General features: G+C 37.5%; 3 protein-coding genes and 5 pseudogenes across 3 annotated transcripts in view; 3 read left to right on the forward strand and 5 right to left on the reverse strand.

Moving 5' to 3' along the window:
- Nucleotides 1–1,816: 1,816 nt before the first annotated feature.
- LOC148910506 (uncharacterized) lies at nt 1,817–7,842 on the reverse strand (annotated as a pseudogene).
- Nucleotides 7,843–7,882: 40 nt separating this feature from the next.
- LOC148910507 (uncharacterized) lies at nt 7,883–9,699 on the reverse strand (annotated as a pseudogene).
- A 2,870-nt stretch (nt 9,700–12,569) lies between these two features.
- Nucleotides 12,570–13,238, reverse strand: LOC148910508 (uncharacterized). Its single transcript, XM_089031403.1, has one exon. The coding sequence runs from the start codon at nt 13,236–13,238 to the stop codon at nt 12,570–12,572; it is 669 nt and encodes a 222-aa protein (XP_088887529.1).
- A 6,227-nt stretch (nt 13,239–19,465) lies between these two features.
- On the forward strand, nt 19,466–22,500 carry LOC148910509 (uncharacterized; annotated as a pseudogene).
- Nucleotides 22,501–33,276: 10,776 nt separating this feature from the next.
- Nucleotides 33,277–36,712, reverse strand: LOC148910510 (uncharacterized). The gene is made up of 3 exons (XM_089031499.1): nt 35,232–36,712; nt 34,486–34,606; nt 33,277–34,375 (listed from the first exon to the last, which is right to left on the reverse strand). Exons 1-3 carry the CDS (start codon nt 35,620–35,622, stop codon nt 33,589–33,591), a joined length of 1,299 nt encoding a protein of 432 aa, XP_088887625.1. The 5' UTR covers nt 35,623–36,712; the 3' UTR covers nt 33,277–33,588.
- Nucleotides 36,713–44,986: 8,274 nt separating this feature from the next.
- LOC116289718 (uncharacterized) lies at nt 44,987–46,326 on the reverse strand (annotated as a pseudogene).
- A 1,421-nt stretch (nt 46,327–47,747) lies between these two features.
- On the forward strand, nt 47,748–48,899 carry LOC116289717 (uncharacterized; annotated as a pseudogene).
- A 22,917-nt stretch (nt 48,900–71,816) lies between these two features.
- Nucleotides 71,817–72,089, forward strand: part of LOC148910511 (MAM domain-containing protein 2-like) — a 9,308-nt gene continuing 9,035 nt past the window's right edge. Inside the window, exon 1 of the mRNA XM_089031330.1 lies at nt 71,817–72,089. This exon is cut by the window's right edge and continues 109 nt beyond it. Coding sequence (XP_088887456.1) covers nt 71,848–72,089 — 242 coding nt within the window. The 5' untranslated portion in view covers nt 71,817–71,847.

A 72,089-nucleotide genomic window follows, 5' to 3' on the forward strand; every position in this document is an offset into this window, starting at 1 on the left:
CTTTTATTACATACGCTATTCTGCTTCTTATTTCTTCCAATGTATGCTTTCCCAAAATCTTTGATTTCTTGACGATTTTTTGGATTTCCTTGATTGTTGGGCATACACCAATTTAAAAAAAAAAAAAAAAAAAAAAATTGCACAAACAAGGTTTTGATTCCTTGGTCTGCATTCTCACCGAATTTGGTAGGCCGTCCTATGACTTGTTTTCGCATTGGCTCAAGTGAGTCTGGAACAAATGTTATTGGCATCTCTTCCACTTCTGAAACTAGTGACGTAGGCTGCTCCTTAGTTGTAACTTTGGTGGAAATTTCCTCGGTTTCATTTGTGTCCTTTTCATTTTCGTTTTGCATAGTTTATGGTTGTTCACGTGTCCAAGAGCAGAACTGATTCCTAACCTTTCTTGGTTCACTACACTAGCTGTACCTTGGATCTTTTCTTTATGGAGACGACGGTAAAATCGTATCGCTGTTGAGAGATTATGCTCCAAAAGCTGAGCATGAATTTCTTAAGTTTTGGGGTCTTCTTCTGCCACTACTGTTGATGATGTTTTTCGAATTACTGTGGGAATAAATCTTCTTTGAATTCCCAACTTCTTGGCACATTCTACAGCTCTTCGCCCTACTGAAGACGAGTCAAATGACTCTCCATTACTGCTAACAAACACTGGCCTGGCGTTGTTTGGCTTTTCGGTGTCTGTCACAAGTAGAGGTCGGCATTCTATGATGTAGTTGTTTAAGAGCTTGTACATTTCATTTCATAGGCTTGGATAAGATGATCCTTTATCGACAAGCGTCTTGTGAAATAGTATCGTTATGGAGTACTGCTTCTTCCCGTCTACGACGTGCTCCTTCGCCTTCTACACTTCTTCTATCATGAGATGAGCCAACACACCAGACCTACACATAGTTTCGATGAACATTTTCACAATAAGATAATCTCTTGCAAGCAATATTTCTGGTAATGTGCACTCGTGTTTCCTGTTGTATGACTTAAAAAATTCCTTTATCCGGATGGCAGTCTTCTTTCGAGGCCATTTTATCTACGTCTTTGTCAAAGTGTTGTTCTTCTTGTTTTCTTGTGTCTCTTCTCTCTCTTCTCAATGAATGTCTCCAGCTTGGGAATTTCTTTATAAGCTGCTCCACTTCGTACTTTTTCTTTGGTTTTATCATGCGTTGTTGAAGAGCATATTTAAGGAACTTTTAGGGTAAGGAGAAACTTTTAAAGACTTTGCTGATGGTCCAAACTTGCATTTGCCTCTTTTTTAAATTATTTTTCCACAAATGCATCCCAAATGATGTCGTGTTTGGGTACAATTACGTATGGGGATGACCATGGGCTATTTGACTCTTCTATTACATCTACGTCTAACATCGTCTGTACTTCCTCTTTCACCTTTTCAATCTTGGCTTGTGGTATAGGGTATGGTCTCTGACGAACAGGTGTCACATCTTCTTTCATTTCAATACCATGCTCTATCACTGTTGTTTTATCTGGTTTGTTGCTTGGGACTGTTTTGAAGTTGTTTAGTAGTGCAGTCAGCTCTCCTTTTTGTTCATCACTGAGGTCATCATTCATTTTGAGGTCGAGACCAGAGCCCTCGTTGGTCCAAGATACGTCAGTATCCTCTCCTTTGTCGCCAGTCACCTTGTTTATTCCAATAAAGCCATCCATGTTTCTTCTTTTAAACTGTTTCAATAGATTAACATGGTATACTTTCAGCTTGCGTCTTTTATGGTTTGTTTCAATCTCTTAGTCTACTGGACCCACTTTTCTCAACACCTTGAATGGGCCTTGCCACTTGGCTTCGAAAACATTAGAATTGCTCCAATACCACCCTTTGGCCGATGTGCTCGAACCCATATCTGTACTCCTGGGGCATGGTGTCTACCAATTGTTCCATGATCATTGTCTCTGTTATCTCTTCTACTGTCTTTCCTTCTGGTTTGGTCCATTTTTTGAACAAGTCCTTCAGTCTAACATACATTTCTTTGTAACTTTCTTCTCTCAGTTTCTTTGTTGACCCGAATCTTTGTCTGTATGTCTCTTCTGTAATATCGTATTGTTTCAGTATATCCTCTTTAACTTTCTCGTAATTACTTTCGGCAGTTGACATTGCAGCATATGCAGCTTGGGCTTTACCTGTCAAGTAGGGTACTAGCTTTACTACCCATTTCTCTTTAGGCCACTCAAAAGTCTTGCCTGTACGCTCAAATGTAGTGAGGTAGTTTTCGATATCGTCGGTTGGGTTCAACTTTGTCATGTTTACTTCTTTTAACTTCATTAGATTTTCAAGTCGTCGTAATTCCTCTCTTCTCTGTTGTTCCATTTCCTCCATCCTCGCTCTTGCTGTCCGGCGTTCTTCCAGTCTCCATTGCTCTTCTCGGCGCTTATCTTCTAGTCTCCGTTGCTTTTCTCGGCGTTCTTCTATTCTTTGTTGCTCTTCTCGGTGTTCTTCCAATCTTTCTCTTTCTTGTCTCTGCCTTTCTAGTTCTGTCTCTTAGATATCTTTCCCTTTATTCTCTTATGTCTCTTTCATATTGTTCTTTCTCTTCTTTTCTTTCTTGATAAATAAGCTGCATGAACTTCATAAAATCCATCATTTCATATGTACTGTATTCTTCTTCAGGTTTCGTTTTCTTTTCTTTAGAATCATTTTCGCTGTCTTTTTCCATTGCGTAAATTCCTAAATCTAAATCTTCCTAAATCTAAATCTTCCTTGCCATCTTCTCCCTTTAATTCTTTACCTGACCTGGTCTTCGATTTCTCCTCTGGCATAATCTCTGTGGGTCTTGTCTACTTGTGAATTCTTCTTTGGAATATATTGGACGAAATTGTCTCCTTGACTGCTGCCACCAAATATGTTACGAATTGACACTTAAATCGAATTAACCAGACAGTAAGCTTGACTAAAACTCCTTTAATCTTCTTTGTTCTTCAGTAATTCTTGCTCTTACAACTTCTGACCGATTCACTTTGAAACCATTGCCTTTATATATGCTCATTGTTCTAAATATAACGATTACTCGTGCCTAGTGATATTGTATGACATCATTCTAGAATTCTCTATAACTGAATGCAACTATTCCTGACTCAACACTTTTCTTAACTCTAGAAAGTTCTGGAAATATTCAGCTCAACCTCTTAATTACACACAAAATGTTCTAAAAATTTCTACCACTAAGCTGGTGAATTCTAGATTCATCACAAAGAAAATACAGTTACGGCTTTATTGACTTCACTTATCTTGAAAAGCGAAGTAAAGATTACCTCTTTAATAAGCATCTTTAATTGCCTTTATGCAACCATACGTTTAATCCCTATTAAAGCACATTTAAGTGTACTTCTCTTTACTCTGTAGGGCAAAGAAGCTCAAAGACACCTTTATTCCTTTACACTGTCTGATTAAAGGTGATTTATGCTGTTATTTCGCCCTGTGACTAGAACAATAACATAATCATTTTCCAATGCAGGGATTGCAATAAACCTAAAACTCTATGCCGAATGAGAATTAGCTAAAGAAAGAAAAATCATTTTAACTAAGTGATAAATATCTCATGTACTAAAATTAGCAAGTCTCCCTATTCTAAGCATGTTCGGATAAATAATTACTAAGTGATAGGCTTTTGACAGGTTCATTGCAATCACTTTACAGCAAGTCAATAAGGTGTCTTAATCCGACAAAACCTGTCATTCAAGAGTCCATTTTTAGTGCGACCGTAAATTAGACCGTCCATCAAAACTTTGCCAACTGACCAAAATATCAAAAGCGCTGTCGAACAGGGTAGAAACTGGACTTTTCGGTCAAAATTTCTCCAAACAAAAGAAATCACAGCGGGAACTATAGTCGCTTGTCATCTTGCAGAAAAACAGAACCCTGATATCTGATCAACTAGAGCGGAATTCAATAGAATGTAAAAAATGAATCTTTGTTAAGTCGTACTTTAGTCGTACGAAAATAATCTTTAGGGATATTTGCATCGTTAGAGTGCATTGCAAGCCATGAGAGGAGCTCTCCAGGCATATGGACTGCGGCGGTGTAATCTTCGACGAACCAGTCTTCTCCTTCACACATAATGAGACAAAACAAATTGCTTGTTGAAGTTGAAATTCAAAATAAAAAAGGTAGAAAAGGCTTATAGTTAACGCGAGCTCGTCGACTGGGCGCATTATTGGGAGTTTGTTTATGAAAAAATCGCCCGAAATAAAGAGTTAATTGCTTGGCATCTGGCTTTAATAATCTGTAACATTATTATTGCCAAGTTTGCAAACATCAGTGCGACCACAAACACGTAAAGAAAAAAAAATCAAAAAAATGTCATTTCCGGTGTAGAGACCAAATCTTCGGAGAAAATTTGCTGATCAAGTTTTTGTTTTGGCGACAAGTGCGACACGGGCCTAATACAATATTTTAAATACATTCGGAAAGACGATATTTTGGCTTGGAGCTAAGCAGTGGAGTGGCATTGGTATAGTTTGACTGGTCATCAGCAAGTCTACAAAATGCCCAGTTGATGACAATGTTCGGATAATCCCTATTAGAGAGTTCATTCTGATTTCTTCTTGGAAGAAAAGAACTTCTCGCACGAGGGTTTAAAGTGCATCTACACCCTATTTTTTTCTGATCTGGATTAAGACTTTAAGTCTCAAAAAGCAGCTCTTTGAAATAAAATTTTAGATCCATCAAAACGGGAGATTTTGGTGCTCTGTCAAAGATTGGAAAATAGACCATTTTTGCCGAAGTAAGTGGATCATGGCCGTAATTACAGAGGGGACTGGGTCGAGCAACGTGTGACCTCACCACAGGCTAACACAACTACGGATTATCACAGATTCTATATCAGAGTTCATCTTCACGAATTGGTCTTCAACAAGCTCTTCCCTATTTCAAAAGTACTCGATTTGTTTACTAACTTTAAGGCACCATGCATCAAGTCATGGCCTGCGGTGACGTCACACTCGGACCCAGACACCCGCTTTGATTCTGCGGTAATGGACCACACATTTCGTATTTTTAAAACAATTTTTCGCATTCAAATGTTTTTCTCAAATGTGACCAAAATACCACAAAACATTTTAAAATGTTCAGTACAAACAGTAAAGAATGTAACAAAATAGAGTGTAGGTGCACATTAAACCTCTTAAATGTAGGCTCTCTAGTTCCTGCTTTATTTTTCTCAAAGCAAATCTTTCCCAAGTTAATTTATTTACCAAGTAGCCTTTGAGCTTGAGGTCACCATTTTCATCTTCTGAAAGATCACTTTCATCAGAGCTTGGGTAACTTAAGATTAAAGAGCACTTTGTAGAACTAAGGGTTTCAATTCTTCTTTGGAGTTTCTAAAAAGCAAACAGACAGACAGATAGATAGATAGATACACCTTTACTTGAAAACGATAATTCCATAAGTATAAAACTTCTTTACATGGAAGTCGTTATGAATATGATCAGTAAAATATAAGAATATAGTCCTAAAAACTAAGTTGAAAAATTTTTAGAAACAGAAATGATTTAAATAACAAAGAGAAAAATTCTACTGAGCACTTGCAGCACACCATCTCAACAGACGTTTTTTAAATTCATTCTTTGTTGGAGCAGATTTAATTTAGCCTTCTGTAATAGGAGTTACTCCTGAAAAAGTATGTTTTTGGGATGTATCGTACTTCAATTTGATCGCTCCCTCTTAATTTAGATTAACAGGTGCTCGAATCCGAGGATCTCATATTAAATAATATGCTTAAATATGATGGGCAATTTTCATGGAGAACGTCAAACATGAATAACCACAGTCTTTCCTCTCGTCTTTCGTGCAATTTGTCCAAGTTTAACTGTTGCAAAATATCAGCAGACCTCACAACATAACTGTGGGCGCAACCATAAACTTATTACCTATTGGGTTGTAACCAGGAGTTTTAATACCTTAAGTACGGTTTCTAAAACAAATAAACATGTTAAATATAGAGAATAACTAAAGTAAATAAAGAACTCAAGAACCGGCGAAAAGAACGAGAAAAATACTTACAAAACAAACTGGTGCAAACTTGACTTGGACTGACTACAAAAACGTAGTTCTAGTGAATTTATACTGGAAATTTGAATAATCAATGAAATGGAAAAAACCTTATATAGTCAGGTGGCTAAGTGGTCAGATCTATACACAGCCGGACAAAAGCACCAAAATTTGCATGAATGTAGAATAGAGTATGGTAATCAATATTAGGACCGGTGCCCATTTCAATCTCTTCAGGATCCCATATTAATTTGGACTTTAATTTTATGAAAAATGTAAGTGATGGGCTCCCTGTGGTCAATATTTTATAATTTTGGTTTTTTTGGCCGATGTTCTTTTTAAAATTCACATTTGTGATTCAAAATAGCTAGAACTGTTTGCTTTTATCATTTCCGTTAATAAATATATTTCAAACATCGAAATAATAGCGAGTTTTTAAATAAATACTTGTCAAGCTCGTACCCAGTCCTCAACTCGGTCATCCAAGATAATAGACAAAAAATACCAATTTTCTTCTAAACGTATGGCGATTTTTACATATTTCTCCATTTTTGATACTTTTAAACTTTCATACCTATAGTTTATGCAATTAAATACTTCCTTGTATGACGTGTATCTTCGATTCAAGGGAATCGCAAATAGATACTCCTTATACAAACGCCAAAATTCTATTACTCACATTGCATTGACACTTGCAAAGAGGAGTGCAATCTAGGCCAGCCTTCACACATTTACATCTGGTACACGGCTGCTTGCATGCACACTTGAGTAATTCCTGGCAAGCCTTAGACACCTCTGGAATGGTCATCCAAACAGGCGTCCACACGTCGTCAATCTTGTGCCAGCCAAATTGATCAGGAGAAGGAATATCCTGGTTGCTTATGTAACTCGATGTCCAGATACCTGCCTGGAGGATAGCTCTCTTAAAATGCTGCAGTAGTGCATTCTAGAGACACAAAACTTGGCATTAAATCGGTTATATTTCTAAGTTATATTATTTTAAAACTAGTTTCTATTTCTTTGATTTTGCCTAAATTGTCTTACCTGAGTAGGAGGAATATTGCCAATTGCTCTGTTGTGTCCATTGTTGATCCATTCTCACATCGTTGATGGAGCTCAAGGGGCTTGACTTATCGTACATGATGATAGTCATTCTTTCAAGCTCCTGGAAGTGGGTTGAATCTGAGGTCAGCTGCTGAAATGGATGCGTAGCAAGGAAATCCAAAGTGGGTGTCACACTGTCGTTACAAAGTACCCAAGCCTGCCAGGCCGACCGTTTGCCTTTCCCACAGAATGCAGACGTAGTGTCGCAGCCGGTAATAGCGTGGAAAACAGGGAGGGAGCACGACTTATGTACACCAGGGGAATCACAAATCCTGTTAATGCTAAGGAACTTGAAGTTTCTTCCCATTCCAAAGGCTACCCAGATATCGACGTCTGAATTGACAGCTTTCATATCGTTGAACTTCCCAACAAGAATCACCACGACATCTGTATCCACAGTTCTGACAAGAGTTGTGACAGTATTTTCAGTGTCCAATGCATGACGCAGATGGACAACAATTCTGGTGTCTGCTTCCTCGTGATTGCAGTCTGGCATCGGGTTTGCAGATCCACTTGCAAATACTGTTTGCCCTGTGATTGCGCAAAAATAGACATTATGGAACATTATATCATTTACACACTTATCAATGAAATCAATACACCTAATGCACTCTGCAGTTACCTGACGTTATGTAGATACTCTTATTAACAGGGAAGTTGAATTGTGATACTTTTAGTGATAGAAACTGGAACAACTCTTTTTTATTCTGTGAATCTCGGAGGAATTGCATCCAGTTGGCTGGCAACTTTGCTTGACCTGAAACCTTCCTTCTAATGCCAGCTCCTCTTTTCTCCCTTGTCGACTCCTTTAGACTACCAGGAACATATGTGTCCCATATAACATCAACTCTACTTGACGATTGTAGCTGGTTCACTAAATATGGGATAAACACCTTGTCTGAGTAATCATCAAACGTCACAGCACCTGTCGTGGGAAGGCAGTGAACAATGACAGCACCATCGAGAACTCTGCAGTCAAAGTGAGTTGGTGGATTCGTTTGTTCAGTTGATCCAGGCAGACAAGCAAGCAAATCTGACTTAGCTGTCGGCAAACGTAGATTACCAAACTCAGAAAGGGATGGAGGAAAGGGCTGTACTTCATGGGAGAAGAAGTCTTTCAGGTCACTTTCTCTACTCTGCATTGCAACATATAGATGTGCAAAAAGGGCCACATTATTCTGAAGAGCTGAAATCTTCTTCCCTGTTTTAGAGATTGATTTTCGCTGGGGTTTCTTGAAAACTGGCAGGTTGTTTTTGTTGATGGGATCATGGATCGACTTTGCTCGATCTTCGATGACAGCCTTACGGTACTCCTTGTACTTTGCCCTTCCAGTGACTTCTAGTGATGCTAATGCTTCAGCAACAGCACTATCCATGCAATCTCGGTTGTCGAGAGTCACAAGTTCCGGAAAGTCATCAAGAAAAGGATTGCCAAGATTTCTGATAACATCGGCCAGACTGTTTACCTGACGTTGAAAGGTTCGCTGGGCTGCCTGTCCTGTTTCATGGTTCTGAAAGTTTCTTGGGTTTTCTGGATCATTATCTTCCAGATAATTGTCTTCAAACTGGACGATGAGTCTTGCTGTTTCCGGACCTGAAAGCATCCACCTTCTGGAATAAAAGAACAAACAAGACCTTGTTAACTAACACAACTGTTACGCGGCTGACGTCTATAAAGAGTTACCTGAATGCAACTGGATTTTCAGTGAGTCCAACGGCACCCCCTACTGACTTGACGTTCTTGTTCTCTTGCTCATGGGCTTGGTCGATAAGAATTGCAGAGAATTTGTTTTTTGTCTTCGATAGCACCCAATGCTGTTCCTGCTCAAACTCCTTCTTGATGGAAGCGGGAAGAGATCGCATATCTCTCAAGTGAATAGGAACCCACCTCGCATAGTTGACATGATCAAGTGCAAAGAAAAGATGGATCAGTTCTTCCAAGACTTCAACATACAGGGAGAAGCATTTGTCCCTATGAGCACGGATGAACATGAGAATGAGAGTTTCATATTCAAGAATCATGTCCCAAAACAGAAATGTTGGGCTCCTATTACGTAATTGTGACTCCCAATCACTAACTGAGGTCTCGCCATCCTCACCAAGGCCAAGAAAATAGGCTTCACGCTTCAACTTGCTCAACGCCAAAAGTGTTACTTGATGCGCATGTCTGGAAAGAGGTATACAGTTTATATTTTAGTCACAAAAATCTAGCTAAAAAAGAAGAAAAACATGCTCTATCGTATTGCAAATGGATTATGTGCCCGCTCAACAAAATTACCGTGTTCTTGTTAGGTGTGATGCCTTCAGAAATGAATCGGCAACACCAGATGGTGCAACCTCTGCTTCAACTAAGGCGGTTGTCCAGCCAGAGGATTCGAGAAATCACCAAGAGTGTTCCATAGTGCCATCTCCAAGTGTAATCCTCCAAACATTACCACGTACTTATCCTCCCCATAGGATTGCGGCCATTTCCACTGCACCATCTTTGTCAAAGCATACAACGGTTGATCAAGAGCTATAACTGGAAGCTGAGAGGGATTTAAAAATGCAATGGCTCGTTTCAGCACATCCATTCCATGCTTTATCATAGCAGGTGTTGCAGCTTTTTCGTAAAAGAGGGGAAGTAGAGCAGATATAGCTGGGGGGTCTTTTTCGAGAGATTGATTGGTTGAGTGATAGGCTGCCCATACTATGGAATCCTTTGAAGTTAAATTTTCTTTGTGCAGCAGTTCTAGCGCATGCTCGACCCAACGTTTCTCTCGTGATTTTTCATCTTCCAGATTGTCATTGATTGCACTCTGGTTACGTTCTGGAACTGAATTAGCTGTTTTATTTAGCTCTATTGGAGGAACAACAGCATAGCTGTCAGGGATGAAATGGTTAGTCATACCAGGAGGTGGGACAGTTATCAACGGTCGGCTCTGACCAGGGTTATTCTGGGTTTCAAACTGAAAGATGCTTATACCAGTTCCGTGGAAGGATGATGTTGCAGTCATCGAACTTGGGTTGTGGTCCAGATTATCAAGAGCGCCAACTGAGAATATCCCTTTTTTCAGGCAGGCAGGTGTCACACAACCATCCTCATTGTAACGCTGTGAAACTGCAGCTGCCAACCATTCCTCAATTTCCATGACTCTATCATATGAGATGCTCAAACCCAACTGATAGAGCTTGGCTATAACCGTTTTACATCTCGTCAAGGAATGGATGTTTAAACCGATGTAAATGGGAAGTGGTGGTTCACGCATCAAAGAATGTCGCATAGAAGTGGAAGGCGATCTTTTCTTGGCATTAAACAACACAGTTTGACACACTGTAAGGCATGACTGAGATTCCTTATGTTCTTGATCTTTGAGGTTCATACCGTTAATTAACATAGAAATGAGGGTCTTCAAACTTGCTGGTACAGAATTTTCTTGGCACCCAAGGGGAAAAGTGCCGGACAATTCAAATCCTTCATGGGAGAACATATCTCGTCGTACTATCTTTGCGGCTTGAGTCAAAGCTGCGATGTCATCCGAGAAGTCTCTTTCTTTTACAGCTTCTTTAACCAGGTTTTTTAATCCATCTTGGAAGATGATTACTGTCTGTCGTCCATCATTCTGTTCTTGAGCATCTCTGAAGTGTTCTAGTATTTTATTCTTAAGTCTGAAGCGATTCACTGTTTTTTCTATTCCAAAATCCTTAAGACGGTTTTCATACAACATGTGGAGTTCTGAAAGTACAAAAAACACGCTTCCATTTTCCACAGAATCTGTGATGTATTCAGCTAATTCAACAAACGCCCGTGACTCATTGATTTTTTCTTCCTCTTCAGCCTCTGTCGACATTGCACTTTTGCGTTCCAGAGACCGGTGCTTATTTCGCAATATTGTCACGCATTTCATATGGTATTTCGCTTTTATGGCAATTAGATCACCACCTGATATGTTCGCAAGTAGATGGAAGTCCTGCAGATCCGTGGCAATCCGACGCAAATTCCTGTCAGCTTCAAGTGTGGAGAAACAGTGAAGTATACCAGTATCAACCCCCTCATCGCAAATGATGCATTTCTGATCATTCTGATCAATACTGGTTCCCTTCCGAGGACGTTTAGCAGATCTTACATCTTTTCGGTTATTAAATTTACTCCTTCTTGCTTGAGCTTTTCTGAGCTTTGACAGGCTAAACTTTAAGATCATCTACAGTTGTTGTTGTGATGTCAAATTTTATCTCAACAGGAAGATAATCTCTATTCTTAAACCCTGTTGTCCAAAAAAGAGCTGTACACATCGCAGCTGAAGGTATGTGCATTTTTGGGACATCTTAAAGCTTCACGAGTTGATTCCTGGCAAATTATGCATAGGTTCCAATTGAGTACCATCTCACCTTAAAACTAAACCTGTAAAAAAGCACGTAAAATCATATCTTATAGTTTCTAAAACAAATGCCCCCAGATAGTCATCATATCTCGAATCAAAGTCTACAGACATTCAAAACAATGAAAAAATAGGAATATTGCTCAACTTTAAGAAGAAAATTACCATTTTTCTTGTCTACTTACATTTCGTGTAGTGACACTTGACAGCCGCCATCTTGGATGACCGAGTTGAGGACTGGGTACGAGCTTGACAAGTATTTATTTAAAAACTCGCTATTATTTCGATGTTTGAAATATATTTATTAACGGAAATGATAAAAGCAAACAGTTCTAGCTATTTTGAATCACAAATGTGAATTTTAAAAAGAACATCGGCCAAAAAACCAAAATTATAAAATATTGACCACAGGGAGCCCATCACTTACATTTTTCATAAAATTAAAGTCCAATTAATATGGGAAGAGATTGAAATGGGCACCGGTCCTAATATTGATTACCATACTCTATTCTACATTCATGCAAATTTTGGTGCTTTTGTCCGCTGTGTATAGATCTGACCAAAATTTTGCACTTAGCCACCTGACTAATAAGTACAGAAAACAATGAAATACAATGAAACAAAGAGACTTAAAAAACTGACTTAACGAAAGGTAATGAGGCGAAATGAAACATAATAACGTGCATAAATATAATAGATATACTTTGCGTCTTGCACCTACATACCGGCCCCTAAAATACTAAGTATTTTACTAAATTTACGACTGATATTAAATAAGCAATGTTCATTGTCTTTCCATGTTCAATGACTTTCAGTGTCTTTACTGCTGTATACGGATGTCTCTTATAGACACGTCTTTGTCGTCGGTCGTTCGATTGTTCCTGTCTTGGTCTTGATTTTCACTCTCCTTACCAAACCCTTGACATCAGTAAATACTTCAATGATGCGTCCAATGTTCCAGCAATTTCTTGGGGAAGACTCATCTATCACTAGCACAATATCATCCGTAGCAAGATTTCTCTTTGGAAAATACCATTTCTGTCGTTTCTGTAGAATGGGAAGATATCCCTCGTCCATCTCTTCCAGAATGTGTCGCTCATTTATTGTACTTGTCTCCATCTTTTTCTTGCGTAACTATCAGCGACTTCAAACAGATCAGGTGGGAGGGCAATATCCTGTTTTAGAAGAAGAAGTTGGTTAGGTGTAATAGGAGCATCAAGATCTTGAGGATCACCCGATACCTTGGTTAAGGGTCGTCCATTGATAATAGCTTCCACTTCTGACATTAGCATTAGTAGTCCTTCATCATCCAAGACTTGATCGTCCAGTAATGCCATTAGTATCATGCGCACAGTACGAATGCAACGTTCCCATGATCCACCAAAATGAGAGGCTGAAGGAGGGTTAAACTTCCACTTGATCTCCCTTTGCAACAAAGATTCATGGATCTGTGCTTGGTTCCATTCCGTTATTGCTTCTCTTAATTCGCATTCTCCTCCCACAAGATTCGTACCGTTGTCAGAATATACTTCCTTTACTTGCCCTCTTCGTGCTATAAATCTTCGTAACGCCAAGATGAAGGAATCTGTAGTTAGCGTGCTTAAGATTTCAAGATGTACCGCTCGTACAGTTAGGCAAGTAAAGATAACTCCATACCTTTTGACCATACTTCTCTTGAGACGAATGAGAAAGGGATCAAAATAGTCGATCCCATCATAGGTGAACGGTGGTACGCATAAAGCAATTCTCGCAGCTGGCAGGTCCGCCATCTTCTGTTTTCCACGTGCTGAGTGACGGCGCTTGCAGTTGTAAAAGTTGGAAATAACATTTCTCACTGCTGAGTTGGCTTGTACTACCCAGAATCTTTGGCGTAGCAAGGATAATACATACTCTCTTTCTGAGTGTCCAGACTTCTGATGAAGATCTTAGATGATCAACTTGGACACGTGGCTTCTCTTGGGGATGATAACTTGATGCTTCATATCGTATGGCAACGATGATCTAGTTAGGCGTCCTCCAACACGTATCAAGCCATCTACTAGTACTGGATCTAGTTTCAAGATGCTGCTTGATTTCTCGACATTCTTACCACTTGATAAGGCTAGAAATTCTTCACCATATGCTTGACTCTGGATATGTCTTAAAATCTCGTATTCTGCTTTTTGAATTTCTTCAACAGTTAAAGGCTCTATACCTGATGCTTGTTGTTCCTGTTAAAGTAAAGAAGTCTGATGACTGCCAGTATATAGAGACATATGCTTTATTAGACGCTGGTTCCAGTTCTACATTCTGTACAGATAACCTCGTAAGACATCTCTCTGCGATTGGCAAAAAGTCAAAGATTAAGCTGTCTACGATTGGTGGTACCAAGGAGTAGAGTAGAAACCTTTATTTAAACAAAAAAGTATACAAAAAACAGGGTAGTCCATTCAGTGGCAAAATGCCCCTGCTATCAAAAGGAGCCCTGTTAAATACACATACACAACTTACAATAAATAGAAACTAAAAAAAGCTAATATGATTAAAATGTAATACTAGTTACAATATAGTTTCAATACTAAATCTAATAATGTAAGTACCTAAAAGCTAATATATAAAGGGTTATTAGACCTTTCCCGAATTCGCCAGAACGCCCACGAAACAAAGGCCAAAAGCCGAGACCGAGACCAAATCAAAGCCGACCTCGACCCGTGGCCATCACTCCGCGAGCATCCAAGCGAATCCGGGAAAGGCCCAACAACCATCCATGATAGTAAAATGATTTCTTAGCCAACTCGGTTCTTACCCTTGGTAAATGTAACATATTGCTTTGTCTAGTGAACCTGTTGTGTATAGCATTATCAAAAGTAAAATAATTTCTGAAAAATTGCGGGCAACTCCCATTAATACATTTCTTAACAAGTTTGAACACGTGGTCGTCACGCCTACTTTGTAGGGTGGACCAATGAACTACATCTAAGGCCCTATCACTCTCGCCTATTCCAGTAACTATCCTTGCAGCACGCCGCTGAAGTCTTTCTAAAGATGTAGAATTTCCAATAGCACAACACCCCCAAACATTATCACAGTATTCAAGAACAGGGCGAATAAAAGACGTATACATGGTATTCGCACAGTGTAACGTTAGATTATTCCTTATGCGCCCTAGCATACCCAGCCTTTTACCAGCTCTAGATAATATATACTGGACATGGGAATTCCATGAAAGGCATTCATCAAAAATGATTCCCAGATATTTGAATTCAGATACACGTTTAATAGGGCGACCACTGAATAGTATATTAAAATCAGAAACCTGTGAAAGCTTAGCATGAGTTCCAAATAGCATGGACTCAGTTTTGGTGGCATTTAGAAACAAGCTATTTTCACTAAGCCAAGATCCAACCAACTCAAGGTCAGCATTAAGCTTTCCTTCAATTATAGATACAGTTGAACCTGAACAAAATAAAACAGTATCATCTGCATACATAAGTATGCTGCATTGCCTAGCGACGACTGGCAAATCATTGATATGGATAACAAAAAGGAGAGGACCGAGTATTGAGCTCTGAGGCACACCAGAAATAATGGGCTCAGATTCTGATAATACTTCTTGAAAACGAACAATCTGAGTTCTACCACAGAGGTAATTTTCAAACCAATTATATTCTCGATCCATAATTCCCAAGGCAGACAACTTATGCAGCAGTATAGCGTGATCAACACTATCGAAAGCCTTACGGAAATCGATAAAAACTGCCCCTGTCATATGACCTTGATCGATATTCCTACGTATAGTGTCTGCAAATGATAATGCCGCAGTCTCGGTCGAGTGCGCCTTTCTAAAACCACATTGATATGGACTTAAGATTTTATGCTGGGACAGATATTCATAAAGCTGAGCATGAACTGCCCTTTCTAACAACTTAGACGTAGTAGGAAGTATAGAAATAGGTCTGTAATTATCCATAGGGAGATAACAGGGAGATAACACATGCACTTTTCCAGTCGTCAGGAACTTTACCTTGACGTAAAGATGCATTAATTATTTCTGTTACTGGCTTGGTAACAATGTCAGCAGCGTCTTTGAGTAGACGTGGAGGAATATTATCAAGAGCAACAGACTTCCCGTTTTTCAACTTTCGAAGCTGCAAACGAATAAAACTCTCAGAAACCCTCTTAAATTGAAATGGTGGTCGATTCACTTGAGGTGAACTGAATGTTTTCACATTAAACGTACTGCGAATAGTAGTTACTAAATCCCCTATGGGATCTAAAAGAAGAGCTACAACACCAGCGAAATACTTGTTAAAAGCGGAAGCAATAACATGCTTATCCCTACAAACATCATCCCCTATTTCATTATATACTGTCGTAAATATTCTTTTATATTTACTCCTGCACATTCGATAGTGTGATCAATGGCCCTCTTGTAATCTTCCATGGATTTTAAACTCTGCTCAAATTCATCAACCAAAGTACAAGTGTTTAGCTTACACAACTCTTCATGTGCTAACCCATCCTAGACTCTTCAAGTTAAAAAATATATCATTACTTGTCAAGAGTTGTCAAGATTATTGTCAAAAAATGGAAGAAGTTTTTACATACCTGAATTCCCTTAATTGTGTTTTTAGACCTTTGGCACTAAGTTGGTGATAGTTCCTTGGTATCTTCAACATATACATACATGTCCACCCATCTAAACCATTTTTCAACAGTTCATCAACAAATTCTTTCTTTATGCCTCCAAATATACCATTTATGACTATATTAGGTGTAGAGTGAATGTTGTCCTTCTCAAGAGGTAGGCAAATAGCTGGAATAGTAGGTTGGATTTCTAAAAGAGAGGAGACCATGTGGGTGGCAAGAGACAGTTTGAGGCTGGTGTCTGGTAATCTAATGGTATAGATATTGTGAAAGTCTTCAAGTAAGAGCATCATAAACGAATGTTTCTGTTAAAAGACAAATGGAAAAAATTAAGCGATAAAAATAATATAGATTGATTATCAAAAAAAAGAAAAAACAAACCTTAGTAGCATTTTGAATCTTGCTATGCAGGAGAGTGGGGTAGTCTTTCCGTAGTTGACTATCGTGGCGATCTATAGTTCTTGGAGCTATACTGTATCTCAGCACAGGCCCACTATTTATAGCTGTTCTTGATGTTCCATGGTTATTCAAAAAAATTCCCATGTCTTTTTGAAACTGGAAAGTTTTTTGTGATCTATTGAAATAATAGTAAAATTGAAATTGAACACTTCATTGTAAAAAGAATATTTTAGACGAAAAAAAACCCGTAAAAGTAATATAGTACTACCTGAAGTAAGCAATGATATGGAGAAGAACAACAGTGCTCTGTTCTTGAAGGGTACCGTCTTTCTCTGCTGGTTTCAGGTTTTATTATAGAATTTAGGATCAGGCCCGTAGCTAGGATTTTTGTTTGGGGGGGGGGGGGGGGTGCTAATTTACAAAAAGTGGACCAACCATATACTTTATTTTTTAAAAGTCCCATAGGACGCATAGGTATAGATAAATTACATACTGAACAAACAATAGTTTAAATCGTGCAAATCTCCCTTTGTCATTATGGCTCTAATCAGAAACTCATAAGGTGATTAAAACGAGTAACAAAAGTGTATTTATTAAATCAACTGATTGTTTGATTAGCAACCATATTTGGAGCAATATCAAATATTTCTGACCAATAACAGCCTTTTACCACAGGAAGTCCAATATTAGAAAGCTTCATCCAATATGGTATGGAAATTGCTCTAATTGAAGCAAAGAACCGTGCTATGAGTTTATGCTCTAATCTTTAAGAAGTGTTAGCTCGAGTTTGCGGGGATGCTTTCTAGCAAACAAATCAACAACATCGTTTAATACGATGGGCACATCGTAATGGATGTACATCAGTGCCAGGGACGACAATCTCTCTTGCCCCATGCAGGCTCTCTGATATGTATGGAGTCGTCGCAAGGCACTGGCACTTCGCTCACATTCGCAGCTTGTGGCTGGAATCTTACTATTGTTAATCTCAGGTGTTTCTTCAAGTGCTTTTTCAATCTCGACAGGCTCTTCTCTTGGTGCTTTAGCTTGCATCCACTTGTGAATGGATTGGCATGACTTTGTTGCGGCTTTTCGTTTTCTATTTTCTTGTTCACGTCTTCCCATTTCTAGAGTTTCGGTGACTTTTCATTGGGATTAGACTAACAATTTTTGTGAATACAGTCGATTGCTACTACCGTCCACTGACTCTAACATTAATGTCTGTTACAGTAATCTTAAAAGCAAAACTTGCTTAAACTTCAAAGTTCCACCAGCCTATTATTACCTATAATTAGTTGACAGACATTTGCTAATGAGTTTAATAGGCAGTCTGACTTTGCCGAGAAAACATGTTCTTGTCTAGACAGTGGACGCTTAGACGGTAAAATTGGGAGCGAACAAAAATTAAGGAAATATACGCGTTTAGTGGTTCTCGCTGCGGGTTTTATTTCAGTTGCATACTTTTCTAATAATCAACCAGAGTCTGTATAGACAAGCGTTGTTGAATCATCAGATGAAAAAGTAAAATTGATTTTTTTTTACTCAGTTTTACGTGAAAATATCATACCAGCCAAAATCTCACTTGCTTAAAATGCGGTCCTCTGCACCCCCTGCACCCCCCGAGCTACCGACGTGAGGATCATGTCAAATAGTCCAGGAGAATGTTCATCTACAAAGTCTTTCATGAAAGTAGGGTTGTACAGTGGTGGTACAATGCAAGTTGAAATGCTTCCACAAGATTCTCAAAAGAATTTTCTTTAAAAAAAATTGAACACCAGCAAAAACCATAGTTAATAAAAAGAGTAGTGAAATCAGATCATTTCTGATGGCCATGCTTGTCATTTTTGAAGGAGAGTACCCTGCTATGATGCATCATTTATAACACATCATAACAATTATCATCCAAGGTATTGTCCTTCAAAAATTACAAGCATGGCCATCAGACTGCCTCCTTCAAATAACAGCATTGGAATATTCTAAACAAAAAGAACACTTCACTACAAGGCCGTCACAAATATAGAATTATTTACTGCTGGCTAAATTTTCTGTACCTTCCACTTGGTCTAATTTGTTGAGAGCCTCTGACATTCAGTCCCATACATCCACATCAAGCTGGACAGTGCCTTTTTGGTTGATAAATTTTACGGAGCCATAAGACGTATCAATATTTGTATTTCCACACAGATTGTCCAAGCGATTGAACAAGGGTCTTAGGTGTCTTTCGACTGTATTCAACGATGAAAATCGAATTGAATTTATACAATCTGTTGTCAAATCTTGCCTTGCCATTTCAACGGCCTCGCACAGCAACAATAACGGCGACGTGGAAACACTGCATATATACAAAATATAAACTCCACAAATCAATTTTAGGTCATTGTAGGTGCAGTATTATTTAGTTTAGAGCCCTTACTAACTTCGAGTTTACCTTGAAAAGGCTTCCTGTAGAACACTTATCTTTATGAGACCGAGTTTGTAGTGCTTTTTCACAACCGTAGCTACACACAAAGCTGACACTTGTAGTAATTATTACTAAAACCACGAAGGAGAAAACTTTCATTGCGTTTTTCTCAAAATGTAAAACGAATTAAAAAAGTGTAAACCGAGAATAGTTTGAGAATATGACAGAGAATATATATAGAAAAAATTGAGCTTAAATATACAGGGAATTTCTTATAAATCGACTTTGAACTCATCCGTCCGACAATATACTAATGTTTACAAATTCAAATTTACCGCGCTGTAACATGGTGCTACGCATGCCCAGACATTTGACCGTGGTGTTGGTCCCATGACATCTTGTTTACAATGATGTCCGAGTTGGATCCAGAGGGGTTGGAAGCTAGAAAGTTACGAAGAAAAAAGAAAAAGCCGAAGGGACATTACACATCAGAAGCGCCATTATGGGTGATATCTTTAGATGGGCATAATAAACTGTGGGGATACCAGAATAATACATTTCCCCTCGGTGTTTATGGCTACCATACATGCTTATCTAATCAACCAGTTTGATATTTTGGAAGAGCCAACAGATTCCATTATATAAGGCCCTTCAACCAGCAACAAGATTGAGAGATGGTGGAGAGAACTCCACGAAGGATTGGAAAAATTCTTTAAAAATCAGCTAATGACTATTTTAAGAGGGATAGAGTATGATCCTTACAATCGGTTGGATAGAGAAATACTTGCTTATGTCTACATACCGATTGTTCAAGGAGAATGTGATGTCTTTGTCCAGTACTGGAATACACAGAATTCGTGAACTAAAACATCTAGATCTTCCCACAAAAATCCCTTGAGCACATCTCTTTTCCTGAAAAATATGGGGGACGTAGTATGGGAATCAACTTATCAACAGATCAGTTGGAAGATGTTGCTGGTGTTTCAGTTGTTATGCATGTTGATATTTTGGACTTTATTAGTGCAAAGTTAAGGCAAGAATGTGTGAATCATCTTCTAAATCCATCAAATGTAGAAGCTAAAAATGCCATAAATGCATTTCGTTTTCTCAAGAAAAATGTAACTGTTTTTTGATAAGTGCCATGCTTATATCAATATACCCTGTCCTGTGAAAAGGCCTTGTGCACGCTGTTGGTGTAGAGAAGCGTAACAAAAAATTCTAACGTTACGTTTTCCTTTTTTTTAAAAAACTATTAATCCAATTACAAACAAAGCGCATAAGTAGGTGAGGTGAATATTTCTTTTTTAACTCAGTTGCAGAAGACGGACTTGAGAAATGTTAAAATTTTTCGCATTTTTTTCATTCGAATACTTAATATTTAAGTATAAAATTATTTTATACTTACCGTAAAAACTAATTTGGCAGGAGGAATATATTAGAATATTTCGATTCAAAATCGCTCTGATAAAAAGCTTTATTTATGGTTTCGTTTACCAAGCCTCAGTGTGTAGGTTTTCAACTAAAGTCATTTTTTTCATCGAAATCTGAAGAAATATTTGGCAAAAACTGATTTCAGCAGTGTCTGTTTATCATTGCCGTGGTTACCTTGATTGACATGAAATTATCAATCCCGACTTTCATCTTTACTCAACATGTGGTGCAAATACCATTGGATCAGACCAGAAAAGGTCTCAATTCGCTGAATAAAAAGTGGAGGTACAGTCAGTACATTAGTACTAGAAGACACCTTAAAAGAAGAAGACAGTCCACCCAAGCATATCAGTCAAAAGGCAAGCTCACCCCCTCCTCCCCCTTCAACGGGGACATTATAATCTGGCAGTTATCAGCAAGTGCACAACCAGGGCCATCTCGGCCCGACTCCAAAACAAAATGGCGGTCGTCGGGGAGAAGACCCTGGTGTTGGCTGGTATCACGTGATCAAAATCTCCAAGATTTCTGGAGATTTTGATCACGTGGTTTTCGTTTCAAAATGGCGGCAAAAAGTGATAACAGAAGTGCCGATTTTATACGATGGTTGGAGCAAAAGTAAGATGTAAACTGGAGTTATGCATGCATTTAACCTATTCAGAGTTTTGAGGAGGAAAAAAGCTAATTCTTGCGGCTACAAAATACTTTTGCAATGATGGGAAAATATGTCATATCGATGTGAAAATGTTGATGCTGCAACCTTTAATAATTATACTCCCATTGCGATTTGTTCCTTGTTTCTTCAACCACGTACAAAGTTCACCCATATCAAGACCTGTTAATGGCGACATTTCAATATGACTGAAACTGCGATGGCTCCTGTTTGGCTTAATTTGAAAAGGACGGAGTTTTCTCAAGTCTTGAAACATCACATCTTCATCGCCCTTTGAACTTCTGGTGGAATGAGACTGTGAAACTTTGTGAAGACTTGTGTTCTTGTCGAACAAAGAAACAATTTGCTGAATACCAGCTGCTGCTTTGGATGCTCGTAACATTGCCTTTTTCGTTTTGTTGGCTCCCATTCCTTTGACAACACTCTTGCACGTTCGATTGCAAATTTCTTGTGCACAGTCACACTCTATATTTTTTCCTTGCCCACCGTTCCAGTTGACAAACCTTATAATAATGATAATAACAATGTTTATTGAAATAACTTGGAGAAAATATACGATTATATAAAAGAAGGTATAAGAGACAGCTGACAAACCTATTCATGTCAGTCTATGGGCCATTTCTTCGGACAGTATTGCCTTCACCTGTGCAATGCTCACAAACATTTCTAAAGCATATTTAGAAAATGAATTAAAGCGTTTGAAATACAGGAGAAGTATTTTCTTGTTGATGTTGTTTCTGTCCCCATCTCCCTCTGCACATGTGTCCACAAGCTGCATCAAGAAAACGGCGAACTCCAACAAGTTCAATCCATAATATCTGTATGATAATGAGGATTACCCAAAGTGTTAGTTACTGTATCATCTGATTTTTATTATATTTTCGAATTAGGAAGCAAAAGGGAAACTGTGTTTTATAATATAATTAGCTACCTGACTCTGTCCACAGCTTGTAATTGATCTTTTTCTTCACTGTTTATAGAATTTTCCTAGGTGAAGAGAGCTATGATGTGCTTCATCTTATTGCTGAAAGTCTGGATTCAGTTGACAGAATATCCGCTTACTATAATATATTTACCTTTGAAATGGTGTGGTTATGCTTTTAAATATTTTTTGGGAATTCTAGGAGAGAAAAGTTACTTACATGACAAGGAAGGAAGGAAACCAGAAAACTGTCTTTTTGCCCAATATCATGCTTCACAGACAGAACTTATAAAACAAGAAATTTTGAGTCAGTTAAGTGGGAAATCTGAAAAAAGAAATATTCGAGTAGTTTTTGCCACAGTAGCTATTGGACTTGGTGTAAACATACCAGATGTAAGACACATAATTCATGTTGGTGTTCCAAGAACACTAGAATCATATTACCATGAAATTGGAAGGGCAGGCAGAGATGGCAAACCAGCTACTGCAACAATGTATTACAATGGATCTGATATTGCAAGAAATGTTCCAGGAATGACACAGTCAATGCGTGAATTTTGTCTACTTACTGACAAGTGTCTCTGAAAAACAATCATCAACTATTTAGGCTCTGACGTTGCATTCAGTGGTCTGCCACATTTATGTTGCAGCAACTGTGCTAAAACTTGTACATGTTTAGTTTGCATTTCAAATGTGATGATATCATCTTCTCCTGATAAGTCACCTAAACAAGTGAGGGTAGTTTCTGAAAGTCAAAGAATTCAAATTTCTGATATGCTGAAAAACTACAGACTGAAGCTTGGTGCTCAAAGGAAAAGGTTTGGACCTATTGACACTACCACTGGTTTTACACTGGCATTCATAGAGTCAATCGTCGAAAAAATGTGAACATATTACATCAGTTGATAACCTTTGCCAGTCATTCCCAATATGGGAAGTAAGTCATGCTCAAGTAGTCATGAAAGTCATATCTCAAGTGTGTGGAGAGTTAGACTGTGGTGATATATAATGACTAGAATGTCACTGATGGTGACTATTTCAACTCTATGGCTATTAATTTGATTTTGATACCTATGTCATTATAAGATCTATCAAATTAGCCTCGAATACCAAAATGACTTTAAGGACATGGAATTTCATCTTTTGGAATATAGCATTGTGTCTTTTGTTTGTCTTTTGAATTTACACCAAATTGGAATAAGTTTAGATTAAGGAATTTTAAGTCACAATTTTGTTATATGCTTTTTTCCAAAATATATTGAAGTTAATGTTTTTTACTTCTGTCAGTAGTGCCAGTTTACATTATATTCCCCTTTCCCCTCATATTTGTAGAAAAAAGACAGCGAACAACTGAAACAAGAGTTATGTTAAGTGCTTTTATTGAAGTTTTTGAAAACATGCTTAATCGTGATAAAATCTATCTTTCTTTTATTCCGTTTTAAGACCAATCTGGAGCAATTAAGTTTGTTATGACCGTTTTTGGTTGCATTTTTGCACCCTCTACTGTAAGCTTAATCATAATGATATAAAATTTTTATACTTCCAGCTTTCGAACCTCCTTTGTTTCATGGCGGTTTTTAACATCGAACTATGTCCTACCAATTATTCTAACCTTGTATGTCCATTTAGGATGTCATTAGAAGCTGTTAGGTCAGTTCTCTTTCTTTTTAAATAATAATCAACGCGACTTTTTTGCATGATTCAGGAACAAAACTATAGATAGATAAGTTTGGTTTGCTCAAATATTTTCATGTATGAAAATGACTTTGGCACATTATATATTTATGTGTTTCATCCATTAGAAGGGAGCTGAGTTTGGCTTGATGTATTAAATATCACTGTCTGGCCTTCTTTCTTGGCTGCACTTTCTACACGTAGAATTTAGCTTTCTGGCGTAGCAGGGTACGGAATTTGGGTCAACAATCGGGAGGATTTGCTCACTGCCTTCAATCTGCAAACCCTAGAATATAAATATGCCAAGATAAATTAGGTGTAAATATACTCTACCGAAATTAAGAAAAACATTTTCGCTTCCGAGAATGTCTAGAGTCATTGCAACCACGGATTGTGTTTACAACCTAGATAAGTTTACTTATTTGACAACCAACTCTGCTCTCGTTTCATTTAATTTTACTTTCAACCCATGGCACTTAAGCCAGAATTGGAGTTCTTTTTTCTTTGCTTTTTCAACCAGCTTTTGCAGATTTGCTCCAGGTATTTCAGATACTTCAAGCTTATAAATTAACACATTCAATACAAAAATTGGAATTTTAATAAGCTCGATCGGAAGACAAAACAATCACTGCAATGCTTCCCCAACTAAATAAAAAGCTGTCATTTAACTTGTACTTACCGCTCTGCACACACAAACAAGATCTCATGAGTCTAAGAGTCTAATATCCATTTCTTCATGAAACTTAAGTATAAAACTAGAGTATAAATCTTGGTCCGTGCGAAATATTCCAATGCACTTGTATCGCAACATCCGGGACCTTCCAGGGGATCGCGCGCCATATTCGAAAAGGGGCTATCTGTTTTTCTCATAGACCCATGTTTGAGCATTCATATGCAATACAAATACCAATTGGGCAAGAAAGCTTGTGCTTGACAAGCAAGAATGTTTCAATTGCAAAATGGGCAATATTGCTGCATTATATTATTTTGGACATCTTTGCTTGTTGTTGGAGAACATTACAAAATATGACCTTTTGCTGTCTCTTAATTGTGCCTGGAAATTGTAAAAGAATCACGTTGTAGGAATATTAATGAATTCAATTTTGCAGCTCAAAGAAATTTATGAAAACAAATTTCCAACTGGTAACTTTTATTTTTTGTTCACGCACTTTGCAAGAAAGGCGTTCATTGCATTGACACATTTTCTCCACTCCTTTTGTTGGTCCTCAATTGCAATGTTGTATGCTTTAAAAAATGTATCTTTTATAAAGTCTTTGGCGACTTTATTTACTGCCCTCGTCCTGCCACCACCATGAATGCTACAATTTTGCAGTTTTATTTTGTATACAGGTTTCTCAATAAAAGAACTGCAAAACTGTGGGGCGAGCGTGCTGACTTTTTTATCTCAGCTATAATCTCTTCTCTTGGCCGATCATGGGGGAGCAAATGATCAGGTCTAGTATCATTGGCATAAGAGCACTAGGTGTTAAAGCAGTGCCTGAGCCAAGATCAGACCTTGATACAGGGATACTAAAGGCACCTGTGTTGCCCTCAGGTGCCAAAGCAGTGCCTGTGCCAAGGTCAGGAACAGGAATACCAAAGGTACCTGGATTAACCCCAGGTGCCAAAGCAGTGCCTGTTCCAAGGTTAGAAACAGAAAGACCAGGGTTACCCCCAGGTACCAATGCAGTGCCTGTTCCAAAGTCAGGAACAGGAATACCAATGGTACCAGGGTTACCCCCCAGGTACCATACCAGTGTCTGTGCCCAGGTCAGACCTTGATAAAGGAGTATCACTGGCACTTGGAGTAATATTAGCTGAAGGGCTAGCTGGGACATATTAAGGTTCATACATACATACATACATACATATTTTATTGTACCAAAAAGTAAAATAGAACTAATACAATGTGTATATAACGAATTATAAGGTACAGGCTATCTGCAATAACCATGAGGCTAACCTAGGCAGACAGCTTGACATGAAAAATAATTGCAAATTTGGTACAGGAAGAGAATGAGTAAAATTATATAGTGCAAGAAAAAAAGAAAAAGAAATTACTTTTTAAAAAAAACTAAATATAAGTTAGCAATCAATACTGACAAATACAATAAGAAAAAAAAAAACAAAAAAGAAAATTAGACAAATAGGAAATGGATCAGAACTCCTGTAGACCTCTGATGTATCTGTCGAACTTTTCACACGCCCACACTGATGCCAGACATTCTTTCTCAATCTGCGCATACTTTGTTTCAGCAGGCAGCAGCGAGCGAGAAGCAAATGCTATAGGCTTGAGAACGTTGTTTTCTTCCTGAAGTAATACGGCACCCAGCCCATAGCTACTTGCGTCCGCCGAGACGACGGTAGGCCTTGAAGGGTCGTAGAATGTCAACGTTGTGGCTTTGGTGAGGGCTTCTTTGACTTCCTTCAGTGCCTTCTTTTGTGGCGGGCCCCAAGACCAGTGAACCTCTTGCTTTAGTAGGTCGTTGAGTGGTTTCATCATTGCTGACAGATTTGGGACGAACATTCCAACGAAGTTTATCATCCCTCGGATTCTCTGCAGTTCCGTGACGTTACTGGGATCTGGCATGTCAATGATTGCTGCAATTTTCCTTGGGTCTGGCTTTACCCCGTCCTTGCTAAAACGGTGACCAAGGAATGTTACTTCTGGCTGTCTCCATACACATTTCTTTGTGTTTAGCTTGAGTCCGGCTTCGTTTACTACTAGTAGGACTTTCTCAAGCTTTTCGTCATGCTCTTCCATGCTGCTTCCTGCAACTAAGATGTCATCTTGTGACGCCTCCACGCCATCGACATCTTCAAGCAGTTCGGTCATCTTTCGTTGAAATATTTCACTAGCTGATGAAATTCCAAACGGCAAACGTTTGAAACAGTACCTTCCAAACGGCGTGATGAATGGGTTCCGTGACTTTCTCAATTACCTCTGCTTCCTCCATTCTCTGTAGCTCTGCTTTAACTTTTGGCATTAAAGGTATCGGTATTCGGCGTGCAGTGTTGCAATGAAAGGGGGCGGCCGAATCTCTCAGTTGGATCTTAACTGGATCCCCTTTCATTAGTCCAATACTATCTTTGCCTTTGATTTCTTTGACGTTAAGAGTGATCAAGTTTAACTCTTCGGCAGTGGTTCTTCCTAGTAAGTCGCTTTCGGTGTCAGCAACATATACTTCAAACTCGCAGACAATTCCGTTGTAACTCGTGTGACCTGTGAATGTCCCTTTACACTCCAAGGTACCATCGACACCCTTCAGGATGTGAGTTGTTGCCTTCAAGGCAGGTCTTCGCGGCATGCTCTTGTACGTCTTGTATGACATGAGCGATACGTCAGCACCCGAGTCAATTTTGAACAGCACGGGGTGACTATTTACAGGCAGTTTTATTTGCCATCCTTTATTGCTGTTTGGTGCACTCGTGATGACTCCCACGAAGAATTCTTCTTCTGAGCTCGTGTCGTCTGCATCTCCATCACAAGACTCCTTCATTTGGCTCACTTCTGTGACTCGTTTAACTCTGCAACATCTAGCATAGTGGCCGACTTTATGGCATTTGTTGCATTCAGCATTCTTCGCTGGGCATTGTGTTAAATGTTGCAGCCCACACCGGTGACACTTTTGGGTTTTGTCGGTCTCGCTACTCTCGTTGCGACTCTGGCTCGAAGGCCTTCTTGCAAACTTAGGTTTTTGCTTAACTCGAATTTCCTCCAGTGACTTTGGCGCCTCCTTTTGTGTAGAAACCTGGGACTTCACACTTTCTGCTTGACGAATCATCTTAACAGCTTCACTCAATACTAGTTTTTCTTTCAGTTGCAAACGTTTGGATAACTCTTTATCCATTATTCCGACCACTAATCTATCTCGGATGCAATCATCTTTTGTAACTCCAAAATCACATGTTTCGGCCATCTCGTACAGACTACGAATAAACGATTCGGCTGACTCACCACTTTGTTGTGATCTCTGATGAAACATGGCTCTCTCGTGAATGACATTTCTTCTAGGGGCAAAGTGCTCGTCCAACTTTTCGATGACCAGTTTGTAATCCTTTTCTTCGTCTTCGGACAAGCCAAGTTGAGAAATAATGTGCTCACTTTCAGGACCAAGGGAGTAGACTAGCGTGTTTACTTGTATTTCACCTGACTCTTTGAATAGTTTCGAGGCGATTCGGTACCTTTCGAAGCGTTTTTTCCAGTCTGGCCATTGTAATTCTGCTTTCATAAAATCGAGTGATTTTGGCGGTTTTATCTGTGACATCTTTTCGAAACACACGTCCAAAAAGATTCTTCTAGATATGAGGTACCTAGTTTTCAGCAATATCTGTCTCCATTCGTCAGGATGGCTAAGATATTTTGAGATTTGGCTGCCACCATGTAATAAGTCAGAACGATTTAAGATGGCGAGCTCTGTCCTGCTTTAATACCACAGGGATCCCGTGCACACAGGTATCCCATGACACAGAAGAGACAACCTGACTGTCTGAAAGAAAGTATGCAGTTCTAAAGTCAAAATAGATTGTCTAATCCTGTCAAAAAATTAGTAATAAATATGTTTGTGCTATCCCGCAATAGCCATAATAAAGAGCCAAGACATTTTTTCTTGATTCAGTTGGGTGTTTCGTCGAAAGGTAATTGTCGTTTGTTCATGCATAAATGAACCTATCAATGTTAAGCCAGAGGGGATGTCGGGCAAATGGTTTCGTGTAGGAGGCTAGCGATCTAAAGTTGTTTTAGGGTGGGGGATTTTGACTCTATTGACTAAAACCTTAGGCCTGGATATGCAAATAAATTAAATTCAAGAATTGAAAACAATTGAGATTGAGCACAATTAAGTTTACTACGATAGAGATTGTGAAAATTTGCTTGTTTTGAATCATTATCTCATCGGGAATAACAGATGTGAGTCTGAACTCAGCTTAAAACTTGTTTACTGCATTAGTTATCAAATTCCTAGTGAATGAGGCCGAAATAAGCATAAGTAAGCTTATTTAAGTTTAAGATTATTGTAATATCCCAGGAGGGATCAAAAATGAAAGATTTCAAAATGGATATGAGCTTGTTTAATGATTAAGGTAATTTACCAAATCTTTTGTATTGCAGTGTATTAAGTTATCTTCGTTGCTCTCGGATACACCACCTTTATTGCAGGTCGGCATCTCATAAACCAGGCAAACGAATTAATAATAATAATAATATTATAATAATAATGGTTTAATCAATCATCGCCAACTATTCTACAGGTATATCACTTTTGGAATTCCCATGAGGTCTGTTTTCGCCTCGTGAGGCTCGCCATTAAATCGGTATTGAACTAAGGCGACTGGAAAAAAGTTCGCCGTCAGCTTGCTTTAGGCCCAGGGCAAACGTCGGACTAACGTCGCACCGAACCTATTTAACATATGTTCGGTGGAAGGTCGGCTAATGGCCTACGTGGCGGTAAACGTCGAACCAATGTTGATCTTAACTCACTCACCTATTGTTATTATAATTTTAATTGGACATGAAAATGCACGGCGGAACGAACGGACATTTGTTTGTGTTTTCCGGATTAATGCTTATCCTTGTAATGGCGAAATATAGCGCTCGGTTACAATTAAAACCTGTTTTTCATTCTTTTTCTCCCTCTCTCGCAGCATTCACAATACGCAACACTTTTGCCCGCCGTCCAGCCCTAACCCGAAACCGCTGCAATGGTCACCTTTGAATTTTGGGGTAGCCAAAAAACATCCAATTAAACTTAAACTAATTGGAATTGTCTGTGTAGAATACAGCTGGGTCATAGAGACAGGTTATCATACAAACTAAATAGCCATGGTTAGCTACTGTGGAATTGTCCATCCAAACAAGCAAACATCTATTTCTTTCCATTTCCTTCAATTTGCTTCTCATTTCATTCATACTCAAATCTTCCTCATCATTCAATTCATGAAGTTCTTTAAGTCGTCTCCTAAGCTGATCTTCTGTGAAGGCTTCATACTGCTGGTCTGTTAATTTTCTTAAATATGGTTCTTGTTTTTGAAGCATTTTCTTTCTTATCTCTGTCAATGGTATCTTTCTTCCTTCTGTTGTGAATTCTTTTTTCTCGGTTTTGAGGTCTTTGTTGAGAACTAGTTTTTCATACTGAAAGAGAAGAATTGTATTAATTTGTTTCATAAATTTTTTTTTTTTTTTTGAATTTTAGTAATTTTAAATCCTGTAAATTTGGACATATAAATTAATGACTATCTTAAACTTTGCTCAGTACAGTAAACATAATGATTGCCAATGAACTTAAGGTAATCATTAGATCCACCTGTCAAGTAGAGCACAGTCAATGTCACTATCAGAGTATGAATAATATTTACATTGTATCTTTAGATTGCATGATTGAGTAGGCTATAGTAATAACTTGTAATGCAGTAATGTAATGTCACTTAAGTGTTAAGAGGCTGTGCACGTAAAAACCGACCGGTGGGGTCGGACTCAAAAAATCGATTTCCCTGATTTTTTGCTCATTTGTAGGGTTTTACCATAGAATAACCAGAATGTATTTTTTATGTTTTCATTGTTTTTATTTCCCAAGAAAATGAGCTCCAAAGTTCGACCCAGCTTGGAGGCTCAAATTAGCATCAATACAAGGGCTTCAAAACTCGTTGCGGAGCAAGGTTTTCTTCTTACATTATGAACAAATAAGCCAAGAAAACTTTATATCAATCATATGAGAACGATTTTGTGCAAAAATATTGACCTTTTTCTCGATAACGAATTTCTGGCAAATTTTTGAACACAGTTTACTCGGCTCAACCTGGTTTTACCACTGGTCTTTAAATCGGAATATTTTAAAAGTGGCAAAGTTTCAAACCTAAAATTATACCAATTCTGATAGATCTAGCCCTATATTTCAACTTTATTGGAAAAAATTTGTCGGACAATGCAAAACGACTTTGCGAGGTTTCATTAAAGTTACTATATTTTGATCGTTTATTTAGCTGCCGAATCACTTCCGGTCTGTGAGTAAAATACAACAATTTACATATTTTGATCTCAAAAACAAGACAAAGTCACAAATAAATAAATTGTTTTGAGTGAATAAATAAAAAAGATAACTTAGGAAGAGAAATTGCCAAAGAATTACGCATTAGGCCTTCAATGACAGAAATTATAAACACTCACTGGCGAGACCACTGCCGTGATCCATTCTCCGTTGTATAAAAATCTCTCTCGACTACCACATCGCGAAGCAATTCCATAATAAAAAAAGGATAAATTTTGCCAGGAAAACATACGAAGTACTGAAATAGTAGCAGTAGCAAGTTAAAGTTAAAGCATGAATTCGTCTTTAAAGTTAAAGCATGAACTCGTCTTTAAAAATCATTTAGAGCAATGTCTAATGGTCTCTCTGTGCAAGGCCAGCAAACAAGTCTGTCTGAAATAACTGTGCTTCTAATTATCTTGGCACCGCGCGTGCCAACCGGCATTTTCTTTGACGTTTTTACCCTCGAAGTTTACAGCAGTCCATACTAGCTTTTGATTTTCATATTGTTCTACTTAATCCACTTTATGCAGCAGTAACGATAAATAAAATTATTGATCAAGTCAAACAAAGAACTGAAATTTTATGAATAATACATTTTTATCTTGAGTAGGATTTTAGATTGAATAATTTTTTTCCTCCAGTCTTCTATTTCTTTTTCTTTTTTGTTAGTTAGGGGTCGGGAAATCCCAGCATACTAAATTTCCAGATTGGGTGCTGTTGAAATGCAATTTTAAGTAAATCGACAAGTGAGAGATCAAAAGGTTTGAGGTTCGCATTCAATGGCAATAGGACATATTTCATATGACTGTTACTGAAAGGTTCAGTGCTGTGTCTTGCCCTTACCGCTTACATGTCTTAGCGCTTTAGTGGCCGTGTCCGCCTTTTTTTTTTTTTTTTACATGTGTGCCGTATTTGATTGGATAAAGCCAAGACTTGCAGCGAACGTGATTCTTGATTTTTCATTTTTGGGAACGCTGTCTTCACTGCGTTCGTTTCGTGAGCTTTTCACAGCCATACGAAAACGCTCTATTACGACTAGGGCAACTCACTTGACTCAAGGGCGGATCCAGGGGGAGGGTCGGGGGGGTCGCGACCCCCCTGTCATTCCTGAGGTCAAATGGGCTTCCTGTGGTAAAAATGCGACTGGGATTCCCTTGCCCACAAAATTTACCCCTGAGACCCCCCCTTCAAAAAACCCTGGATCCGCCCTTGTGACTGTTTTAGTACTGAACAACTATTAGAATAGACCTTTTTCATACCGCGCGGGGACTCGGCACTGGAGGTATGGAGACACCGCCCTGCTAGATGCTTGCAGGCGTTTTACAATGGCGGCTTTGGATGAGGTTTTCGATCTTTGACAGATGAGACATTCGTAAAAAAGAAAAAAAAAAAACGGCAGTCAGTTGCAACAAGAGCACTCCTTGACCATTCCCGCCACTTTTTCTAACAGAACTTTCTTGAGATCTCTTGACTTGAATGGAATGTCAAAGTGTCGGCAGATGTATCGCAGCATACTAACATTAAAGGAAGAAAGGAGGTCGTCTTCGTAATATTTACAGAGATTGTAAACGTCGTAAACGATAGGATGTCTAACGCCTAATTCCTCCAGCACTTCCTCAATGACTTCATAGCGTTCCTGATCGTTAATTTCCTCTTCTTCATCTTCTACAGAGGTAGGTGTTGCATCCACTCTTGTACCTTTTCGCCTCGATGAAGCTAAACGAGAAAAGAAGCCTTTGATCTGCGTCTTTGTCAGCCATTCAACTCTCTTGAACATTCTTTGGTTGTCAACGGTTTTTGCATTCCGCATATCCTTTGCTACTTGGTCTGCGTCGCATTTCTGACCTGTTTTCTCGCCAAGGTCGAACTTGCTTGTCAAGTAGCAATCTCTTACCTTTTGAGAAAATTGTGTTCCTCCACCTCGTACTTTATGTAGGGCCCATCCTTGCGCAACACTACTTGCTGTTCCCTGAACTTGAGTGCAAGTTTCTAATGTACTGCTCGTTTGAAGCCTCGTCTTATTTCTTTCAATCTGCATGGTAGTGAATCTACTCGCCCACCTCTTTCTAATCGTATCATAGACACTTACTGTCTCTTTCCTTTCTTTCTCAGCATGATCACCAACATCAATGTGGAGTTCCAGATCAGCAAAGGTAGCAAATAGTTTTTCACATCCAGGCTGTGGACAAAGAAGGTTTAGAGATGTCTCTTTGGATTCTGATAGGTCTTCGGCTTTCAACTTTAGAGCTCTTGATTGACTGATGTTAAAAAATGGCTGCTCAACTTGACGTTGCTTCTTGAGATAATTGCGTCAACGATTTATAAGAGACTATAGCTTTCCTGATCCTATCCCATGGCATTTCCAAATACGCACACCATCTTTCTCAAAGGCGAAATTGTGATATTTACTGAAGCAATCCAACTTATTCACCTTGAGTGTCTTGTTTGATTCTTGAACGGAGCAAACGGCAGCTGAGACTCCTTTAACTGGTCGTTTGAGCAAAGCAGTCCTGATGTCACTCGCATTGCTTATATCATGACCCTCGTTGCAGAAGGTTCCAACAGCCGTCTTCATAGGGCATAATATGCGATCGCACATGTCCTTGCCATCTTGTGGTTCGGAGTGATCAAACCGCTTCATAGTTACTCCAGTCCTCTCACTGATACCATGCAAAGCTGCAACTAAGAAATTGTTGTGGTAACAACCAGCTTCGTCTGACCTTAAGAAAACGTGAGATATTGAAGGCTGGATGTTAGACTTGAGCCAGCCAAGAAGATCTTCAATGATGGAGAGGACAGCATACCAGTCTTGGGTGCACTTGTAGAAGAGGTGAGCGTACGTTTGGACTTCAACATCTTCACTACTTTCTTCAGGTTTCAAGACGATGATACTAATGTGCCAACTTAGTCCACGTTTTCCATACCAGTCTGATTGTTTCTCTCGACATTTCATCTGCTGGAATTTCATTGCCCACTAGTCGAAAATTATCAAAGCCTCGTTGGGTTTCAGGTTTTGAAGAACCCTTTGCTTTGCACTTTCTTGATTTATTGATCTAAGTATGTGGGACTTCCAGTTGTAGATGCTCTCTTTACTCTTTTTCCAGTCATGTAGTAGGTCTTCTTGCTGATCGTCACTGTAAAATGAAATGGAAGGATTTTTGATTTGATTTTCGACATCTTTCAGAACTGAGTTCAGTGAGTCGCACTTGTCACACTGAACGTTGTGAGTCTGCTTGCATGTAGCACTAAATGCTTTATCCTTTTCGTCGCTTAGAGCGTAGTCACGACAGTGATCAGGACAACATGAATGACTATCCTGGCAGTGTACTCGATAATAATCAGTTTTTAGATAGCGTTTGCACTCATTCAGAAGCTTCTTCGTGTCACAGCACCAGGTTTTTGAAGCCCCTAAAGATTCCAGATCATCTACTATTTTCTCGAGCGAATCAAATCCAACAGCTCCCTCTGCCGCCGTGTTATCAGTCGAGACCTTGCAAAGATTTTCTCTGGTATCTTCCCATGTGGTTTTTGTGCGAGACTGCAGTGGTGAAAAATCTAGACATATTTTAGATGCTAGTGATGCCATACCTTGGTTGTACAAATCAAGTACCTCTTGGTCTACGACGCTCTGGTTGATATTTCCTTCTGACTCCAAGATGTCGTCATCAGCCATGCTGCTAGGTGTCCAACAAGGATCACGTCTTTTCATGGGTGTTGGCGTACCAGTAAAACTTTCTCTATACTGTGAACCTGGGCGATTCCTAACAAATTGATCAGTAAATACGTAAGGAGTAATCTTCAAACCAAACAAACATAAATAAATAAAAAACAAACACTCAAAAAGAAAACAAACGAACAAACGAAAACTTACCGTAGCACATAGGTATTTGCTTTCTCCGGGGTGAACATTTCTTTCTTATCCTCTGAAGAAGCAGGGAAGGGTTGATTTTTGACTTCTCTCTTGTGTTTTTTGCGACAGCTAGAGCATATTGCTGTTAAAACGCAAATTTTTCTATAAGAACTCAGGGGCCGCACAGAGGGAGGGGTTTGCCCCCCTCCCACCCACCTTTTACCTTTTTCCATACTATTCTCTTATATTTTCCAATATTAGCCCCCCCCCCCCCCCCCCCCACTTTTTCCCATGCTAGTCTCTTACATAGCCCCCCCCCCCCCCCCCCCCCCCGGACAACTGCATGAGTGTCACAATTTCTGCAGACTACCCGCTTTTTTCATACTTTTCGTGGGCGGATTCAGGGATATTTCCGATGCCGCTAGCCAAAAGTGAATAAATTCCTATTTTACACCCTTATGAATGAATGATAGAGTGATCCTGTCAAAATTTTGAACAATTCAATAGATTTCAATCTTAAGTAGATACTTATTGAGATAAGGTCGTCCCCCTCCCCAATCACTCCTGGCCTCACGCTCACACTCACCCCCTCCACCCCCCTCCCAAAACCTCACACCCCTCAGTAGACTGTTACCTAGTCGTTTCCCATAATAAATTCAATTTATTCGAGATGACTTCGACTAATGAAATAGCAAGTAAATCATGTAATTCAACAAACTAGCATTCAATAGTTTGACAACTGCATTTCATTCAAATGATATAATTACGTGATCCTAGTGGAACTGTCATTCCAAACAGGTTGGTAATTTCTCTCGAGATGTCCTGGCCAATGACATCGCGTCCTTTGACTATAGATGACAAACCACTGTGAGCTGGATACTGGCATGATCTAGGTGGTCTCCAAAACTTTCCCAGTCCATATCTGTGACGAGGACAAACACGGAAGGTCTTTGTTGCATCAGAAGATATGTTTTCTAAACCGGCCCTCTGGAAAATCAATTCATATTCTATCAAGTCAGAGCGCGATAGGTGACAGCTCTGAAGATTACCTTTTACATCATCACGACATGTGTTTAAGAATAGTACTTCCGTATGACCACGGGATGGTCCACAGTCTCTAAGAAAAGTATTGTTTTTGAAGGAACATGTAGTCGCCATTGCAAACTTCGAAAACCTTAACTCAGCCTTCGGTCAGCAGTTTTCGAACTGACTTGCTACAGCTTCGCGGCACGCGCGGTGCCAAGATAATTAGAAGCACAGTTATTTCAGACAGACTTGTTTGCTGGCCTTGCACAGAGAGACCATTAGACATTGCTCTAAATGATTTTTAAAGACGAGTTCATGCTTTAACTTTAAAGACGAATTCATGCTTTAACTTTAACTTGCTACTGCTACTATTTCAGTACTTCGTATGTTTTCCTGGCAAAATTTATCCTTTTTTTATTATGGAATTGCTTCGCGATGTGGTAGTCGAGAGAGATTTTTATACAACGGAGAATGGATCACGGCAGTGGTCTCGCCAGTGAGTGTTTATAATTTCTGTCATTGAAGGCCTAATGCGTAATTCTTTGGCAATTTCTCTTCCTAAGTTATCTTTTTTATTTATTCACTCAAAACAATTTATTTATTTGTGACTTTGTCTTGTTTTTGAGATCAAAATATGTAAATTGTTGTATTTTACTCACAGACCGGAAGTGATTCGGCAGCTAAATAAACGATCAAAATATAGTAACTTTAATGAAACCTCGCAAAGTCGTTTTGCATTGTCCGACAAATTTTTTCCAATAAAGTTGAAATATAGGGCTAGATCTATCAGAATTGGTATAATTTTAGGTTTGAAACTTTGCCACTTTTAAAATATTCCGATTTAAAGACCAGTGGTAAAACCAGGTTGAGCCGAGTAAACTGTGTTCAAAAATTTGCCAGAAATTCGTTATCGAGAAAAAGGTCAATATTTTTGCACAAAATCGTTCTCATATGATTGATATAAAGTTTTCTTGGCTTATTTGTTCATAATGTAAGAAGAAAACCTTGCTCCGCAACGAGTTTTGAAGCCCTTGTATTGATGCTAATTTGAGCCTCCAAGCTGGGTCGAACTTTGGAGCTCATTTTCTTGGGAAATAAAAACAATGAAAACATAAAAAATACATTCTGGTTATTCTATGGTAAAACCCTACAAATGAGCAAAAAATCAGGGAAATCGATTTTTTGAGTCCGACCCCACCGGTCGGTTTTTACGTGCACAGCCTCTTAAATAGAACTTATACCTTGCATGGGACTATCAATTCACCAACAGTGTATTCTCCAGACTCTATTTTATCCCTTAGCTTCTCTTTTAATTTTTTTCTTGTAATCTCTGTGGGAACACTTATTTCACCACCTTTGCCTTTTCTCTTTCTCCTCCTAATAACTTGATTCTTGTCATCTTTGTTTACACACATCTTCAAACTAGAGAGGTCCACACCTTCTGAAGTTAAATATTCTTTCACGATTTGGCCTCCATTTAAGGCTATCTTGCCAGAACTGTCACAAACATTGAATCTTCTTGCTAATTCACTGTAATTAATTTTATGGCCATCTGGTAGGTCTTCAATCTCACTCTTTAAATTTTCTTTGTCCCAGACCATTGTGTCAAATTTCCCAGTGTGATCCTTTTTTTTCTTTGAAGGATTTTGATTTTCATCATTTTCTGCTTTTCTTTTCTTTGCAGTTTTCTTCAACTCAAAAGATGATGCCATTCGATGACGCTGCCATGCATTCAATGACTGCCCGCCACCGTAGCACCTTATAATGAAAGGGTCATAAGAACATTAATTTATCTAGAAGATTGTTGTAAGTTTTTATATCAGATATTTTGACCCATCTTATGATAATTACATGTACATTACACTTTATGTACAAAAATTATATTGGCATGTAGCTAATACAAGTATATTAGATATATATTATTTATCATGTCAAAAAATTTAAGGCCACACGATTGCATGATCTGTGTGTCATCTAGTACCTGGCATTAAATGATTATGTAATATTTTATGCACATAATACGTTATATGCCTCAAAAAAGCAGTATTCTCCATTTGTTCTTCTACATTTTCCTTAGCAGTGCGATAGTGATTCCTTCTGTCTTCCCTTTTTTCATTTGCTGTTTTGTATTGTAAATCCAACTCTGGAATCTTTGACAGACTTTTAGCAAAATCAGCTTTATATGTTTTTTCAAACAGTGGAGCCACTTTATCATAGATTGCTTTCGCAGCATTTGTTATGTTTTTGTGTGTGGGCTTTGGAGGGGATGGCTCTTGTGCTCTGATCCTGTTGACCTCTCCAACAGCTGCTAGAACTGTATTACTTTGCTTTGCTTTTCCTTTCAAAAAAGATGACTTTACACTAAAGAAAGCTTGAATGTGTGGATATCGAATCGCACAGCCTATACAATCAATAAATGAATGTTCTCTTTTTCGATTAGTTGACATTGTTAACCAGTTCTTGTGAGAGAATGTCTCCAGGTACTTTTGCTTTTCATCAGCTTTTCTAAAGTTCCACTTATTGATGGCATTTCTCAAACCAGGTAACCTTTTGTGAAACTGCAAAGCTTCAATGGAGAATTTCTCTGAACAATCGTCGAATCTATTCTGAAAACCCTCGTAGATCTCCTGCTTGATTCGAGCCTGGTACTTGGTGCTGCTTTCGTCTTTTCCTCTTGTAATCGATTTCGGTATCTCTCTTGCTAATTCTAACGCGGCAATTCTAGCAAAACCACATGTATTTGGGGATAAAAATGTCACAGCCATTTGTAGATCAACTTCTCATTATGAAGCGAATACCTTTCAAATGTAATTTTTAACAAACAAACGATGTGTTTTAGCACAAAACGACAAAAATATCTTACTGATTCCAAAACTACAATGTATTCAAAAATCCCGCTCAAACTTCACTGATGACCTGCGCAGTCAGAGATCTGTTTGATCACGTGATACCTTATTAATTTACTAAATAAAAAACAGTTGAGGCAGATAGGAATACAACTTCTTTTATTTGTTTCTCTTCATCCTTATATCGTAAAGATGGGTGTACACATCTTTGCATTTAATGCTAAAAAATTACTCTATACTTACTACAAATGGGCACTGTCAGAAATGCAAGACAATAAAAAGTACGTGTGAGTGTAAATAATAGATAATTTTCCTTCAGAAAGTTCATAAATTGACAGAAAGAAGGAAATATTCTTTCAATTCAACTTGTCCGCCATTTTGAATACCCTGTTGTATCCATAGAAACCATACACTCATATGAAAACCGCTGGATGTTTGTACCCGAGCCTGTCTTCGATTTCTTTGCAAAACTGAAAAAACTTTATCGCTCTTGAGTAAAGGCTTAAAGTTCTTCTTGGTTTTTCTTTTGTGGCTATTTTTGCTCTACTATTCATTGCTAATTAGAATCTAACTGGAAAATTGTAATATCCCTGCTAAAACTTTTGAAAAAAGTAATTGCAACTTGACTACTCATTAAAATGTTCAAAAATGATTCTTTCAAAAAAATATTATATGTTTAATATTTTAAAAAAATCATTTTTCCAGTTAGGTTTTTAAACATATAGCCTTTAGTGATAGAATAAATGTCAAAACACAACAACGTTTAGCTGTAAAGAATCTACTCAAGTCAAAAGAAAATTAATTGTTAATTATCGCACCAAATATGGTAATATTTCCTCACGTGATCACTTGGTTCAATGATTACACTTTCAAACTGTAGCCAGTACTGAAACCTATCATCTTGGCAAACATCATCAGCATACACCCATTCGATTTTTTTAAATCTATTTTTCTTTATTTTTTTGCTATTTTATTCAATTAGCCATTCCTTAGACATGCTGAGCAAGTGCAAGGATGCCCCAAGAAAAGTTGTGTGTCGGCATTTTAAGACGTGCTAGTTGTTCCTGGTTGAGGTTTTAAATTTATATAATTCAAATATTTTATAATTCAAATATTTATATATTTTTTTAAGTTTTCTTTATCTTTCAAATTTCAAATTACCTTGACTTATAAAAAAAGGCATCAACCTTCAAGAGTGTTCCCAGTAGCCTGCTTTTCTTTTTGTATATACCCTAGTGGCTCTTTCGTTGTGGCTCAACTGTTCTTGTCTGTATAAGACTAGAAGGGCATCCTTTGATGCATCCCATTTATTTGATCGTTGATGGTGTATTTTTCTGCAGTCGTCATTTTTTTTCTCAACACCTGCAAACATGAAAATAAAAAACAAAATTGCTATCATTTTTACAGAGTGTATTATATTCAGAATAATTTTGAAGGAATACAGTCATGCTTTTTTGTGGTTAGTCCGTCGATAGACGGCTAACCACTATGCTATCGCGTAGCGTGAACCACTTCCCCTCCCCTGGTAGGGCGAACCATTTTTCGCATTTTATGCAGTAAGTTTTTAATTTACTGAATCTATCAGTTCATTTAACTGTTAGAGATTTCATTATACATCCCTAAACAGTGGAATAACATGGTCGATCTTGACAGCGAGTTGCAAAAACAAAACGGCTGACCAATTTTTGACGTGCTGCTGTGGGCCACTAGACCTTCCCCCCTGGGGTTGTTGTAATCGTGCCACAAATCATGCTTCCTGTCAACTATCCAGGCCTGATGTTCGGTCATGTTTAATGCGATAAACTTCGATTAAATGGTGTATGCCATTTTCACTCGTGGATTACATCATCATATAAACCATAATAATTTCTTTTCCTCGTGGCTTGAGTTTCTCCCGTCTTAATCAAGTCCGGGCCCAAGCAAGAGCGCACGAGAGTGCTATCTCGACAAGATTGTCTCATACGAAACAAACTCATTACTCATATATTGAAAACTATAAATAAATATATATACACCTACTTGCAAAAACGTTGCCATACGATATTAGAACATTAGTAATTTAGCGACAAAGGAATAAATTAAAAGACAAAAGAAAAAGTTTAGCTTCAGTGATCTTCTTTTGTTTTTTAATATAATTCCTATCCCACTAAATCACTGATGTTATATTCTCGTATGTCAACGTTCTTGCAAGTAGGTGTATATATATTGAAAACGACATTGAAAACTATATTGATCCTCCTAATTGGAGGATAAATGAGGCCGTAATTTACGGGATATATTAAGCCCTTCGGGGGGAAAAAACGCATTGTCGGTTGTAAATTAAATCAGACCCATTGTGGAATGTATCTTGAATCTCTTCTGATGAATTTTAAGATAATTCAGCCTTTTGCTCATGGGATTTTCAAATTCATTCTTAGAACAATCGAAAAACCATATCTTTACAATAGTCTAATATTAGTTTATTGTGATCGATAACGACCAACAAGGCAACATTGTCTTAAAATCATTTCTATTTCTTTGCAATCATGTGATAGATAGGTTTTTGCTATATATACAGCAGATTTGAAACTGAACAACAAAGGTCCCGAAGTGGTCCTCCAAAATAGTGTTCATTTTCATAATTCTGCACCTCTTCAAAGACGTTAGTATCAACAGGCAGACAGTCCATGTACTCTTCACAACGCTCACTTCTCCATTCCTCCACAAGTAAGATCTGAGACCACTTGCCAATTCTTTGTTTGTCATATTATTATGTAGTCCCAAGCTATTCATGTGTAATGATATGTCGCAGTCGGTATTAGTAGATGACAGCATATTTGAACAGTTGAAAACCAACTGCAGAAAAAACAAACAATTGTCATCTCGTAGTACTGGTATTAGGGAAAGTCCAAATCCTCTCAAATGACCTTCGAGATGACGTTCCTGGTTATTTAGTTCGGAATTCTTTAATCCCTGCATTTTCTTTGTAGGGAGATTACCAATTCCAACTGACGTGGGAAGATTACTCTTAGTAATAAACTTAGTAAAACCAAGATTTTTTAGGCCTTCATACATTTCAAAAAGGTTCAATGCATCCGAAGCAACCTCCAAAAAAGAATTTTTGGATGCTGAACTGTCATAATGATATGCATGGTCATTGTCAAAATCGCTTGTGCTTGAATCAATAAAATCAGATATTATGTTCCTCAAAAATGACAATCTTTGAGGAACACGTTCATGTAAGGATTTACATGCTAATCGTTGATTAGTAAAGGAGGTCCTGTGACTGAGGAAGAGCTATCATTCGATTCTCTGGCAACGCTGAAATTTTGTTTGGTTACATAATGCATTTCCTCTCTACCTGTTTCAAGGTAGGAATGGAATGGTTCCATTGAGCATCTATTGTTAACTTTATAAAAAAGTCTACTACATCTTCGTTTAGCAGCTTTTTTCCTTGCCACTTTACGCCCGACCATTTTGAAAGAAAACCTGCAAGGTTACTTAAAAAAACATGACTTTCCGCAGTAGCCTGGGTTCTCTTTTCTCCTAAATCCGATGGCTTACGGAGAATAAGCCCGTATTCCTTCAATATACTGTTACCATTTCGTACTTGTCTATCTTCTTGCGAAGCCATGGATGAGCACACTCCAGGTGATTTGACGGAAATCGATTAGCCAATCAGATCGCGAATCGCGTTTGCTGAAAAAGAATCAATCCCAATAGACCTTTGCGCGTAAACAAGATATGTGTGGATCGGTAATAATCAAGAACATAACACATATAAGAATAGCACGTAAATACAACACATTTTTAAATCAAAAATTTTTTATTGTTATTACAAATATTAATATACGTACATACAACTTACTACTAATTAGCAATTTGAGCATATTATCAAGTTTTCAATCATTTTCGAAAAAAAAAACTTTGTAAGGTTAACTTTGTTGGCTATACGAATTACAAAGTCGGATAAGCACTTGCTTGAAGTAAGCTTTTCTTGTGAAATTTTACTTGTACACAACGTGAAACATTACTATAGACTTCAAACGTGCAGCTATGACTCCTTCACCAATATTTCGCACTACATTTTAAGAGAATGCATATTCAAATCAAAACAAAGTGGCGTCCATCACGGCAATGTTTCGTGCAAGACTCTAGGCGCGCGGTCATGTTAGGGAGATCACCTGGCTGTGACTACTTGAGCAAAGTGATGATTTATTCATGTTGGTTCTCGGCTTTATAGTGGTCCTGGGTAAGACCGCTGTAAAAAGTTTATTATCTACTGTGAGCCGGTATTCAAACGTATTAATTGGCGAGCTGCTAGACGCGGAGTACACACACATTGAAATACTTGTATATATTAACTTGCGCTCCTTTTCTTCGTTGTCGTTTTTGTAGAAGTTACTATCGGCGTGTGTGGGTCAGGCAACGTTATTCTATCGTGTTGTCAGTTATCATAGGCCTGAGCAAGAGTATTTTCGTCTATGATATCGAACTTGCGTTTCCATTTTTCTTCGTGAAGTAACCCATTTTAAAATTAAAATCTTCTGCAGGATGTTTAATTGCTGGGTATCTTGAAAGTAAAAATGAGTTCAATTCCTCGGGAAACTGAAACCGAGGAAATGCTTCAACGACATAGTGAGAAAATTTTGACTGGATTTTTTCGTCGACTACGCGGAAGTTTTCCGAGTACGCCATGTTCGAACTGTTGCAGGAGAATTAAATGATAAAAAATCATTGTTGAGTTAACGAAGGTCAAATGTTTCACTTTTAGCGAGTCACTTCGAATGTTAATTGAAGGTTGTCGCTGCAATACAAATAGCGTCTCATAAATGAGGCAGTTGAACTTGTTTTCACCACCTTTTAAGATCTTAAATTGTTCTTGCGTGACATAAGTTGACGTGTTGGTGATGTCGTGTTCTTCTCTAAGGTGTTTGTGAATTGAGCTTGACAGGAGTTTGTGCTCATCAATTCGCTGGTGGAGACGCATGCAGGTATAATCAATATAGCTTGATGAACACAAACCACCTTGAAACTCATATACTACGTGTGATCGATGTTCTTTCGATCATGGTTTTAATCAAACGCCCCTTAAACATATCTAGTTATATCTAGTTATATCTAGTTATATCTAGTCTAGAGAGTGTGTATAGATATGAAGTTATAAGTTACATAAGAGTGGCCGAGTTAATGACTATTGTAACAACATTACATCTCTCCTCTTCTCGGTGAGATAATCAGTACTCGATGCAAGTCATCATAATTTTCAAAATGTTCAAATATACTTTGATCAGCTTTCAACATCTCATCTCTCTCTAACAGGGTATTATCATCAATGTTCAAGTTATTCTAAGGTAATCAGTAATGATGAAAAGGTAAATGATCAGTTCAGTAATAATCAGTTCAGTTCAACTAAGATGAATGCAATCAAGGTTTAACGTAGTCCTCCAAGTATTGTGGAGGTCTTTCGCAAGGTCCTCATGGGTATTTTCTTTCAGGTGGTCCTTCAGGCTTCTTCTCATTACCTTCCTGGGTTGTTACTTTTCCATCAGGTGTTGTACCCAGTTCCTTGAAGAATGAAGAATTTCTAGTGACTTGCTTGCCATCGCGTTGTGCTGTTATCATGTAGCCTTTCTTCTGAGTCACAACGTATGGTTCTGGATCATACGGTGTTTGCTACTTGCACTTTGTCGGATCAAGCTTTGTGATTACGACGTCTCCTTCAGCAACACTGCTTGGCTTTACGTAAGCTTTGTCATCTGCATTACTCTTCATCTTTTCCTTAGCCTGTCGAGATGTGAGGCGTCGCATGATAGTTGCGTAGTAGATCACACAGTACATCTTTTCATGGTTTGTGTTCGATCTTTCCTACTTCGATGGCCTTCTTTATCGTTCGCGTGAACATTTCGACTTCTCCGTTTGCACGGGGCCATAAGGAAGTTATCTTTCGATGCTTGAACCTGAGAGTTGGCGCAAATTCTTCAAACTCTTTTCCGTTGAATGGCGGGCCATTATCCGAACGTACTACTCCAGGTACTCCGAATTCTGCAAAGATCTTGTTGAGGCGCGGAATAACAACTTTAAACGATGCCGTTTTGATAACATCTACCCCCGGATATCGAGAATAATCATCCGTGAATACTAACAGGTACCCTCCAGTGGATAGTTCCTTGAAGTCTGCGCTCAGCTCTTGCCATGGTGCGTTGGGTAGTGGCAACATCTTTAGCGGCTCTCGCTTGGTGTCAGGTGTTGAAGTTGGGCAGGCTAGGCAGGACTTTACTGTTTCTTCTACTAAAGGGTCGATACCTGCAAACCATACCTTCTCGCGAAGTAGTGATTTGGTCTTTACGATGCCTTGAAGACCTTCATGGGCCAGATTGACTACTTGAAGCTGCATTGCGTCAGGCATAACGATTCTTGTTCCTCTCAGGATGACGTTGTACGACAGACAAGCAGTTAGTTCGTCCTTTATCCGTTTCATGGCTTTAAACGTTGCCGCGTTAATAGCTGGATTCAGACTGGGTTGACACGAGTTTCCCGTTTGCACTGCTTTAATGACCACTTGTAGGGTTGCGTCTTGTGCCGTTGCAGTTGCGATGTCAGCTGGCTTCATTGCCTTCGGTGTGGAAATAGTGACTAAAATATAGCTAAAATATAACAAACTTATATATCTAAAAATCATTGAATAATATATGAGAAAAAACTCTTTTCTTAAAGACATTGATACTTTCTGAATTCCTAATGTCCTTGTTTAATGAATTAAAGTCTTTGACCGCTTGATAATCTAACTTTTGTTTTCCCCAGTTCCTTGTTACTTTTGGGAGTCTTAGATGGTCTTTATTTCTGGTGTTATATTCATGTTGTTTTTTCTATTCATTTGTAAATTCATATGATGATTAACCAGGCCATTTAGACACTTATAAACAAAAATGCATCTTCTTTGAAAACGTCGTTTAACTAAGGGAATCCACTTTAAAGCAGTAAGAGCTTCAGTGGCTGATGAATGCAACTACTTATCTAATATGATTTTTGCAGCCTTGTTTTGCAATATTTGTAAACTTGACATTAGACTTGTATTATTTTTAGGTCCCCAAATAGTATCGGCATAATCAAAAAGTGGGAGAACAAGGCTATTATAAAATAAGAGTAATAATGAAAAGGTAAATTATACACCGTGAAAAGATGAAAAAACCTACTGACGTTTCGGACGCTAGTCCTTCGTCGGAGTAAAAGAGAAAGAGGTGGTAGAAAGAAGTGTATATATGATAGAATCCCATGACACTATTCAATCTCGCGCGCTGATTGGCTACCGAGAATGGGTATTTAGCGTGGAATACCATGGTTTGAAAAGCTGAATACCACGATATATAGGGATCCCACGAGTTGTTGTCGTTGTTCTCGCATTCACCTCAAAATACAAAGATTTTAGCCTGTCACACTATCTTTGTTTTGTTTAGTTTGAAAGTTGCAAAAATAGAGTTCCCAAATTTTAGTATTCAGCTAGACGCTGAGATACAAAAGTTGAGAAAATCATTAACGCTTGCAACAACAAGAAAAAAGAGAAAAGTTGCCAATATGTAGGCAGCATCAATTTCATCCTGGAAAGAAAAGACAATAAGCGAAAAAAGTGTCACGGATACCGAGAAAAGTACCGAAAAGTCTGTCTGCCCCAAGTCAACCGATGAAAATTCTACTATTGTCGAGTACACAGATGATGTTGTTTGGTGGGATCGTTATTGCGAATATCATAAAGATGATTGCAAATGCGATATTATATCTTCATAAAATAAGAGTTGTGATTTAAATTGTAGTGAATGTTTTATCCATCTAAGTAGACTAAGTCTTTGATTGACTTTATTTGCTACATATTGCACATGGTCCGACCATGTAAATCAGATGAGAGAAAAACTCCCAAATATTTAAAGCTACTTACGGAATCAATGTTATGATTTAAAATCGAAATAGAAAGAGTAGTATTTTTGGCAAGCTTACGATTACTACCTATCAACATACATTTGGTTTTCTCTAAATTCAATGTCAGCTTATTACTATTAAGCTATTTCTGGTATACGATGTTGACTTGGTAGGGTTGCAGTCTGAGAGTCTTTCTTTCGATGCGCACTGTTGGTTTAGACTTCGGGTCGTTGAAGATGGTAACTAATGCCTTGTGGTCAGTTATCACTGTTACAGGTTTTCCGTAGATGTACAGATGGAAGTACTGACATCCCCAGACGACTGCAAGTGCTTCTCGTTCAGTTTGGCTGTATCGGCTCTCTACATCCGTCAGAGCGCAGCTTGCGTAAGCGACCACTTTCTCCTTACCAGTTGCAGGATCAGCTTGTGCGAGGATCGCTCCAAGACCAACTGGACTTGCGTCAACATAAATAGATGTCTCCCGTTCAGGATCAAAATATTCGGTAACGGGTGTGTTACTCAGGGCTTCCTTAAGTTTTGGAAGGGCGTGGTCGTGCTTGGCGGTCCATTCCGGGGCGCTTCCTTCTGCGTCAGCTCACGAAGTGGTTGCGTTATCGTTGCGTACCCTCTTATAAATCTGGAACAGTAGTTCGTCATACCGAGTAGGCTCCGTACTTCAGTCGCGTAAGTCGGTGTTGGATGTTGAGGATGGCTTCTACTTACTTTGGGTCTGGGGATATGCCGTGCTTCGAGAATGTGTAGCCGAAGAATTCTAGGTCCTTTGAGTAGACACACTTCTCTCTGTACAGGGTCATACCTTTGTCTCTGAGGTGTCGAAAGGTCTTTCGCAGACTCTCTTCATGGTCCTCGGTTGTCTTCCCATATAGTCCATCAGCTGATCCGAGTCTAATACTCACTCAAGGGGAACAAACGAAACTCATTTCATATGAATCTATGTCTATTCCGAATTACAGAAATTATAAAAAACGCTACTAAAACGCTATTTAATTCTGAGAGGAATAACTTCTGTGTTCAAAGTTTATAAAGCGGTAACATTGATTGCAATATAGAGTACAGAACATCATTATTACGTCATTGATGACGTCATGTTAGTGAAAATTTAGCTTACTCTAAATACTCGTTCAATTTTTAAATTTTTCAATTTGGGATCGGGAAGGATTACCACGAGGTAAGGAAAGAATTTGTAACGAGTATTTAGTATTTAAAAATACTAAATACTCGTTACAAATTCTTTCCTTACCTCGTGGTAATCCTTCCCGATCCCAAATTGAAAAATTTAAAAATAATAAAACGTGAACAAACTTAGAACAGTGCTACAGTGTAGTATGAGAGTAGTCTAAATTCTAAAATATTAACAGCCTCAAATATTATTTCAAGAAGATGAATACTATCGTGAGAGCTTTATTGGGGCTCTTTATCATGTTTTACTTCACAAAACCCCTTCGAGCTACTCTGCCAGATTACATACCTGTCCACAGAGTTGACTGCAATCGTGACAATTTAATTGTGAGCTGTTTTAACCTTGGATTGAATTACAGCGAAATCATTGGTTTTCTTCTTCTGTACCGTGGAATAAGGATTAGCTTAAGGCAACTGAAGAGGATTTTAAGGGGAAAAGATCTGCGAAGACGGAGATTTGTTTCACCAATTAGCGAGATTATTGATGCAATTGAGGAAGAACTTGCAGGAAGTGGATGTAGCATAGGCTATAGGCTTATGCACCAGAGGCTGCAGCTAGATCGGGGACTCGTTGTCAGTCGCAAAACTGTCCGAAGAATTGTCAAAGGTTTAGATCCAGAGGGCGTAGAGTGCCGATCAAAGAGAAAATTAAGACGAAGAAAGTATTTTACAAGAGGCCCAAATTTTATATGGCATGTGGATGGCTATGTGAGCTCAAGCCATATGGCTTTTGTATCCATGGCTCAATTGACGGCTTTAGTAGGAGAATAATGTGGTTAGAGGTTGGACAATCCAACAACAATCCACGAATAACTGCTCAGTACTTTATTGACTGCATCCGTCAGGTGGGTGGTGTTCCACACATTGTAAGAGGAGACTGTGGTACAGAAAATATCTACATTGCAGCAATACAAAGATACTTATGGAGAAATTGTACTGATAGCTTTGCTAGAACAAAAAGTTTTCTTTATGGTAAATCATTCGCAAACCAGCGAATAGAGTCATGGTGGGCAACACTTCGCAAAACTAGTACTGATTGGTGGATGAAATTCTTCAAAAGTATGAGAGATCAAGGACTGTATAGCTAGAGTGACCCTATCCAAGTAAATTGCCTACAATTTTGTTTTTTAGAAGATCATTCAAGAGGAATTAAACCAAGTTGCAAAAAGTTGGAATTTACACAAAATAAGGCCATCATCAAATGTTGACTCCCCTTTTGGCAGACCAGATGTATTATACTTTCTTCCTGACACAGCAAACAAAAGTGACCTCAAAACAGAGATTGAAGAGGATGATGTGGTAGTGGCTGAAGAAGAATGTGGAGAGGTGCGACCTCCAATGGGGTGCCATCAAGCTTTTGTAGAGTTGGGACAAATGATAATGCAAGAGCATAATTTGCAAATGCCAAGTAACCCACAGGAAGCCAAAGACCTGTATTTAGAACTTTTGTTTCACATCAATGACATTTAAGAAGTAAGTCATACCAGAAATTTATCCAATCCATGTAGCAGCATGTATGCTGTAGTACACTGATATATTGTGCTACATTATCATATTTATGAGAGAGAGGGTTTGGTTGAATGGGGGGGACTGGTAAAGTATGATCTTTAAAGGTGGTTATCTTAGCTCCACAGCCCTGTTCTTAGTGTTGACTTACCATATGACCTACCCCTACACCTCATTTGTTTATGACCAGTTCCTATATACTGTAATGCATTTGTTATGCTTATTCCCAGACTCAAACTCAGCATTTAGCATTTTATCTCAGCATTCAGGTCAAGTGAAACCTCAACAAATAAGTTTGGTGTTTTGAAATATGACACATTCAAATTATTTACTAACACTTATTGGTAAGTGTAATAGGCTGCAGCGGTAATTGATCATTACCAAAAACTGAGAAGACATTCATTCAGAGTTTCTCTTCTCCTTCTCTGTTTAAAATCCAGAAATGGTAAATGGAAATGCATTAAATGATTATGGGACTGGATTTTGAGCACATCTGGTGATGCTTACTCAGTGAAAAAGTTGTTCTTTATTTAACATTCATAAATTAGAGCATGTCATAATTTTGGTTAATAACTTAAGTTTGTGTTTGCTTCACTGCTCAAAATTGCTTAAAATGATTTTCAAAACTCAAAAATAGCATAACATAACAATTTTGGTTAACAACTTAAAGTGTGTGTTTGGTTCACTGCTTAATTACAGGTACTTAAAATGATGTTCAATACTCAAAACACAGCATAACATATTAACAGTAGATACATATCATGGCTGTATGCACAAGCATATGATATGAATGGGTAGTAATTGTTACATTTGTACTGTTTTTAATGTCTTCTCTCATTTTTATAATTTGCAACCTTGGCAAGCTAGAGGCTAGACATCCAGTATTTGGTGTTCAGTTTATACAGGTTTTACTGGCTTGGCAAACTGAAGCTTTGGGGAAATATAGACCCAAGCAAGTAACACAATTATAAAAACGAGGGTACACTTCTCCCAAACCTCTCCAATGCTATGGGTGTCTTTTATTGTAATTGTCTTTGTGTTTAAGAAAAGAATCACTAAATAAGCAACCTTATCAAATGATTCAAGATTCCTGAGTTATTTTGCAATTGTTGACCAATTGGTTGCATTTCAGAGTTTAAACAAATCTGCATGCCCTATTCTCTGTCCAATCCACAAATTTTCTTAATAACTTTATTAGGTTTGAGAAACATTCACTTGCTTATTATTTAACCAAATACAATGAAACTCAGGAATCTTGAATCATTTGAAGTGCTCTTTCTTTTCAATGTTTTTATTCAAGACATTAATTATGAACTCTGGTACACTGTCCCTCTGGGAAAAAGGTTAAATGTAATAAGTCCTGCAAAATTAATGCATATTTTGTTTTTGTTTTTGTTATCAAGCAACAAATGTATTCAAAACAACTGTAACAGTAAAGTTAAACCAATCCAGAAACTGAAAAAATCAATTTCCTTTGGTTGTTCTTTATAACTAAGAATGATGCCATCTGGCACATCCTGTCTTTATAAAACTGCATAAAGCAAATCATTTGAAATATAAACAAATTACAGTATGTTTAAAGTCAGTTGGGTGTTCCAAAGAGCAGAAACAAGACCATTTTCAACATACAGTAACCCATCAAAGGTCTTGTGTTCAAGCAAAAAACTACTTTTTTCCTGTATGTGTTTGAAAGTTTCAAGTGTCAAAGCAACTGCTTTTTAAATAAGAGTGAATTCCCAGGCATATGGATTATTAAGAACATTGGATAGTTGCTCCTTAAAGTCATTGTAACTAAGATATCCTAAAGATGGCAAATCAATAACAGCAGCACAGGTGTGGGAAATTATTTCAGGAATCTTTCCAACATTGCCATGAAAAACAACTTGGATTCTGTCAACAATCACTAGTTCAGAACCTGTGATAAACCTGAGAATCTTCTTTAAGTTGACTTTATCAGCATTCCTGATGAATCTCTTTAAAAACCCCAGTACTACTTTCTTGGAGCAAGTCATCTGTTTTTCAACATCATCTTCAATGTGCAGAAGGGCCAAGACAGATGCTGGTGTTGGGATAAGGTTAGCATACATATAATCGATGTCTTCCCTCACTGTATCTTCCCATATCTGATGACACTCCTCTAGGCCTTTCTTGAAACTCTGTGCAGCCCATGACACCTTTTGTATGAATTCACAATTAGCAATTGCTGTTAACTGTGGTAATAATGTAGTGGGATTGTAATCTGTCGCACATTGTAGGACTCAAGCACATTGAGTAGATCATCTTGCAAATCAGATGGAAAACTAGGTTTGTGGGTGTCGTAATTCATTGCTTTTTCCAAAACTTGGCGCTCAAATTCTGTATGATACTCCATGAAGCTTGAGAGGAAGTCTTCCTTGGAAACAGCTTCAGGTCCACAGATTGTAGCTATTACAAAACATTTACAAATGTAAAGGATATAACCATGTGCAGCAATCCTTCCCAGTAATACCATTGTATGTTCGGTAACATCTGGACTGGTTCTGGGAACAAAAGTGCCAGCCCCACCCTCAAAATAAGCAAGAAAAGCTTTCTGCCAAAATGCAGAGAAGAACTCCCGCTTTAGACCATCCAAATCTTCCCCCTCTTCTCTCAAAAACCTAAAGGAAGAGTAAGATGTGCGGCAAAAGGAAACATCTTCATAAAGACTAAGAACTGTTGCCAAGATGGAATTTCTGTCTACTGTGACATCTACCAGGTGTTTACTCAACTCATTTAACACATCTATGCGGCGGTGACGCAGTGGTTTTCTTTCCTGAATATAATAAATTTATGATCACATAGATTAGCTTTTTTTTAATTATGTAAATTGCAAATTGTTTTCAAATATTCCATGATACCTTTGTTATGGTCTGTGTCATAGTTGAAGCAATTGCTTGTTCACTCATCTGGATTTGTTTGTCTTTAAGGTCACTAGTACTATAAAGAAATAAATTTATGTACATTTAGTAAACTAGCAAATGAAATACACAAATGGAAAACAGTTACCATATTTACTCAAATAAGTACTGCAGCACTCATTAAAATTAATTCCTTGTGCCTCAAAATAGGTGCCCACTCCAGAGCGGTGCTTATTTAAGGGTGGCCTTCATATAAAAAAGGCACATGACAAAGAAATCTTTTATTTTTATTTTATTTTTGTATGAAAATGTAACAGTAACTATTAAACTGTAGGTATTTTAATTGTCAACATTCATCTCTGTGGTGTCTTCAATCAACTTCAACTTCACTGACCCCCCCTTCTTCCAGTAAATGCTGTTTTAGAGTTACTTCATAGCGTTTTTTTTAGTTATTCCAAAATCGGCTCTTATTAATTTTTTATCCCAAATGCAGCACTTATTTGAGGGTGCATGGTGTTAAATTCAAGTAAATATGGTAGCTGAAAAAAAGGCTTTTAGATTTGAAGGAAGAAAACAAGTTTTATGTAAACCTTAGAAGAAAACCTGTCAGCAACTAGAAAAAAATTGAGACCACTGGGCAACCTTAGAAATGACTGGATATTCTAAAACTTTTTGATGACACTCAAATTAGAGCTGTTTCAGCAGCTTATCATTGCACATACCTATCACACAAGATTTGATCAGGAACTTTGTCATTTACAGAATCAATTGAGATATTGTCATTGTCTATCACCATTGACATAGGATCTTCATTACCATCATACGTTCCTAGCCCTTTAAAGCTGACTTCATCATCTTTCATGTTGTCTGAAGTAAGGGTCAGGTTTTCTTCTTTCATATGTAGGACAACTTCATGATAATCAGAAACTCTTTCATAAGGTAATACCTGTACTGCACCTTCTGGATTAACACTTGCAATAGTTAACTGAAAATTCTCTGGGCAGATACTCAGTGATCCCACCCAGTCATAGACTGTATTCATATTTTCTTCACAGGGGAAGAACCGGGCAACTCGACCTCTAGTGCTGTGCATGACACAAATTTTGACAGCATCTCAATCATCCACTGGTTCAGGTGGGACTCTCTTCATCCTACTTTGTCTGTGCTCTTCAAGTCTGTTAAGTGTTTCCACTTCTTGTCTCAACTTCTTAACTTTTTCTGCTTCTTTCTCTTTATCAGCAGCAAGGCTTTGATTGTATGCATGATCTTGGTTCAACTTCACGAGATCTCTTTCACTAGAAGTACCAAGTAAAACATGGTTACTTCCCTGATTATCACGGTCCTGATCTTTATCAGTTATTCCATATAGTTCTTCTTCAAATTCACGACGCCACATTTCTCCTTTCTTTCTAATGTCTGCACCAAAGGATGAATTTTTGTAGTCAATGTCAATATCACTGTCTGCTTTACGTTTTTCCCCTTTCTTACTCGATGATGTGGTACCAATACCAAATGCAGCATGAAGTCTTTCTTCAATGCTCTCATCTTCAGGATCTTTGACTGGAATATTTGGGATGACTTTACTGGCAAGGTATATCTGAACCCTGGAAAGCTTGTAGATTTCAAAATAGCTTTGAACAGTGAAAGGTACTTTGTTTCCATTCTTGTCTTGAAGACTATCAATGATTTCTCCTTTGAAATTCACCAAGTCAAATTTCATGTCATTTTCATTACCCTCAGTAGAAGTTCCATTTTTGAAAAAGCAATCTTTGCCTTCATCTATCAGTTCATTTCTTGACATATTTACAGGTACATCAAGTACCCGAGTTCCTCCTCCTCTGTTTGAACTTATGCTTACATATTTGCCTTTGATGGTATTAAAGTGCATCCATCCTAAGGAAATACGCCTCCCTCGTCTTTCTCTTTTGTTTAGAAGAATCAGCAACAGGGTTTTTCTTCTCATTTTTGGGGTTTTTATTTTGTCTCCCTTTTATAATTTCTTCAAGCAGATGTTTCTTTCGAATTTCTTTTTCTTCTGACAGTTTCAATGAACACTGTTGGGAGCACATAGCTTTGAGTGCAAAAATGTCTCCTTTTTTTGTAAGCCCCATCTCTTCCAGGACAGTCTCAGTTGAGTAATTAATGGCTTGACAGTCCATCTGTAAATAAAAGTTTAACTACATTTTAAAATTTAAATTTAATCCATATCCAATTTCCTTGCCATTTTTCAGGAGAAACTATTCTCAACAATGAGAGGGGCTATGGTAGTTTTGACTGAGTAGTTTTTGAGGGTGTGTGGGGGTGGGAGTGAGATGGGGTTATGGAAAAGTTCTCAAAAAGTAAAGCAAGGTTTCAGATCAGTTTTAGATGCATCTCTTACTGTGATTTTTATAATTATGAGAAAACTAATTAAGCTCAGGTATAAATGCGCATAACAACTTTTTCATTTCACTTTTATTGGAGAGACATGGCAAAGCAACTTGTATATTGACTATTTGTAAAATAGCCTTCAAAATGTTGAAATGTCTCTTTAGACATGTTAGATTTAAGAATTTTGTGAGGGCCTGCCTCTCCTTCAACAAAATTTTTGGAGGGGCCACTTGCTTCCGCCGCCCCTGTTGTACCTTATTATTTGATTCATGATTCCAATGGGCAACTTGTAACTTTAGCATCTCAGAAAAATAAAAATCACAGTAAACCACTGCATTGCAACTGGTCTTGCCACATACACCACATTCAAAATTGGATATAACTGATTTCCGTGAATGCCTGAATTTATCATAGTTTCAAAAGTGAATCAAATAAGTATATGTAATTTAAAAGCACTGTAAAGAAGAAAAAAGTGGTATGGGGCTCTATTTTTGAAAATAGGACATACGCTCATAATAATGCTCCAGTTCTGAATGTGGATTAAAAATTAAACCACCTCACTTTCTAGCTTTTCTCCAGTGAATATATAACTTGTTTCTGATCAAGACACAATTGTGTCATGATGCTAAATCTTAAGAGCCAATAAATGCTCTTATCAGCCATTTTATAGTTAGTTTTAAAGCTGAAACAGTGGCAGGTAGAAGATGTCATCGCTATAGGTGGATCTTTGTTTACAATATTTTGCTCAATAGCATAGACATTCCACATGTTAACCAAGCTAACACCAAATTAACTCTGAATATTGAAAGAGCCTGATTAAGATTAGCTCTCCTTGGAAATTTGAGCTTGGCACAATTTTGAAATAGGTATGTGTAATGTGGTTTTAAAGACTCTAAATTTTACAGACTGAGAATATATACAAAGCTAGTATGTGATATTGCATACAATTTTTAAACTTTAAAAAATTGAGAAAACCGAATACGAAACTTAAAAAAGCTTATATGATATAAGAAATCTACGAAATTTTTAGCTCTTTCACGAGATATTGGCTTTGAAATTTCTGTAAGATTAACCTGAAATGGCTATAATTACGTAATGCTAATGAGCGTGCAAAATGTAAACATTGACGCAAAGATCCACTTTCCTGTATTTTGAACGAAAAGTCAGAGCAGAATAATATTCACTTAATTTCAATATCAAAATATTTCAACATTCACCTCTCTAGATAAACTTTATACTTACTTTTTCTTCTTTGAATCTATTCACAACTTCATTTTCCACTCCACGATGCCTTAGAAATGTCAATACCTGCCAAAATATTATCCAAAATAATTAGGAGAACTATAAAGCTTATAATATATTGTAGGAACAACAATACAAGAAGGGCCTGGGATCGTAGCATAATGCGTAAACCAATATTTTCAAATAGCCTAGCCTTTTAAATCTTGACAGCATCGGGAACATTCGAATAAATTATTCCGTGAATCTAAATAACCTTAGAAAACTCATTAATAATTAATAATGGTAATTGAACTGAGTGGAGTGCAATTTGGTCTGAAATCAAACGCGCGATTACAAAATTGCACGACCGCGTAGCGGGAGTGCGATTTGTAATTGCAAGTTTGATTTCAGACCAAAATTGCACGACACGAAGTTCAATTACCACTTTATTATATCCATTTTGAAATCTTTTTTGAAAAAGACGTTTTTCCCAGTTAAACCGACATGACTTACAATCTAAAAGCAGTCGATTCAAACATGCTGTCAAGAGAACTTGTTTATACTGATGGAGCAATGATTCTCATTTTGAAAACCAACACTTTCAATCCAAAACTAAAATGAATTTATATAGGACCAAAAGGCATTACATGTATTAAGAATCGTTTACTTACATTAAATAGCAAAACAATCCTGCCCAAAAGGGTTGTAATGAACTGGCTGTTGTCCATACAGCCAATGCTCATTGCTTGTGTTTTTACGATTTCTGTTCAACATGTTAAGATCACACTTGTGCCGAGAAAACAGCAAAATTCAAAGGTTGTTTAGTCCTTCGGTTGTCCTAAAGGCAGCAAAAATCTTCTTCTTAAGAAAAACTTCTTTTAATGACTGTATTTTCGATGTGTTGTTATGCTTTACAGATTGAAAGGAAACCACTTTCCACGATCAATCGCCAAGAAGTCACATTCAAAAGATGCCGATGGCATTTTCCCCCACTGCTTTTCGCTGTAATATCTTCAACTTACTTAAGCAGTTACTTTACAAAGATGCTTTTGACAATTTTAAGTGATCAGTTGGTCTTTTTAAGTCCTTTTTATGGCTTTTTCAGTTTTTTTTTTACGACTTTTGACGGTAAAATCGTGCTTTAGAAAATTTTTTTGAGCCGTGGCTGTTTTTTTTTTCGCAAGAAGCGTTGAGCCCAACACTCAGATGGATCCCTTGATATAATTGGCTAGAAAATGACATGTCTCTCTTGTGATTGGTTCATATCAGTTGATGTGCAAAATCGTGCAATTTAGAGCTCAAAATCGTGCGATTTATGCTGAAATCACTGCTGCAGGGAACCAATCAGATTGCAGGATTTGCTTGTGATTTCAAAATGGATGTAATAAATGAAGAAAACACAATAGAAATCATGACCATGAAGGTGATTTTATATCTGATAAAGATTCGTCTTCATTTGCATAAACTTTAACTTGGATTTTCTCTATCAAACTTGGTTCATTTCGTAAAAAAATCGGTACACAATGAGAACAAACATCATAAGTTTTCTAAGCCGTTCAATAATCTCGCAGATCGTGGTTTATCGGGTCTAAAACCACTCGGCTGCGCCTCGTGTTTTATACCCGATAAAACACTCCTGCTCGTTTATTAAACATTACATAGATTAACTATGATATAACGTGGTGCATGCCACGAGAGATTTTTACGAGTCCCGGGGGAGATTGCAAAGCCGTATTTGCATGCTTCAATACTTTTAAGACAAAAGCTTAACAGATTGCATAATTAAAATATGCTTGTCAAATATTTCTCAATTACGAGAGCAATTACTCCAGCTTTAATTACCTTTTCCAGATCCAGCTCACTGGGAACACCACCAGTGGACTCCCCCGATTCCGCCATCTTGCTACAATGGAATGATGAAGTAAAGGGACGCGCATGCGTCGCAAGTTAATAAGTCGCAATCGCAAGTTGATAAGTCGCGATTGCAACTTATAAGTCGCGATTTTAAAAATATGAATGATGTTCATGTGGCCCTTCCGGGCCACCGTAGTTCTGAATAAAAAGTAGATTGATCGCCACGCATTACAAGATTACAAACAGCCGAGCAATGCTCAGATTGTATGTTGAAATGTGCGAAGGTCTAACGAGAATTCGCTCCAATAAATAATCATTAATTTACCGACTTGGATGAAGGCAAAATAAATAGCATTTATAAACGTATTTCTATAAAATATTTGCTCAGTTCACAGTGTAAATAAATAGTTTCATCCGAAACAAATGTAGGAGCCGTGACCATTGAAGGTCAAGATAAGTAGTAATGTAAATCAACACGCATAACGCAACGCTTTATGTTTATCGTCCCGATCGGCCGATTATCTTGTATATTCAGTTTTTGAGCTCGTAGGTCGAATGTTTGCTGGAATAAAACACACAGCCCGCCTTTGAAATTAAAAACAGAGAAAGCGTTTTCAAATAAATCTTCTTCCAATTATACTCTATACTTGACTCAGTTGACTCTATCGAAGTCGTAGTCGAAGTCGTCTTTCGTATTAATTGAAGTTCAGACAATTAATTCATCACAGAAATCGCTTTCAAACTCAACAAAATAGCGAAGAACTAGGTGTTAAAAGGAAAATAAAAAGGACGATTACTCATCTTACTAGATAAATTGAGTATTCAAAATATTAAATCGAGCGAAGTATTTGGAATCCTTTGAGAATGTCAACAAGCATGAGGGCACAGGAAGACCAATCTAAATATTCGAAAAGTGCAACAAGTATCCACCAGTTCGCCAAAGGGCCTTTGATTTCTAAAAAACAGTGAGTGATCTTGGATTGACCCTTGATATAATTACTGGGATCCCTGTGGTTCACAGTCATAAAATGTTTTTTTTTTCTCCACGACAAAACGGGAAAGTTGCGCAATAGTACCCAGGGGTCTTCAGGAACTTACCAAAGAGACCTTTGCAGGCATCTGCTATGGGGTTCACATCAATAGTCCTATCAATTATCATGTACCAGATGTCAATCAATGTCACTATGTTGTCAAGTGATTATGAGAGGGCGGAGCTAGCAGATCACGTGGCACAGGTTTATGTCTACGCATGCTCTATTTTGTTGACTGCTGTAATTCAAGACTGCCGAACTAGAAATATAATTTATCAATTTCGTAAACAAGGATTTCAAGGCAAGAAGATACCGATGGTTTCGAAGCGATTATTTCTAAGAGTTTCCAATGAATGAGCAATAGCTTGTTTTGGTTTACTCTTCATGATTCATCTACTCGAGCAGTATTTTCTGCACGAACGAGCGAAGATCGATAAGGAGAACAGGGTTTCAAAAGTCAGAATTTATACGATAAGCGATACTGCAAATTCATTCAGCATGACAATATAGATATTCTTATAGCCTACATTTATGTATTTATATTAACTGTTTTGGCTTCAAAGCCTACTCACAAAGGAACATGAGGTACATAGCAATATTTAATTTAAAATTATATTTGATTTAAGAAGCAAAATAAATAATTTGCTAAGCACATTCCAGGGTTTGATCTTTGCTGTTCGAAGCGTTATGATCTCCTTTAATTTTTCTTCAAAAAAATGGTGATTCATGAAAAAATATCGATAAATCATAAAATTATAAAATGTAAAGCAATTATGAGAGAGGTCTGGAGCAATTATTAGCCCGTATTTACGTTTTAAATGAAGCATTTGGATTTTAAAGCGAGCTATACAATGCCCGTGCAAATGTGCACGTTTATGCTCGAACAACAACCTATTTACGTTAACCATCAGGAATGGTTCTTGCAAGCTTGCGAAATGTCCACAAATGTTGGAATACATCCATCCATACCAAGAAGATGCGGTAAACTTGGAACTAGATGCGGCCAGGGTATAGCAAACTTGATTGAACTATTCATTATTATATTACCTTCTTTTCTGGGTCTTCACAGCGCAAAAAACTGTAAAGCATATATGTAAGACGTAGATTCCCCTATCGAATACGGTCAAGAAAATTCGGTTTTCCAAACGAAATGAAGTTGCCAAAGGAATTGGCAAAGTTCCTGTTCCGTTCACATACATTTGCTTATAAGAGCCTTTGGCTGAATTAGCAAGGACTCCCCCAAGAAAATCCTTAATTTCTCAGCCGGTGCATTAGCTGCAGCCCCCAAATAAAAAAAAGCAACGACTTTGGAGCTCTGGCTTCAAGACAATGTAGTTTGGTGTGTGCTAACGTGAATGATGGAAGAGTTTAAAGGCACAATGTAATGTGGAGTATAGACCATCCGCAGCCATTGTTTGGTACATTGTTTTATTATTATACGACCGCGCGCTTGTCAGTGCAAATAAAGGCCAAAACGAGTGCAAATATGAGACCTTATTACACGGTTTCGAATTCCGTATTACACGGTTTTCAAACTGGTTTTAACCAGTTTAGTGTTCACGCGTACACATACGCGAGCGAGCTAGTTTGTTTTGCTGGGAAAAAATGGACGACGACGCTTTTAAAAACCTGGTATGCGACATGATGGAAAAATTAACGAGAACACAGAACCACAACAGCAGCCAACAAAATTGGATACTGGCGAGATAGATAAATTTATACAAGAAAACTAAAACAAAAACACAGTGAAAAAGACGGCGTCTGACCTCAAGATTTTTCAGAGATGGCGTCTCGACGTTGCCAAAGACTCTCAAGACATTCTTGAAGTGCCAGTAGAAGAGCTGGATCAACTTCTCTCGCATTGTTTCATGAAAGTCAGAAAATCAGATAGCAGTGACTATGAGCCTTTCAAGCGACCAAAAACCAAGCATGTCCAAGAGTCGGATGAATCCAGCACCGGATTCCACGAGGCAGAAAAAATCAAACTTTACGCTTCATTTTGGCAGTTTTATCTTTTTGAACGTCGCTTTCGTTTTTTCCTTGCCATTAGGAAAATTTCCCTTCAGTTTTGACAGTTTAGGCAATCAATTTGTAATCGCCTCATCATATTTTATGGAAGTTTTGAGAACATAATTAAACTTGTTGACTAAATTTCAAAAACTAACAACTCTTTTTCCCCTAACGAACATTTGAAGGGATTTTCTCACGAGAGCCAATAGAAAAACTGAGCATTTCACGAGAACCAATCAGGTTGAAAAAATCGTTATTTGTTTTTTGTTTTTTTTTTTTCACAAGCGCGAGCCAAGGTCGCTCGTCCTGAAAAACCTTGTAAAAAGCTAAATAAAGGTTATTTTCTTTTTCATTTTCGGTCGTATAATAAATAATTTATTACACAGAAAGTATTGAGTAATACGGGTGTGCATTTTTACTCGTCATTTCGTATTTTGACTAGCCCTACGGGCTCGTCAAAATACTAAAATGACTCGTAAAAATACACATAGGCGAGGCGGCTTTTATGATTGGTGCTCTTGTATTTAGGGAATAATTGCGTGTCAGCCATTGTCATAACTATTCGGGTCACTAACTGGCTAAATGCATTAAAGGACGAAACGCAACATTGAATTAGATAATCTCGTTCAATTAAAATGTATCATTGCATTTTAGTTCTTTTGAATGATATTTGGTACCAATTTTTCATGTCAGACGTAAGTATGTTTTAATATTTAATCGGATTATGGCGTTCTGTAAATACCTTGTTTTGAATACTTTTGCGTGACCAGATGAAGTGATGATAAAATAAAAAAATAATTGTAATTTCCAATTGAAGTATAAGAGAAATAATATACCATCATTTTGAGCCATAGCATTGACAATTTGGTTGTTTTATGTCGATTTCGTTGTTAAAATTCCGAGAAAATGGGTTGCTGACCTAATTCAATGCGCGTTGCGTAACGCTCACTTGATTGAAAATTACCAACACATTTGAGGCTCTCAGTGAACGAGGTTTAGCTGGCCGCCAATAATATTTGGATATGTCATTTTGGAAGGGTTATGCTAAAGAAGGATGTTACCTAGCATGCTTTGCGCGCCTTGACCAACTATATTATCACACTGAAAAGTCACGTGATCTACTCATTTTCGCTTTGATGTCAATGCAGAAACATCGACTATGGACTCGACTATGGAGATTATAGAAGGAAATCGTGAGCCCTTTTATACTTCAGATCTTCTCTTTCTCTACTGTATTGTCCACAAAAAGGATCAACTGAATTTGCTGGTATTACTTGTTTTAAATTTGTGACAGTTATCAGCCATGTTCCCAGGCATTTTCATTGAAGAAAGAAGACTTTCATCGTTTTGAACAATAACAATCTCGATTTTTCGCAAAGAAGAAATTCGCTAGTGAAATTCGCTAGTTTGTTCGAGGTAATATACAAGTTTGTTGTTGTTTATCTACCCTTGAGAAAAATATACAATCTTCTTTCTTCGATCGAGTATTTTCTTCGAGTGTCTTGCCTTTGCATTTGAATGTGCTCTTTGCAAATTTGAGTTTTTAAAGAAAATCACACTATCTGCACTGTGAACTGATAGGTTTGGCTTTCTTGAGTTGAATAAAATTAGTTTCTAGTGGTTCGATTTTTTATTCGTTTATAGCTTGTTAGATTAACCTGGAAATTCTTGAATTGTCGTCGGGTTTGTGACACGTAACTGTGAATAAAAGTAAGCTTAAGCTTAACTCTTTTTCCTCTTTAATAAAACTACCTTCAATTGGCATAAATAAAAAAATATAAAAAAAACTACATTGTCGTTGTTATTATATGAAGTATACGTTTGAATTTTAAACTCAAGATTATCAGAATTGTATAAGATACTCAAAAGCACAATTTTTGGTAATCTAGCAGGTCACGTTAAATCAAGGATGTAAGACAAGACGAAGCGAAACACATGGCGCGAATTTTTGTGGAAATTGTAATGGCCGTATCTCACTCAGATATGGAGACTTAAGGATACTTTAGGGATATAGCATAGTATGAAGACGATACTTTATGTAGGTGTGTCCTTTTATAAATTTTCTTCGTCTAATTTTGACTTATTCCTGCATAATTCAAAGCTTACAAACATTTCGCTTGTCAGAACAATTTTTATCTTTTTTTATTCATTGGTTGATACGCCATATTTTGATTTTTCCTGTGGCAAAAATTACAAAAACACCGAACTTGGTCCTAGAGAAATGTCCAGACTTTCTATTGTTTATCAGTACGGATGCAGAAAATCTTTAATAAGCGAACGGCTGTTGTTTTTGTTGGGCGAAATAATCGAGGAAAATCGTCGTCTACAGGAAACTTCAAACAAACCCTAAAGCCTCCCTAAAGACAGATGCATAATAAGTACGGCGCGCAAAGCATGCTAGTGAAACCTCCTTTGGTTATGCTGTAGCATATTGGTATTTTTTAGTTATAGTGCATGTACCACAACTCATTTAGGCATATTGAAAATGAAAAAAATTACGAATTTTTGGAAACGTCATAGTAGGGTCCATTCAAAATTCCGTAGTTTATTTAAAATGAGCATTAGCAAAAATGATTTTACTCTAAATCAATAGAAAGAATGTGCCTTTGCTAGAAAAAATGATGGTTTGTATGAAATAAAACGCGAAGCTGTACCACGATAACCGAGAAAACCTTACATCCTTACATTTTCCTATTCGACACAGGGTGTCCAAGCCTTTCAGGATCCCAAAATCAACTTTGAGCAATTTCTTAAAAAATAAAAGGCGCCAAGGATTTAAAGTTGTATTTTTGAAAACGTCTCACCACAAAGGGTATTGAGGCAAAGTATGAGCAATTTCGATTTTTTTTTTCAACTGTGTCCGAGGATTCTCGAACGTTACAGACATTTATAATAGTAATACCATGATCACCTCGGATTCTTTTGTCTTCGGATGGCTTTATAAACAAACCCGAATTTCCCGCATGCATAGAACATGAGGGAAATTCAGAAGACAAAGAAATCTCGGATTCTTTTGTCTTCCGAGGGCTTTACAAACCCGATTTTCCTGCATGCATAGAACATGAGGGAAATTTAGAAGACAAAGAATTCCCTGTCGCATATATTAAATGTAGGGAAATTTAGTAAAAGACAAAGGATTCATATAGTTTATAAGTCATACCATGGCACGAGGGAAATTAGTGATTAAATTTCCCCGAATAACGAGGGGAAGTTTGTGGAATAAAACAAAAATAGAATCTAAAAACAAGTTGTCATTTTCAATTTATCTTATGACTGAGCATGCGCAGATTTGAGAACGCGTCCCACATGGAAACCGTGCAGTAATATTATAAGTAGTATACGTTGTAATCGATAAAGTTGCAGGGGCATTGAGTTGTCCCTGAGGGAGACAAGGCATTGTCTTCTAAATGTTCCTCATGCATAGAAGATGATGGAAATTTAGAAGGCAATGAAATCCTTTGTCTTTTGCTAAATTTCCCTTCATTTAATATATGCGACAGGGAAATTTAGTAAAAGACAAAGGATTTCTTTATCTTCTAAATTTCCTTCATGTTCTATGCTTGCGGGAAATTCGGGTTTATAAAGCACTCGGAAGATCATGGTATTACTCTTAATTATCTTCTGTTGTATCGGAAACACAAGTATTACACAACAGTCAATAAAAAATATTTTCCAAAAAAAAAATCGTTAGGCAATTTCAGTTTATACTAAATGCCTCACTAAAGTATATTTTGAATCTTTATTTTCCCCGGATGACACACTACTTAATCCTAATGATTTGGTAAAGTAAAAAAAAAAATGAAATAAAAAACAAAACAATCTTTATCGATATACATGTAAATTCCCCCTAAAGTAAGTAAGTAAATGAGAGTCTCTCCAAAATCACTTATTACTGAAATTAGGATAGCAAATTTATCGGCTTTCCAACAAAACGAGCACTGCCTTAGTTACAAATAAGGAAATCAACGTTAAATAAATTAAACTTGTTTGCTGATCATGATTTCTTTGTGTCTGCACTGTCTCTCTCTTTACAAATTAATCTAAGCAAAGAGCATCTATATTTTACCCAAAATTAAAAATTAAGAATTTTGAATCCGAAGTAATGCTTTCTGTTTCAATATGTAAATATTGAAGCTGCAGGTAAATTTAGAGGCTCTTTGCTTAGACCAATTTGTCTCTAAAAGAGCAATATGCATGCTTTTTTAATTCCCAGCAACTTGAAATTGCTGATCCATCCTTGCTGGTTACTATATATGATGAACTAAACAATTACGTCTTTTGGTTGTTAATATATTACGTTTTGTAGCATGTTACTCGGTATTAGATTTTAGACCTCCGACCAGTGTATTTTGCTGCTTTCATGCATGTTACTTTAATTAACTAAACAACGACGTTGAGTTGTGAACTCGGTCTCAGATTTTACATCTCCGTCCGACAGCGTAATTTGAAATATATTTGTACTCCCATTTTATTTCATTTTTCCTTCATTTTTCTGGAACTATACTCTGCAAATAGTATTCACTTCACTAGTCATTACAAATCTTACGTGAACTCGGTCTCCGATTTTACATCTCCGTCCGACAACAAAATTTAAAATATATTGGTACTCCCATTTTATTTCATTTTTATTTTATTTTCCTGGAACTATACTCTCCAAATAGTAGTCACTTCACTAGTCTTTACGTGTCTTTGGCCCTGGAAACAGATTTCCGCCTAAAATTGAAGTCTAATTCCAGTTTCTATTCAATAGCATTTCCCTTAATCATCTATTTAATGTCTTTGTCAAATGGAAAAATGGTCAATTGTCAAAAGAAAACTGAAATGGAAGGGGAAAAACAATGCCGAAACGGAAAAGAGCATTGCTTAATTTGAAGAAAGAGTTAGTTCTAAAACAGCCAGAAGACGTTCACGGATAAAAAAAATATGAGGAATGGTCAACTGTTTCAGACATTAGAACGCTCTATATATAAACGCTACATAAATGATAAAGCGGAGATCAGGTCATGTTTTAGTAGAACCCCTTCAAATTCTTGTGAAATCGTAGCGTACTCTAGAAGAAAGAAACCTAAATCAGTGATATTCCAAGAATTGAGCGAGAGATAAATCGATTAATTCATTGATTGATGATAGAGTGCAAACAATTAATCCGTGAAACACTAAATACTAAATAGTACAAAATAGTGCTAATTAAACTATAGAAAACAATGAAATTTCCATGAAATTGTGTTATCTAGTATTACTTAAGTTTCACGGTTATATTGTTTGCACTCTAGTTATTAAAAATATGTCCTAAGTGCACCTAAAACAAAAACTTTTCTGATGGTCGAATTTTTCGTTCCATTCAAATTTTCCTCTATGAGAAATTGATGTATCGCCGACTAATTTCCTTCAAAAATCTTCAATCTGGCTTTTTAAAATACAAAACCCATTGTTATCAGAAGTAATACTTTATTTGCTATAAAAGGTCTTCATGAATCATTCCCACTGACTCAGGAGAAACAAGCAATACAGTTGTGCAGCTACTGAGGTAAGACCTTGCTGTTGATTTTGATCAAGTACACTATTTACTTTAAGAACGAATATTTTGTAGGAATACTCACTGCAATGATCAACAACAGTACAAATCATTTCACTTCAATCAATTCGACTACAACGTCTGTCCACAAGAAATATGTTTTCACTACAAAAGATACTTTTATTGTTAAAGTAATTATCTACTCGCTATTGACAGCCTTCGGTTTGTATGCCATCGTAGCAAACAGCCTGATATTGAACTTTAAGAGAAGGCAAAGACGAAATGTTAAGGAACGAAGAGCTTTCGATCGATTTCCTGTGGTCAGTATTTATGTTCAAAGTCTTGCATCGTCAGATTTGTTGTGTGGTATCATCACAGTTCCATTAGCCATAATCACCAATTTCTGGGACATTATAAACGACGACATGGCTTGTAAAGTAGTAAGGTTTTCAAACATCTTCTTTCCAGTAGTAACAATGTGCAACCTTTTTGTCATCGGAATAGAACGATACCTAGCCGTATTCCATCCCTTTACGGTTCCTTCGAAGCGCATCGTTAGAGGACTAGTTCTCGGTGCCTGGGTCGCTGGAGGTTTGATAGCGCTTGTCCCATCGGCCACTTTCAGCGTACAAACACAAGACATCGGACCTGACAGCTATACCAAACGATGTATATATGATCAAACTGTCCCGTTATATAAAGGGATGTTCATAGGTTTTACAGTTATAATATACATTATCCCAAGCGTCATCCTAACCTTTACCAGCATTCGTATGCTTATTTTTCTACGACAAAGAAGAAATGCCACATTTCCTAACGCGAGTAACAACAATTCTTCGAGATTCTACGGAGCGTTCACTTTTGTCGCGCTTGTTCTTACATTCGTTCTTCCATACCTCCTTTATGTGCTATTTTCTTCTCTCAATATACTCTTAAAATTTGATTTAAATAACACTGCTGAATTTATCGTGCGAAGATTGAGTGGCGTGATTGCTTACGCCAACTCGGCTATAAGTCCATCAGTAATGCTGTACAATATACCAGATTTAAAAAGAGACTTAACACACTTCCAAAGGAACTACTTATGTTCATTCGCAAATCATGAAAATAATTCTAATGATACCGCAGGCTTTCAGGATAGTATGAAAATAAAAACTTTCCCCGTACTATAACTGAAAATTCAACTGGCGCAGAAAGCCATTTAAAACAAGAAATACAAAGGTGTGAGATGGAACAAATTCACGAACGAAATGTATGACTTGTGAACAAACAACAAGAATGAGGTGTGCTGTGATGTTCTTCTTTTACATAAATATGATTATATTCTACACTGAACTTGACAGAAAATGAAACACGAAGAAAGCAATTTTCAGCTGATAAGCTTTAGTTGTATAGAATGCAATGTCAACGATGTCTCATGAAGCCATTTCCTTCTACCAGATGAACAAAAAACAGCAATAAAATGAGATAATAAATAAAAATTCGTGGCAAAACTAAAAAACTAACAAAAAAAACCGTAAAAAAAATCGAAAAACAACAAAATGAAGCAACAAAAAAAGGTAAAAAATAAGGAAACAAAGAAAGAAAAAAAGGGACCGATCACTTTTACCGAGTACCGGGTTGGATAAAAAAGCGTATAGGATTTGAATTTTTTTATCAAAATCTAACAGGGGCTTGTCTTAAAATTCACAAAAATTGACGGGGCATGAAAAATATCATGGAAGCTCAAAGTATAATTTATTCCAGATTTAATTCAAATTACATTCTGATGTCTATTACAACTGAACTCGAACATCATGCCGTGTGTCATTAGACCAGGAATCCTTTCATTTCTTTTCTAATTGCTAGAATTGTAAACCATAATTCCTTCTAAATAAGTTTATTTGAGTGTCGATTTTGTTATTAAGGTGGAACCAAACTAATTCAGAGCGAATTTTGGAAAATTTTATTCTCGCTCCCTTCGTAAAACTAGTGCGTCAATTTAACTGGATTTTTCATAAAATGTGCTTGGATTATCCTAGATTCTAACAATGCCTATTTTATTTTAAGATTTTTTAAATGTTTAGCCTATTACGGCCGAAAATCAAACAGTGCTAATATTAGTTTTTGGCTTTTTTCTCCTCATCCTCCACCTCACTCCAAAATTTGGATAGGACGAGCTGTAGAAATTTCACTACCATCAAGATAAAACTCTGGTCTATTGATGTAGGAAGTTTAAAGAAAAAACTTGGAGCGGTTTTAAAGAAACTCTCATTTATGAGGTTTACAACGACAATTAGTAAAAAAAACATTTATTCAATGAGTTTTTGTGCTGGGCCTATGGGCACAGTACATTTGTTTTTGGTGAGTTAGGTATGATCGAAATTTAGTGTTACGAATGCCATTGGTGGACCTCGTCATGATTGACATTGGTGAAACACGAGGTGAAAATGCACGTTGAGATCTGTAAGATCGGGACACGGAGGAGGTGAAAGAGGTTGAACATATGTGGTTTTCGTGGTAAGAGTGCCTTAATCCAACTTACTTTAAACTTAATTTGGTAGTTCTAAGCAGATAATTAGAAACTGGAGCTAAATTAGAAACTTTAAGTGCGATTTTTGTTTTTTGATACAACTCGAATTAGTTACGTAAACAAAAGATTGTAAATGGACAGGCCAGGAATTTCTACTGCGTCATTGATGTAAAATAGTACTCGCACGAGTTTTATATTATTTCATTAGCAAGAAAAATGATATTAGGTTTGATTAGCAAAACATATTTATTTCTAGTCGAATATTTTATGACAAAAACGTATTTCATGCCGTAAGCTTGAATGGGGGCGGGTAAGGAATTTCTACTGCGTCATTGATCTAAAATAGTACTATTGGTATTTACTAAAACAAGGAACGACCTAAAACCACCTGAAACCACCTAAAACGACCTGAAACCATCTTGAAACCACCTGAAACCAGCCAAAACATTGAATCTCCATCGAGTTTGTCGTCCAGTTTGTGTATTTTATTGACTTTTATCGATCGATCAAGTGTTTGTTTTCCTTGGAAGGGATGTACTTCATGGTAGAATGTCATATACTCGCTCATACGTATAGTCTCCCATAGGAGTATTCCACACTTATACCTCACTTTTCCCTTGCTATGATTACCTGTTCCTAGCTATGATCAACCGTCCCTACCTATGATCAACTGTTCCTAGCTATGATCAACTGTCACTAGCTATGATCAACTATCCCTTAGCTATGATCAACTATCCCTAGCTATTTTCAACTATCACTAGCTGTCATTAACTGTCCCTAGCTATGATTACAATTTGAACATTTTTTTACTTACTTTAAGGTGTAAATTTGTTTAACTTAACATTGGCCTATCTAGGGGGCTCAGGGGTGTCTGTGACCCCATTTTCAAAGCCAAAGATAAAGCATCTGACCGTTGATGCAGTATGTGATATGTCATTGTGACAATTTGGTATGTTGTGACCCCCACGCCCCCCCCACATGACAGATCCTGGATAAGCCCCTGCTTAACGTAATTCAGCCACGTTGCCTGCAAGTTTTTAAGTTCATTAAACTATATAAGGGGAAGTTAATCTATATATATAGGTACAGGAAACCATTAGTAGAGAATGGTGAAAATAGCTAGGGATAGTTGATCATAGCTAGTGACAGTTGATCATAGCTAGGAACAGTTGATCATAGGTAGGGACGGTTGATCATAGCTAGAAACAGGTAATCGTAGCGAGGGAGAGGTGAGGTATAAGTGTGGAATACTTCTATGGGAGACTATACGTATGAGCGAGTATATGACATTCTACCATGAAGTACATCCCTTCCAAGGAAAACAAACACTTGATCGATCGATAAAAGTCAATAAAATACACAAACTGGACGACAAACTCGATGGAGATTCAATGTTTTGGCTGGTTTCAGGTGGCTTCAAGATGGTTTCAGGTCGTTTCAGGTCGTTTTAGGTCGTTTCAGGTGGTTTCAGGCCGTTCCTTGTTTTAGTAACAATACCCGCACGAGTTATATGTTATTGTATAAACTAAAGTAATAATTTTTGTTTTGGTTAGCTAAACGTATCTATTTCTAGTCGAATATTTTTATGAAAAAGGGATTTTCATGCCGAAGCCTTCAACGAGTGGGTGGACGAGGAAATTACTGCGTCATAATTTACATAAAAGAGTACTCACACGAGTTTTGTATTAGTTTATTTATAGTTCCTTTCACGGTTTCCGACGCCATATTGTTTGAGTAGAAGTGTAGGGAAAGAGATACGTTTTTCGTAATATTTCCATTCTGAGGTTACCCTGCGAGCAAAGTCTCCTTTACCTTCCCCCGAGTGAGAGAAAGGAAAGAGTCTTCTTTCCTTTCTCTCACTCGGGGCAAGGTAAAGGAGACTCTGCTCGCAGGTATTCTGAGGTAAATTTTCGAGACCAAACTTTTTCTGTAGATGGAAAATCTTCTGTTCAATAATGTTTTGTGTGGTGTTTTTGAGCCGATGGAGCCACCATAACACTGCTTCTCAGAGAGACGGAGGCTTGCTTTGGGGTTTGCGACCAAGACTCGTTTATGCTGGTTCAATTTCACCGTAAAAAAATTTTCGAACCGAATCCACTGACTTTCTTCTGTCTTACAATGACTAAATCCCAAATAGTCTTCTACTCTATTCAAAGTATCCAATGTGCCCAGCACATTTGACACGTTTTCCCGTGTCAAAACTTGTTAAGATTTGATGCTGATTTTTCGTAAGGCTCAACCGCAATACTTGGAAATAGATATGTGAAAACTTCGAGGCAATCCAATCAATGGTGATGTTTCTACAGCGCGATGTCTTATATGCTTCAAATTTGAATCGAATTTTCAAGCGGCGTCATAGCTTTTTTTCTGCCAAGGACTTTCCATCCAAATTTATACACAGACTGCATTAGTACTAGATGATAAGATTCTGAAAACTTCAGAAAAATCGTACCTGAGGATGAGTAGAAAAAAGCCAAAAACTAAAAATAGCACTGTTAGATTTTCGGCCATAATAGACTAAACACTTAAAAAAATAAAATGCACTGTTAGAATCTAGGATAATCCAAGCACATTATATGAAAAATCCAGTTAAATTGACGCATTAGTTTTGCGAAGGGAGCGAGTATAAAATTGTCCAAAATTCGCTCTGAAATAGTTTGTTTCCACCGTAAGAGTATTCAACTTCTAGCTCACTCGAAAATAAAGGTTTTCTCTTTAGAAAATGTCGATAAATTTCAAAATATCAATTAACAACGAAAGAAAATCATAAAGAGTAAAGCAATTCTGAGATTTCTGTCTTACTCAAATTGGATCTAGTTAGAACAAGCCGCATGGCGATAGACCTTCTACGACATTATTTCGTATGCGGAAATAAGCAAGATGGTTTTGACGGACTGCTGAAAATTGGAGCTGAAAAAGGATTTTTTCGATTATGGAATTATGGTATAAGCGCTTTCCCCAAAAATTGCTTTCGTTTTACATTAGTAGCTTTATCGCTGTCTTTTGAAACTTCGCAACTTAGATTTGATTTGATTTTTGATTGACTCCGACGAAGGACTAACGTCCGAAACGTCAGTTCCTATTTTCACTACGGTGTATAACTTATCAATCTACGATAACTTAGATTCTACTTCTTCTTTAGATTCTTAGCGACTCAGATAAACCGTCCCAACCAGTTAACTCGGTCTACCCTGCCACCAGGGTCTTGTTTGATTTCGAAAACATCACAAAAAAACTGTATTTTTTGTGAACCTAGTTCTGGTAAGATTGTGTGAAGACTAGTACTGGCTAGTCAAAATATAGTATCCTCAAATTATTTTAATTACCTTCGTTGTTTTGAGTTTTCTTTCTGGAATTTTAACAATTGATGACTTCTTATTTACTTGGTGAGTTAATCAACCGTTTACATCTGAATAGCTAATAAATGCTTAATTATCAAGAGTAGAACGCGGGTCACTTAGCGATGTTAGTCATTTTGCTTCGTGTCTTTCGAGTACGAAGGATCGCTCATCTCAGTTTCGCCATGACATGGCTTACTGTAGTACTGTTGTTATGTGCAATATGCTACAGCAAATGTATTGAACACAATGACCTCATGAACAAGCATGATGAATTCCTGTTTAGTGGTTTTCCTGGGTCCATTTTATTCTTTCCAATCCACACCACCAAAGACATCCAACAACAAACCACTCAAGTTCCTAATAAAATGGAGTGTGTCTTTGCATGCCTTGAAGTTCCTTGGTGTCAATCGATGAATTTTCAAAC

Source organism: Actinia tenebrosa, unplaced genomic scaffold (genome assembly GCF_029948245.1).
Source record: "Actinia tenebrosa isolate PJP-AT-01 unplaced genomic scaffold, QUT_ActTen_1.0 PGA_scaffold16__25_contigs__length_10494907, whole genome shotgun sequence".
NCBI classification, from domain to species: domain Eukaryota; kingdom Metazoa; phylum Cnidaria; class Anthozoa; order Actiniaria; family Actiniidae; genus Actinia; species Actinia tenebrosa.

Bases quoted from the DNA above. Each gene is read 5' to 3' on its own strand.
- LOC148910508 (XM_089031403.1), bottom strand. From the start codon at position 13,238: ATGGCGGACCTGCCAGCTGCGAGAATTGCTTTATGCGTACCACCGTTC.
- LOC148910510 (XM_089031499.1), bottom strand. From the start codon at position 35,622: ATGGCGACTACATGTTCCTTCAAAAACAATACTTTTCTTAGAGACTGT. The intron at 34,607-35,231 runs GTAATTATATCA...GCGTTTTAACAG, and splicing joins GACAGTTCCACTAGGATCAC to CAATATGCTCTAGCTGTCGC. The intron at 34,376-34,485 runs GTAAGTTTTCGT...TCAATTTGTTAG, and splicing joins GCAAATACCTATGTGCTACG to GAATCGCCCAGGTTCACAGT.